Here is a 72,089-nt window from a genome sequence, read left to right on the forward strand (position 1 = left end):
TCTGGTCGACCTCCTGCCCTGCCCGTAAACTGAGCCATCGCTGATACTACAGCCTTGCTTCTACTACCGAAGAGGAATCATCACCCTCTTCTCAATGCAAGCCTTTAAAAATATACAGGTAATTCCTCGGGGTGGTTGTAATCAATATCTGAGTGGCACTCCATTCTTTGCTTGTTATCAGGAATCACAGGATTCTGGCCCAGACTTGTCAACCAGTCCTCTTGAGAAATGCTGAAAGTATTTCTTCTGCTCCATTGCAACAGAGGATCATTTTTGGTGATCAAGCCACACAATCTTTACAGTACTAAAGCTCAAAAGTATTTTGACAAGCTAAGTATGTGCGTTGGCAAGGATAGCAGTAGAGTGACAAACAGGTGAGGAAGGAGGGCTGCAAGTGGTCAAGGGGTCCAAGCTGCAGATGTGAGGTGGTAGGGTGCATGAGGTGGTGGTGCGAGACAGTAAAGTGGATGGGGTCAGGAGTGTCAGGATGTGGGGAGTTGAACGGTCAATGGTGAGTCAGGGTGGAAGAGAGATAGTAGGAACTGCAGATGCTGGAGAATCTGATAACAAGGTGTAGAACACAGCAGGCCGAGCAGCATCAGAGGAGCAGGAAGGCTGACGTTTCGGGCCCAGACCCTTCTTCAGAAATGGGGGAGGGGAAGGGGGTTCTGAAATAAATAGGGAGAGGGGGGAGGCGGATAGAAGATGGATAGAGGAGAGGATAGGTGGAGAGAAGACAGACAGGTCAAAGAGATGGGGATGGAGCCAGTAAAGGTGAGTGTACGTGGGGAGGTAGGGAGGAGATAGGTCAGTCCAGGGAGAGCGGACAGGTCAAGGGGGCAGGATGAGGTTAGTAGGTAGGAGATGGGGTGGGCCTTGAGGTGGGAGAAGGGGATAGATGGGAGGAAGAACAGGCTGGGCTGGTTTTGGGATGCGGTAGGGGGAGGGGAGATTTTGAAGCTTGTGAAGTCCACATTGATACCATTGGGCTGCAGGGTTCCCAAGCGGAATATGAGTTGCTGTTCCTGCAACCTTCGGGTAGCATCGTTGTGGCACTGCAGGAGGCCCAAGATGGACATGTCGTCTGAGGAATGGGAGGGGGAGTTGAAATGGTTCGCAACTGGGAGGTGCAGTTGTTTAGTGCGAACCAAGCATAGGTGTTCTGCAAAGTGGTCCCTAAGCCTCCGCTTGGTTTCCCCGATGTAGAGGAGGCCACAATGGGAACAGCGGATGCAGTATACCACATTAGCAGATGTGCAGGTGAACATCTGCTTGATGTGGAAAGTCTTCTTGGGGCCTGGGATGGGGGTGATGGGGGAGGTGTAGCACTTCCTGTGGTTGCAGGGAAAAGTGCCGGGTGTGGTGGGGCTGGAGGGGAGTGTGAAGCGGACAAGGGAGTCACGGAGAGAGTGGTCCCTCCGGAAAGCAGATAAGGGTGGGGAGGGAAAAATGTCTTTGGTAGTGGGGTCGGATTGCAGATGGCGGAAGTGTCAGAGGATGATGCGTTGGATCCGGAGGTTGGTGGGGTGGTACGTGAGGACGAGGGGGATTCTGTTTTGGTTGTTATTGCGGGGAGGGGGTGTGAGGGATGAGTTGCGGGAAATGCGGGAGACACAGTCGAGGGCGTTCTCGACCACTGTGGGGGGGGGGGGATGTTGCGGTCCTTGAAAAACGAGGACATCTGAGATGTACGGGAGTGGAATGCCTCATCCTGGGAGCAGATGCGGCGGAGGCGAAGGAATTGGGAATAGGGGATGGCATTTTTGCAGAAGGTGGGTGGGAGGAGGTGTATTCTAGGTAGCTGTGGGAGTTGGTGGGCTTGAAATGGATATCGGTTTCCAGGTGGTTGCCGGAGATGGAGACAGAGGTCCAGGAAGGAGAGAGAGGTATTAGAGATGGTCCAAGTGAACTTAAGGTTGGGGTGGAAGGTGTTGGTGAAGTGGATGAACTGTTCGAGCTCCTCGTGGGAGCACAAGGCGGCGCCGATACAGTCATCAATGTAACGGAGGAAGAGGTGGGGTTTCGGGCCAGTGTAGGTACGGAAGAGGGATTGTTCCACGTAACCTACAAAGAGGCAGGCATAGCTTGGGCCCCATGCGGGTACCCATGGCCACCCCCTTTGTGTGTAGGAAGTGGGAGGAATTGAAAGAGAAGTTGTTGAGGGTGAGGACGAGTTTGGCTAAGCGGATGAGGGTGTCAGTGGAGGGGGACTGGTCAGGCCTGCAGGACAGGAAGAAGCAGAGGGCCTTTAGGCCATCTATATGGGGAATGCAGGTGTATAGGGACTGGAAGTCCATGGTAAAGTTGAGGTGTTGGGGACCGGGGAATTGGAAGTTCTGGAGGAGGTGGAGGGCATGGATGGTGTCACGGACGTAGGTAGGAAGTTCCTGGACCAAAGGGGAGAAAATGGAATCAAGGTAAGTTCGGTGGGGCAGGTGGAGGCGGAGACAACTGGTCGACCAGGGCAATCAGGTTTGTGGATTTTGGGAAGGAAACCCACTTCCTACAGAGAAAGGGGGTGGCCATGGGTACCCGCATGGGCCCAAACTATGCCTGCCTCTTTGTAGGTTACGTGGAACAATCCCTCTTCCATACCTACACTGGCCCTAAACCCCACCTCTTCCTCCGTTACATTGATGACTGTATCGGCGCCGCCTCGTGCTCCCACGAGGAGCTCGATCAGTTCATCCACTTCACCAACACCTTCCACCCCAACCTTAAGTTCACCTGGACCATCTCTCATATCTCTCTCTCCTTCCTGGACCTCTGTTTCCATCTCTGGCAACCACCTGGAAACCCATATCCATTTCAAGCCCACCGACTCCCACAGCTACCTAGAATACACCTCCTCCCACCCACCTTCCTGCAAAAATGACATCCCCTATTCCCAATTCCTTCACCTCTGCTCCCAGGATGAGGCATTCCACTCCCGTATATCTCAGATGTCCTCGTTTTTCAAGGACCGCAACTTCCCCCGCTCAGTGGTTGAGAACGCCCTCAACCGTGTCTCCTGCATTTCCCGCAACTCATCCCTCACACCCCCTCCCCGCAATAACAACCAAAACAGAATCCCCCTCGTCCTCACGTACCACCCCAACAACCTCCGGATCCAACGCATCATCCTCCGACACTTCCGCCATCTGCAATCCGACCCCACTACAAAAGACATTTTTCCCTCCCCACCCTTATCATCTGCTTTCCGGAGGGACCACTCTCTCTGTGACTCCCTTGTCCGCTCCACACTCCCCTCCAGCCCCACCACACCCGGCACTTTTCCCTGCAACCACAGGAATTGCTACACCTGCCCCTACACCTCCCCCCTCACCCCCATCCCAGGCCCCAAGAAGATTTTCCACATCAAGCAGATGTTCACCTGCACATCTGCTAATGTGGTATACTGCATCCGCTGTTCCCGTTGTGGCCTCCTCTACATCGGGGAAACCAAGCGGAGGCTTGGGGACCGCTTTGCAGAACACCTATGCTCGGTTCACACTAACCAACTGCATCTCCCAGTCGCGAACCATTTCAACTCCCCCTCCCATTCCTCAAACGACATGTCCATCCTGGGCCTCCTGCAGTGCCACAACGATGCTACCCGAAGGTTGCAGGAACAACAACTCATATTCCGCTTGTGAACCCTGCAGCCCAATGGTATCAATGTGGACTTCACAAGCTTCAAAATCTCCCCTCCCCCTACCGCATCCCAAAACCAGCCCAGCTCGTCCCTGCCTCCCTAACCTGTCCTTCCTCCCACCTCAAGCCCCACCCTCATCTCCTACCTGCTAACCTCATCCCACCCCCTTGACCAGCTCTGCACCTTGTTATCTATGGAAGAAAGGGAGGTCAGTTTTACAGTTTTATCCCTACAACTTTTCCTCACTAACTATGCAGATAATTCAGTTAGAACCATAATACATCTCTACTTTAACTCAAAATGTGACTCGAGACCACCACATTGCTGTAGTGCCTTTCCGTAATTAGTGATGGGCAATAAATGCTGGCCTAACCAGTGACGCTCATATCCCACCAATAAATAAAACTTACATCAGTACCTCGTCTTAATGGCTGTTTGAGTGTAAATGATGTGTGTGATTGCTAGCCACTACTCACCTGATTGTACTCACCTTGCTGCCCTTACTTCCCTCCCCATCCAAATGATCCTTATTCATTATTTACCTCTGGGACAGTGTTATAGTGCAGAAGCTCAATATTCAATCCTGGCAGACTATCCGTTTCTATCTCGTCAGCCTAAAGAAATCAAGCCTGAGGCTCAATATCAGGGACACCACCAGCCTCACTAGTCAGACATCAAGACTGATCCCAAATAAAAATGGGTACAACTAAATTTCCAGACCAAGTGAGACGTCACTTATATTAATTAAGCAAAGGAAACAAGATGGTCCATATTCATTTTAACTTTTCAATCTCTTACACTTCATGTAATTTCGCTCACTGATTATTTGGTCAACCAGTACAAACTCAAAATCTCAACCAAGAAAGAATGCACCACTTTATCAAGTAACTGATTTGCATTCATAACTACTTTATATTTACAGCCCCATGATTTGGTCTTCCTCAAATTTGAGGATCTCTCCACAACTAGCCTATCAAATATTTTCACAACCTTAAATACCTTATCAGGTCAGTCCTTGGTTTGCACTTTTTCCACCACCTCTATACTGTTTTTATACCAGAACCTAGCAACTCTAATGGAATAACTTCATCAGTGAGTTCCACATGATTACTCATGTCAACTGTTCATCCATTAGGATTTGCCCAAGTCAAGGTCACAACATGACAACAGTGGACATTGGTCTCATTGAAACATATCAACAACACCACAGCATAATTTGAATATATAAAAGGCACAGATTTAAATTAGGAACGTGAGATTAATTCAAATTACAGAACTTACTTGCATTTTAACTCAGCACCATGTTATCAAAACCAACATTGGTGATGTACAGTAATATTCACCATATAATTAGTTAATAGGACCCGTTCAGGCAATGTGGAAACATACTCAGCAAAGACAAGGGGTTGTGTTGGCAGGTTGGTAGCAGAGTAGGAGGTGGAAGGAAAAATGAATCAAGTGGTCAATCAAAAGTCACCTAAGGCTGCAGCACTGTTTCACTGAAGCAATGATCACAAATCCAAAGACAACAGGCAGAACTTATGCCAACCAAACAGCCCATAACAAGTTGGTCTGCCAGAAATTCAAAGGAACCCACAACTGAGATTCTGGCATGTACTGCAGAGTTATCAGGGTGGGGTGTGTTAAGGCACTTGATTTCTGAATAGACTCTGAGAACTCTACTGGGTTACCTGGCCCATAGGGAACCTGGCAGCAACATTTAAACTTTGAAACACAAATGACAACAATACTCCTGACCTCATTACCGTGTTTCAAGTCACAACTCACCCCGCTGGATCGAGTTGGTCACATGCCCACCTTTCAACTTCAGTGAAAGTCTGAAATAAGTTAGAGATTTGAGACTTCAACCAAGCCTGCCAAAACTTGACCCAATTAGGCCTGCCACTTTTATAAAAAAGTTAAAATTCAGTCTGATAAGGAGACATCCAAACACAAAAGGTAGAAAACAAACAAAAAGTAGTTTTAGTTAGACCTACTCCAGCAGTTTATTAAACTATATTAATTTGCTGGCTTGCACAATTTACCAGAAATAATTCATCTAACGAGCACTTTAGCCCTCCAACAAATCAAATTTATTGTATTAGCAAAGTCATTTATAAATTAAACTCAGAACATTTTCCTCCTTACAAAGTATTTAAAGTGGAACAAAATACACGCAGCATCATGTATCTTCCAATGGGATGCATTGTAATTGTCATTTCTTTTCAGAAAAACACAGAACAGGCATGTGACTAAATCACAAGATAAAGTTGACCAAGATAACAATGCACAAGAATGGTATCAGCTACAACTTGTAGGGAGGGGCCTGTATTTTTACACTCAAATTATTAAACAATGTGCAGTAACCTTCAAAATTAGTTCCATAAAAGACAATATAAAATTAACGTATTCACTAAAAAAGGTTTACTTTTTCAAACATTGTTAGTATTCAGTTGTACACAGTGTCTTAAAACCGTAGATTTCCAAGTTACCCGTTTAAGCAATTGTTTAAATGCAAATATAGCTCATATGATTTGCTTTTAAATAGTTTCAGAATTAAAGAAAAAAAAAGTCAGTCCAGAAAGTTAACTTCAACCCATCTGCATTTGGTCCATTTAATATCTAGTGCATATATATTACTAGGTTGAGTGTGATCATAACATTAACAATTTTAGCCTCCTCCCAGTCAAAACAGATCTAAACTGATAACATACAATATTGTGTACAGATTCATACCACATATGAATTGCAGAGGGTTATGTGATAACCTGTAAGCAATACTGATGCTAGCATATGACCTTAGGCCACATGACATTCTGCAGCATTTAACTGTTTGTAAAAAAAAACACATTGTACCATTATGGTATAAACAGAAATACCACCCTGGGAGCAGTGGGATCCTGAAAGGCAATAGATAATAAAAAGATGTCATCTAACTTGCCTTCAGCTTTAGAATTGCATCTTCAGGACTTTGGTAACCTTCTGCATCCCGCTGTTCCCAACTTGATAATTCTATACTTATTTACAAATCATTAGATTATACGAGGTAAACTTTAAACCATCCTGAACTTGGGCAACTGAAAAGATGACTGGGTATATGATAGGTTCTAGAACTACTTCTTTTGTTAATTACTGATCAGATTTTATTGTACTGAGGTTTTGGATTGCAGTAAATAGGATAAATAAGTATTTTTTAGTAAAAACGAAGCCATATTAAAACCGTTCACATTAAAATGCTTCTTTAAATCCCAAGCATTCTGACATATATATTTCTAATTTCATCTTCAAACATTGTTAAAAATTAACCTTAACTATAGTTTAAACAATATTTTAATTTAAACATACCTAATCATCATAACCTGCAACAAAAATCATTTTAAGTTCAAGCAACACAAGAACGTTTTCTTTCTTATATCCAAATGACCCAGGTTAAGAGAAGTGCATAAATACAAACAGTCCAGGAGTCATTCATTCAATACCTTGGGATTTTACACATTATGGCTTAACTAGGGACCTCCAAAGGATTACTGGCTCAATCAAATCTTGGCACAATCTGACTGTGGAGAAACATCCCAACTATCTGCCCTTGATGAATACATGTTAAATATTTGTAAGCTATATAAAGCTCAGCAGGTTCAAAAATACAAATTGAATTTACAAATTAGATCTTGGATGTGGAGCATTTCAATTTTACCCTGAAATTTATAGTTTGAAAACCATCACATGATCCAACTACAAATACAATAGACAAGATAAATAGACTGATTTGTGACATATCCAGACTAGATTACTTATATACTTTTTAAAGCGTAATCCTAATTGTTGTTTAGGATTGTTTACTTTTGGTGAAACCATTCATCATTTAACATAACAGAAATTTAAAAAGACCAGTTCTTCAGCCTCTTGCCTTCATATCTGATGGTTCTCTCCATCACAAATCAAAAATGTAGGCTCAACATTACAGATCAAAAATAAACAGTATGGAAGTGGTGGTAAGAAATCGAACAGTCTTCTGTAAATTTTGCTGCAGTATTTATCACACAGGTTGGTCATAGCCTTTCAACCATTTGTTTTACAGAAATAGAGCTTGCTTACAGATCTTATTGTATTGAATTGCACTGGTTCTCCCTTCAGAGTTTTAAAATAAAGCCTATAAAAGTTACTGTAGTTATCCAATAGAGAGTTAGACCAGTTGAAACCATTGCATTCAATCCCAAAGTTTGACCTACGCTGAAAAAGGCACAATCAGATTTATATATGCTACTCTAAGTAGATTACACAAATCTTTTCAAAACCAGAGTCAAGACATGAATACAAGGTGCCCATTTTCTTTTAGCTTGGACACCTAATATTGCAGTGGTTTAACATCAATACTAAATGAGGTATTACATTTTGAACAATGACAACTGGATATTTCCAGAGCAAAACCAATAGCAAGATTTTAATAGTTTGATAAAATATGCAACTAATCAGATAACCTCAAAAGCAGAGTTTTTAGTGCAGCGGTCCAATATCCCTGAATCAAACTAGGAAAGTTCCAGTATCACCTAACACAATAAACTAGATATCAGACCACTCACTTCATTCTCCCAAAGGAAAAACACATTCAAATTTGATTGTTTGCTGTACAGGTATATACAAACTAAGGAAGTCATAGAACCGTTTAGAAACACCAACGCTAATTGTCTCTTAGTTTTATAGCATATTTTATGTACATTGTATAACCAGTTTTCAACATTTTTACAGTTAATGATTTGCCTGCCTTACATAAAACATCCTAAAATCTGTAAACATGAATGAACTAAAAGGCATGCTTTTCTGAAAGAGTTAAACTATTTCAGTTTAAAATAAAAAACAGAATTTCCAATGTTACTGCATCCATTCCAGTTTTCTAAAATATAAAAGCAACCATTTGGTTGCAATCAGTCCTGAGTTCACAGTAATAAAAAGCAATACAGTTCCTTCAGTCTAGCTCCCAAAAACATGGGTCACATTTGTGAAGAGTTTGCACACAATTATACCAATTGTTGAAGGCTGTATTAAGTCACTGTCACCAATAATTGCAAAGTCTCATATCAATCTGAGAGAGGTTAGCTGACAAAGTTGTATACAAGGAATCTGGGTGTTCCACAATACTGTGTTGCAAAGAGTTTGCCATCTGGAGTAGGATCTGAGAATGCAATCTCATCTTTACTCAAATACGACCCATATACAAAACTGCTCCTGGAAAAATAACAAATATTTTCTTTTAAGTACAGTATCATTGTCAGTAAATTAAAATAACAAACTGCTAAAGATAACCTTGAACATTTTTGGGACCACTTTCACATACACTCTTCATTTATATAAATCTCTTTTCCTCTTGTTGTACAAAAGATGTTCCTTTAGGTAATCAGTGAATTGATTTCCATAACCTTAGAGATAAACCTCAAAGCTGCATTTCAGAGTCAGTTTAACCAATTAAAAGAGAAAAAAAATCCAAGCAAATTTCTTTATAGAAATATAATTATCATTTACATAACATATCCAATTAGATGAATTCTTCACACCGCTTTATTAGAGAAGTAGCCTTTGGAAGTTTGGAATTTAGAATAGAGGAAAAGAGGGAAACAAACAAAAAGATATGAACAAAGTTCCATTTAAAACAGGAGGAAAACAAAAGGCAAGAAAGTAGTGCATTTTATGCTAAAATATACTATTGCAGTTTTCAAAATCTGGTCAGGATCCCTTACTCTAGTAAAAAGTTACATCTGTGAAATCTTACAAGAAAAATTACAACCACAGACATTCAGAGCTTAAAAGGCAGACATTTGGCTCACACAATGGAAGCAATTTTCAAACTATAACTAATTAATAGACAATTCTTTGAGCCAACAAGAATACTTATTTATAATTGCCAATAGTAGTCAATTAATTAGGTGAATGTAGCTATATTCTCAGGTTTGGAACTGTGTGTGTATTTGGTCAGTGCATTTTTAAAATTACACACCATCTTATTTACAAGTCTGCAGTATTTATTTAATTGGATACAAAATTTTATTTCCTTCAAATTGTTGGAACTCTTACGGGACCTTAGCTGCTGAATGTGCTCCCGTGGAGCTATTTATGTCCCATTTCAGTTACTTTCTTAACCAATTTCACTCTTTTGTGCATCTGCCAAACTTCAGCACCTAATATTTCACTAGCACAAGCTCTGATACACATATTCCATATTACAAAGACATTTTCTTAGAGACGGTTGAAAATTAGATTACTACTCCAGCTCTGTCCTCTCTCAATTCTTTGAATTTGGAATCTACCAACTTTGAGGGAGAAATTTTCACCCTCGTATTTTGAAATCAATGCACTGTTGATCAGGGAATCAGCTAAAGGGAGAAAAGACTGGATAATACCTTACTGGAATGCAAGATCTCCAAATGCTTGAGTTTGCACGTTCTCCCAGTCTGTGTGGGTTTCTTCAGGTGCTCCAGTTTCAACCCATAGTCTAAAGATGTGCAGGTTAGGTGAATTGGCGATGCTAAATTGCCCCTTTGTATCCAGGGAAGTGCAGGTTAGGTGGTTTAGCTATGGTAAAATGCAGGGTTGCAAGGACAGGGTGACAGGCTTGGTGGCATACCCTTCAGAGGTTCAGTGCAGACTTGATGGACCAAATGGCCTCTTTCTGCACTATAGGGATTTTATGATTGTATGAAAGGAGGTTGGCAGAATTAATGTGGGAGGAACTATTAATATGGCTACATCAACATGATACTGAGAAAATCATAATATGATTAGGTAGAATTTGGTCACGTTTTAGAAAAGAGAAATTGTGTTTTACAAATCTGTTGGCTTCTCTTAAATTGGCAGATGTAGTAATATTTAGATTTAAGTGCCACAATGTTATTATACAAAATGGACCATGGGATTACGAGCAATATTTTAGTATGGATTGTGCATTGATTGATTAATGGAAGGACAAGACAGGAGGAATATACAAGTTATTTAAAGTTTAGTGGGGTGGGTGTGGTGTGCTCTGTACTTAGGCCTCAGCCAATTACAAAATGCATTAATTACATAGATGAGTACAATGTATCCAAGTCTGCCATCGATCCAAGGTTTGGTGGGCAATAGACTATGAGAAGGACACAAAGACGCAAATGGATTTAGACAGATTAAGTAAATAAGCAAGAACATGGCAGATGGAACTTGTAGGGAAGTAGGTGGTTATCCACATTGGAAAGAAAAATAAGGGCAAGTTTTTGTTTTAAAAAGAAAACATGAGAAACTGTGATGTCATGGTATTCAGAGCAACCTGGAAAACCTTCCATAGAACTGCAGAAAGTATCACAGAAAAGTATACAGTGAACAATCATAAGACCATAAGATGATTGAGGGTAAGCAGGCTACTCAGCCCATAGAGTCTGCTCCAACATTCAATGAGATTTTGGCTGATCCGATAATCATCGACTCCACTTCTCTGCCTTTCCTCATAATCGGTCTATCTCAGCCTCAAATATACTTAACAATTCAGCCTTAGCAAATACTATGGTAGTCTTTATTACAAAAGGGGAATTACAGGACAGCAAGCCTTACGTTAATGGTAGGGAAATTATTGGAGAAAATTCTTACAGATAGGATTTACTTGCATTTGGAAAAATATCGACTTATTAGCAATAGGTAGCATGGCTTTGTGTGGGGAAGGTCATATCTCTCAAACTTGATTGAGTTTTTTGAGAAAGTGACAAAGATGATTGATGAGAACAGGGTGGTAGATGTTGTCTATATAGACTTTAGACAAGGTCCCTCATTGTAGGCTGATACAAAAGATAAAGTCACACAGAGAGCTGGTAAGATGAATGCAGAACTGACTTAGTTATAGAAGACAGAGAAGTGGTGGAAGGATGCTTTTCAAACTGGAGATCTGTAACCAGTGGTGTTCGGCAGGGATCAATGCTGGGACCCCTGTTTGTAATATATTTTATTTGGAGGACAATGTAGGTGGCCTGATTTTTGCGGATCATACAAAGATTGGGGAACCAGCATATAGTGAGGAGGATTGCCAGAGGATACACCACAATGAAGATAGGCTGGAGACTTGGGTGGAGCTTAATTCCAACAAATGCAAGATATTGCATTTTGGAAGGCCCATACAGTAAATGGCTGAACCCTCAGCAGCATCAACATACAGAAGGATCGAGATGTACAGGTCAACAGTTCCCCGAAAGTGGCAACACAAGTGGATTAATGTGGTCAAGAAAGCATGTGGCATGTTTACCTTCATCAGTCTGGGCACAGAGTTGGCAAGTCATGCTGCAGCTGTATCAAACTTTAATTAGACCACATTTGGAATATTGTGTACAGTTCCAGTTGCCTCACTACCAGAAGAATGTGGAGGCTTAGAATAGAAATAGTTACCAAGCTATTGCCTGGATTGGAGAGTACTAGCTTTGAGGAGAGATTGGACAAACTTGGTTTGTCTTTACTTGAATGTCAAAGGATGAGGGGTGACCGGATAGAAGTTTACAAAATTGAGAGGCATGGATAGGAGGTTTATTGTGGATTGCAAACACAAATCTACATCTTGAAAATCTAAAAACATACTATACAGGCAATTTTTTTTTTTTTTTACCTAAGGCAGTCAGTCATTCTTGTTGCAATTGCCTTCCGACGCATCATACTGAAGACCCATACCCTACTTATTCCACAGATTGCAGGCTCTGGATTAGTTGAACAACACCATGCTCGTTGGCGTTCAAGCATAATTGCATCATTTGATGATTGCTGAATGGCTTTATCTGCTATAACTCTAAAGCCCTGTAAAATTTAAAACAGCAAAAAAGCTTTAATTTCCACTGTCTTAAGCAGAACAAATTTCTGTAAATTATCACTCTTTTATAGACATTCAGAGATAGCAAGAACTGCAGATGCTGGAGTGAGAGATAACAGTATGGAGCTGGAAGAACACAGCAAGTCAGGCAGCATCAGAGGAGCAGGAAAGTTGAAATTTCGGGTCGGGACCAGAAACGTCAACTTTCCTGTTCTTCTGATCCTGCCTGGCCTGCTGTGTTCTTCCAGCTCCATACTATGATAATTTACAATGCCAGTTTTAAGCTACTATATAAAGTGCTAATTGGAGGATTGGGATAAGGAAGGAAATAAAAAAATGCAAGATAAATAATCGTATTAGCCCGACATATTCTGCTTTCTACTTTGCCTTTTACAAATTGGAACATCACTGTTTGCAATAAGTGACCTGTTTATAACTACATTCAAAATACAAATGGAATAGAAGTTTCTAAATTTATTTTTTAAATGTTGAAAACGTACAAACCTGCTGTATGTGTTCTGCAATTAAACAGCCAACTACTTTCCGTTCATTAGAGATAAAAAGAAGTGTCTTTGTCCTGGAAGGACACTTCAATTCTGCTGGCTGAAACCCAAGGTCATTATCAACAACTTCTCGAATCTCTTCAACCTGTGGTAAATACACTGGTCTCAATATATGACTGTTACTGAATTTAGCCTTTGATGATGTCCATGTTCTTATAATACAAACAATCCTAAGCAAGTTTACACAGGTTGATCTTCGTTTGATATTCAAAAGTGTTTACATACACCTTGGAGGTTTATAAAATCCTCAGGGGTGTGGATAAGGTGAATGGCAGGTGTCTTTTTCAAGACTAGGTGACATTTTTTAAGGTGAGAGCAGAAGATTTAAAAAAGACGAGGGGCGTTTTTTTTTAAAAAAAAAAGGCAGAGTGGTTCATATATGGAATGAACTGCCAGAGGAAGTGATGGATGTGGGTACAGTTACAACGTTTAAAAGACGTTGTATAAATACATGAATAAGAAATGACTGGAGCTATTTGGGTCAAGTGCAGGTAGGTGGGACCAGTTTAGTTTAGGATTATGCCTGGCATGGACTAGTTGGACCAAAGGGTCTGTTTCCATACTGATTGTGCCTTTAAAAAGTCAATGCTTTTAAGATCCATAAATAAAAGAAACACCTGAAAGCATGAAACCAGAAAATAAAACAAAATGCTAAGAATACATAGACAGTCAGTTAACTAAAAAAAGTCTTAAATTGCAGTATTTCATCAAAATATAGTTGTAATATCTCAGATGTTGTACTGATTCCTTAACAAAACAAAGTCCTATTCTTTCAAAGTTCTATGGTTGCTGATGTGAGCACACAGTAAAAATATATCCCAGATAACATTTCAATAAGCCTACTTTAAGATCCCATTTGCTCCATTTGGGGGATGCAAACGACCGCATGGAAATGTTTTGTACAAAAGCATCAAAATTATGAAAACTGATCATTTGGTCATTACCACGTTGTTATTTATGGGAGCTTGCTTCTCCAATTCGGATGCTGTGATTCCTACATTATAAGGGTGACTTCATTGGTTTGAGGTGCTTTGGGATGGCCTGAAAGGCATCATATAAAAGTAATTCTGTCTTGCTTTACTTTTAAATACAAATTTTGGTTTATTACAGCAAAGAATTCTCACAGCATTTAATTGAAACTCATCAAATCAAACTTTGTACAATTTTGTTGCAAAGGAATGTAAATGAACTTAATAGGAAATTGCACAAGTCACTCTGCTTTTGGAGAAGGGTGAATGAGGAAAACCAGGGAATTACAGTCTAACACTCGTGGTATGGAATTGTTGGATTCTACAATCAAGGATGGAGTAACACAGCACCTTGAAATTTTTCAGTTAATCAGAGAGACACATGGATTCATGACAGGTCATGCCTGACAAACCTCGCTGAGGATTTTGTAAGGGAGACTAAGGTAGAGGGACAGAGGGACATCTATGGATGTTGTTTATTGAAACCTCCAGAAGGCATTGAATAAAGTCTCACAAAAGAGACCATTAACCAAGGCAGAAGCAGGTGGAATGAGGGACAAATTATTGACATGACTGGGATATTGGTTGACTGGCAGACAACAGAAACAGGGATAATGAACAGATACACAAATTGGCAGGCTGTGACTAGTAGTATCCCACAGAATGTGTAAGGGCCTTAATTATTCACTTTATTACAGACTCAGATAAGTCATATATCCAAATTTGTTCACGATGTAAATGTTATGCTAACATCATAAAGGTGTAGATGAATGGGCAAAAAAACTGTGCCAAGTGGATTCAACATAGGTATGAGGTTATACATTTTGGACCAGAAACGATAGATCAGGGTAATTTCTAGATGTTACGAAGTTTAAATACAATGGCTGTCCAAAGAGACTTGGAGGTTCAGATGCACAGATCTTTCAAGTATCACAAACAGATGCAGAAAATAATCTATGCAGTAATGAAATGCTATCCTTGATACGTACATGACTGGAATAAAAGGACACAGAAGTTATGCTGCATATACAAAACCCTGGTTAGACCTCACTTGGAGAACTGAGAACAAACCTGGATACGAAGTGTTAGGAGGGATGTATTGGACTTGGAAAGAGTACAACAAAAGTTTACAACAATTGTACCTTGACTTCAGGGGTTAAGCAATAAAGACAGATTATACAAATTTGGACAGTTTTCTCTAAATTTAATAGTTTAAGGAGTGATCCGATCCAAGTCTTCAAGATATTAACAGGAAAAAACAGAGGTAGATAAAGATAAAATATTTCCACTGGTTGGAGGTTCTAGAACTTGACAGCATAGGCTAATAAATTAAGACCAGTCCGTTCAATAGAGTTGTTAGGAAGCAATCCTACATGGGAAGAATTTTGGAAAACTCTTCCACAAAAGGCAGTTGATCAGTTGTTAGTTTTATATCTGAAATAGATTTTTTTTTTTTTTTTTTATTAAGAAGCATAAACGGATGAGAGCCAAAGGCAGGTATATGGAGTTAGGCCACAATGAATGGCAGACAGGCTCAGGGGCTAAATGGCTTACACCTGAGGAATTCAACTGCAATGTTTTTAAGATGGAATAAACTATTTTTAATAAGTTAATTTAAAATTAAATTACAATCATTTAACAAACGATAGCATTTTATGGGATCCCTGAAGTCTTGCTGAATTTGTAGTACAGGGAGTACTCTAAAATGCTTTTTCTGTAAAGTGCACCCAAGTTTCTGAACAAAGAGGAACAGTGCTAACTGTAGTAAAGAAAAATTAGCTACCTTTTTTAAGGCATATTTTGGATCATCAGGAAGAACCATTATGATTTTACCGTCAGGATATTCACCTAAAATTCGCTCCTTCTTCCAGCCCTGGTTGAAAAATCAGAGTTTGAAACTAGATTTAAAATGACTATTTGGGACTAATAAGAAATGGCATCTGTTCAAATTGTGAAATATCTGCTCATATTAACCAGTCAATATACCAGTATTAAACACAATTTAACTAGCATGCTTTGTTCAAATTGGAGTATTAAGGTTAACACAGGGACTGGGGGAGAAAAAGTTACGAAACCACAGGGGAAGCCCCACAAAATGCTTCAATGATGTGAAATTTCAATCGATGAGGCACAATGATCATCTCCAATATATTTGTAGTTTTGTGACTAGATATGATCTTTTCATAAAGGAAATTTAAATTTAAAAAGAGCAAGTCTTTCACATTCCAAGTGGTGTCCTTCTTCAGTATTGATGTCTTTTAAAGATGAAAAACAATGCACTTTAAGACACTGCACAGTGGCAAGGCTTGGCAGAATGACCGAAATCTGCTTCACCCTCAAATTACATCCTCGCTTTGCTGAAAGGACATTATTTTTGAAAGGGTGGAAGGAGAAAGAAAAAGTCAAGCATTCGGCAGGTTGTGCTGAAAATGCAATTAGGTGATAATTCAGCAGCTATATCAATAAGATTTCTGAGACTGCTTGAATCACTCTCTCCAGTGAAGGCGACACCGAAAACCAAAATGCAGAGTAATAATTTAAAGAAACTAACTTGCTGTAGTGATGGCAAAAGAAATACAAATTGAAGGATTTTTTAAAATATAAAAATCACACACATTGAAAAATATTTTCAAATGTTTCATGCAAGTTTTTCACATTGATCAGGTGCAAGTCTTTACACCAATTCTATTGTGTTATTGGAAGAATGATCATCACTTTACAAATAAGTATATTTGTGAATGGCAGACAAAATAATAACTGCAATCCCCATTGCGTTATTACAGACTAACTTCATACTGTCAAAGCAACCAAACAGTGATAGGCAGCCAAACAATTTCAAACCACCACAACTTATAACGCACTGCTTGCTTACCACGTATTTTACAGCACTAATAAAACGTTTGTGAAACTGAAAGTGCTGAGCTTCATCTTCTGGAATAGAAGCTGCATACAACATTCCACATGTGGTGCAAGAAATAGCTCCGATTCTTTTCTGTCCAGCATCCTGTAGAAATAAATATAAACTTAATTACATATACCTTCAGTTCACTTTTGCATCCATGTTTCTATTATATTAATTCTACCTGACAACAGTGACTACACTTCAAAAGTGGCTGCAAAGTGCTTTGGGAGATCTACAAGTTAAGAAAGATGCTATTTAAATACAAGCCTGTCTTCTAAAATGGAAATGTTACCTACATTTCAAACACTGCATTAACAATTGTCCATTCATAGAAACAGTGAAAATACGTGCAGGTGTAGGCCATTTGCCATGATCATACAATCTCAGTATCTCATTCCTGCTTTCCCTGCATATTCCGGGATCTCTTTAGCAGTCACAGTCAAGTCCAGCTTCCTCTTTAATATATCAAATGAACTGACCCCAACAGTTTCCTGTGCGAGAGAATTCCACAGGTCCACAACTCAGTGAAGACATTCTTCCTCATCTCAGTCCTGAATGGCTTACTCCTTATTCTTAGACTGTGACCCCTAGTTCTGGACTTCCCCAACATTGGGAACATTCTTCCTTCATCCAGCCTGTCCAGTCCCATCAGGATTTTTTATGTTTCTACGAGATCCCCCCCTCCCCGATTCTTAAATTCCAATGAGTACAAGCCCAGTCGATCATGTCTTTCCTCATATGTCAGTCCTGCCATCCCGGGAATCAGTCTGGTGAACCTTCATGGACTTCCCCATTAGCAAGAATGTCCTTGCTGAAACTAGGAAACCAAAACTACACACAGTACTCAAGGTGTGGCCTCACCAAGGCCCTGTATAACTGCAGCAAGACACCTTTACTCGATACTCAAATCCTCTCGCTATGAAGGCCAGCATGCTACTAGCTTTCCTCACTGACTGCTGCACCTACATGCCAACCTTCAGCAACTGTTCCACCCTAACACTCACCTTATCCTAAACTGCCGCCACTCAGATACTGACTTCACCACCGCCTTCCTGTTTTTGTGACCAAAGTGGATAACCTCACATTTATCCACATTATATTCCTTACAATATTTATTTCATGAAGTATCCTACTTGAGTATTGTTGAAAAAAAGATACATTTTGTCAAAGTTTTTCATCTTGTATGCTTCAGGACATTTTGCAATAAGACTTCCACTACATGAGGAGTGCGCTATCAGTCGGCAAATGGACTCTTGATTGGTAGATGCATCGCTATGGGAAATACACCTATTATTGCTGATTTACAACCAACTATCATATTTTGTTTAAATTTTAAACGAGCAGGTTAACTTTGGTCAGGGAAATGTCCTGACAACCAATGAACCAGCAAATGATTGTCATCTATTTTGTTGAATTGAAACAGGCACAATGCAGTGCTTACTCCAAAATCTCATTTTCCAATCACTAGAGTAAAGAAGCCTAGATTTAAGTAATTAATGAAAATGGTAACTTACACTAAGTTACGGAATGTATCATCTCTCGAATGAAACAACGCGAGTTAGTAATGAATCAGGTTCTTTTAGTTTTGTTGCAGTTATTGTTTTAAGTCAGACTAGCTGTGCCCACTTCTGATATAGTGCAATTTGAAATTCCAATCTAAAGACAAGTAATTGAAACCTCTTTAGATGTACCACCCCGTACACTAGATGATGTGTCCCAGATATCTGTGGAGATCTGAAGTAAGACAGTGGTTGAAGATACATTATACATGTTAACAAATGAACATTGCTCTTAGGGTTTGCTGCAAAAAGTTAGCATGTTTAAGAACAGATCCACTTAACAATAGTGTCATAAAAAGTAACTTCTTCTATTTAATAGAAGTGTACACTTACAATGTTTGGTTGAAGTCCACCTCCTTCTGTGCTGATAACTGGTTTAGTTTCTTTCTGTACGGAAAGTTCAGAGGGATCTGCAGTGTTCTTCACTACGGTTGGCTGATTAGACAAAGATACACTTTGAAAGAATAAAAGTTGACATTGTTTGTTAAAAAATAGAATTTTTTCAAACTGCACTTTTATCAATTCTACAATTTATATTTAGAGGGAAGGCAATTAGGACTACTAGGAATACATTATTCACAAAATTGTACCTCCAATCAACCAGCTGTTGCCAAGGTATATAGCAACGAATAAAAGCAGACACATCTAATCATGATCACAATATTACTACATTTAATGTTTTCAAGCCAACAATGTCAGATAGCATTGCCTCCTCTCAACAGCGCTCGATGATGAGGACATCAACGAACACCCTGGCAACTGACCAGTAATTACATGCCCCAGAAGAACTGTGTTTTGGATCAGGCAAGGATGCACAGCTTAAGTAATAAATCAGGAATACTGAGGAGTGAGGAGTAAAAATGCAACAGTAGTATCCAATTGTGTACTATTTCTTGCTTATCACATTTGATCCAATGTTTGTTCTTCTAGATAAGGATTTTTAAAATTTATATAGATTTCATCAATTTACAATTCTACGATTTCACACGAAGTGAAGTAGTGTAACCATGCAACAACTGGGAAAATGGAAGCTGCCTTCCTTACTTATGTTTAAAATAGATGACAAGAGTTTGGCTGTTTGCAAGAATGAGGCAGGTTGACTGAAAATTTAAAGACCATCTTCTAGGTGAAACCTGTTGGAGCATCAACAGTTACACTGAACTCAAATTTTGAGAGCAACTGGTCATCACCACGACCATAATAATTTCCTTATATTCAAACCTGTAATCTTCATCAAGTGTGATTGCTTTCGCCAAAATTGAAGTGTATCAGTCATCCACATACTACCTATAGCTTTGAAAGTCTATTGCTGAGATAAACAGGATTGTCCGTTCCAAAAGATGGAGGACATGTTCTCGCTCTACTAAGTACCTGCAACACAAAAAATATTATTTGGCCCAACAGGTCCACATTGGTGTTTCTCCTCCATACAACCCTTCGACTTTTCAGTATTTTTCTGTTTATTAATGTTAGAAGTTGAGGTTCTTGCCCCAAAATATTCTGTAGAGATTTAGCTAGGTTATTCACTGCCATACACAGCCCAAATGTGTTAAATGTAGGGTTATGGCTAGGATATCAATCTAATAATACAATATTTAATTAGGGTAAATCTTTATGATTTGAAATGGACAGTCACATGTTCCTTCAAACTAAGAATACACAATGAGGTAAGGCCATTTACAAAGTTATTAATTCCTTTATTTAATAGAATGCATAATTATGATTAGAGTTAGTTTGCACACTAGATGCTGGTCGGTTGTGTCAATTGAGCTGTATAGTAATCCCAACAGGTGATTTTAATACTCAGTAGGGATTCTCTATTTTCCCATCCACAACTATACCATTTGACTCTCTTGCCAGTCAAGAATCTATCAACTCAGCCTTAAAAACATTTAATGATTTGCTTCCAACATTATCTGAGAAAGAGAATTCCATAGACTAACTACTCTCCCATCTCCATTTTAAATGGCAGATCCCTTTTTTTAAACCATGTCCCCAAGTTCTAGGTTCTTCAACAACATCTCATCTCATTCTTCTGAACTCTAATGGTTACAGGTACACTCTGTCCAGCTTTTCCTCATAAGACAATGTCTTCATCCCAGGAATCAGTCAAGTGAGTCTTTGCTGCAACCACTTCCAATTCAATTATATCCTTTCTTAAATAAGAATAAAAAACAGATTATAACTGTAAGGTGAAAGCCAGGAGGTTTAGAGGGGATTTTAGGAAACATGGTGGTGGGAATCTGGAATGCACTGCCTGTGAGAGTAGTTGAGGCGGGAAACCTCAAAACCTTTTAAAAAAGGTATTTGGATAAGCACTGGAAATGTCATTACATTCAAAGCTGTGGGCCAAGTGCTGGAAAGTGGAATGAATATTGATTTAGAATGGCTTTTCATCAATGCGGACTCAATGTATCAAAGGGCCTCTTCTGCAGTCTATTATTCTATGAAACAAAAACTATATACAGTATTCCAAATGTAGTCTCACCAAAACCCTACAAAATGGTAGCAAAACGTTCCTATTTTTATATTCAACCAATAAACATTATTGCAATAAACATTACATTTCCAGCCTTAACCACTTGCTGCATTAACACTTTGTACTCATGTACTAGGTTTCCTAGATCCTTTTGTACTGCAAAGCTCTCTGATCTGTCAATTTATATATGAAACTTCCCTTTCATCCTGTACAAGTAGGCATGTTCACGTTTTCCCACCTGACACCCCTTTAACTTTATCCATCGATATCTCTTTGCAGACTCCTGCCATCCTCACAACTTACTCTCCATGTATTGTTGCGCTAACAGTAAATGCAACAACAATGCATTCGGCCCCTTCATTCAAGTCATTGATATAGATCATAAAAGTTGAGACCGCAGCAATGATCCATGTTGCATTCTACTTGTTACGCAAAGCCAAGCAGTGCCAATTTAAACACAGCTGTTTCCCATCAGCTAACTGATCCTCTACCCATGCTGATATGTTACCACTTACACTTTGTAGCTCTTATTTTATTCAATATCCTTTGATGCAGCAGCTTGTTACATGCTTTCAGAAGCTTCAACTATACCACATTAACATGGTTCCCTTTATCCATTTGGCTTGTTACTTGTTCAAAAAAACCCAAAATATTGAAGGATAATTTCTTCCTCACAAGACTATTCACTCTGCCTGATCACATTTACGATTTTCTAAGTGCTCCATAATCCTTCAACAATAGATTCCAGTATGTTCCCCTGACAGATGTTAAGCTATCTGGTCTATAGTTTCCAGATTTCTGACTCCCTCTTCTGTTGAATAAAAGAAGCTACATTTGCTATTTTTCAATTGGATGAAACCTTTCCAGAATCTAGAGAATTTTGGAAAATCACAACCAATGCATCTACTTATTCAGTAGCTACTTATTTTAAGGCCATAGAATGAAGTCCATCATGTCAAGGGGACTTATAAGCCTTTCGCTGAATCATTTTTAAGCGCCTTTACCTTGTGATTGTAATAGTTTTAAGTTCACCTTTCCCTTTCAGTTTACTTCTGGGATTATTTCTGGGATGTTACTTGTGTCTTATACAGTGAAGATAGATACCAAAATATCTATTTAATTTGTTTGCCATTTCCTTATTTACTATTCATAACTGGCTGGTTTACTTTCTGGAGGATCAATATTCATTTTAGTTGTTCTTTTCTTTAAATATCTGAAGAAACAGTTTCTATCTGTTCTTCTTCATCACGCTAGCTTCCTCTTTTACTCCATTTTCTCCATTTTACTGGCCATTCTTTGTGGATTTCATATTATCCAATCTACTGAGCTACAATTAATTTTTGGAGAACTGTGTTTTCTTTCAATGTGATAAAATCTTTAACTTCCTTCGTTAGCCATGGATGGTGTATCTACTTCTACACTTCTTTTTCTTCACTTGAATGCATATTTGCTGAACATTCAGATGTCTTCTTAGATATCTACTACAGTATCTCTGCTGACCTATCTCGTAACTTAATTTTTCAGTTCACTCTAGTGTTCTTCTGCCTTTGATAATTGCTGAGCCTTTCTTCTTAACTCTGTGAGAAGCTGCTTTAAATTATACTTGGCTGAAAAATAGATCTAACTACCAAAGCAAAACAAAATCTCCAAATATGAAGTTTTGTCCCTTAATCGTCTTTGTTTTATAATTATATTTAAATTAACTTGGGGTTTTAGTTTATAAATATTGGTCCATTATCAAAGATTTAACAGCAGTGCAATTGGAAAATGATGACAGGATGAGTCAGCCTGGATTTATGAATGCGTGCTTGACAAATATATTGGAATTTTGTGAGGATGTAACTAAGAGTTGTTAAGGGTAAAACGGCGGATGCGGTTTACTTGAACTTGACAGAGACTTTCAATAAAATCCCTCAAAGACATTAGCAAGTAAAATTAAAACACATGAGACTGGAATAAACAGGTCATTTTCTGAACAGTAGCCAGTGTTTAGTGGAGTACCACAGGGATCAGTGTTTGGACCCTAGCTATTCTCAATAGCTATTAATGATTTAGATGACTGAACTAAATGAAAAATCTCCAAGTTTGAAGACAAAGCTGGGTGGGAGGGTGAACTGCGAGGAAAGTGCGGAAATAATTCAGTGTGATTAGGACAAGTTAAGTGAGTGGGCAAGTGCATGGCAGATGAAGTATAATGTGAATAAGTGTGAAGTTATCCACTTTGGTAGCGGAAATAGGAAGGAAGATAATTATGAATGGCAATGGATTGGAAAAAGGGAGGTGCATCGAGACTTGAGTGTCCTTGGACGCTAGTTGCTAAAGTAAGTATGCAGGTGGTGAGAGGGTAAATGGTATGTCATCCTTCAAAGCCAGAGGATTCGAGTACAGGGATGTCTCGGTGCAATTGTACAGTGTCTTGGTGAGACCGCACCTGGAGTACGGTGTGCAGTTTTGGTCTCCTTATCTGAGGAAGGATATTCTGGCTATGGAGGGATCAAACAAATTTTACCAGATTAATTCCTGGGATAGCAGGAGTGGTGTATGAAGAGAGACAGCATTGATTAGGACTGTATTCACTGGAGTGTAAAAGAATAGGAGGTCCTTACAGAAACCTATAAAATTCTAACAGGACTAGCCAGGATAAATGCAGGATGGATGTTCCCCATGATCAGGAAGTCCAAAACCAATGGTCACAGCGAGCGGCGAGCGTTGGAATTCTCTGCTCCAGAAAACAGTTGAGGCCAAAACACTGAATGCTTTCAAGGAGGAGTTAGATATAGTTCTTAGGCTAAAAGGATCAAAGGTTATGGGGAGAAAGCAGGAACAGGGTGGATGATCAGCAATGATCAAATTGAATAGCACAGCAGGTGCACAGGGCTGAATGGCCAACTCTGGCTCCTATTTTCTATGTTTGTATGGTCTATGAGAACTTGATGGGCACCTCAATCATCTCACTAATTTGAATGCTGGAGGAAACAATGGCTCAAATCTTCCAAGGAGTGACAATCACCATCAGATTACCACTCCACTCCTCATTTTTCACTGGCACTTCCAATCCTATGTGGATTGATGTTGAAGCAGTCAGTATTGTCAATGTGAAAGCACTGATTGGCCAGAACCAAACAGATTTGGGTTGTGATTTCTATACTTGCCTACTCAACCACTTATTTACATAGATTTGGTTAGAGTTTTCCATCGCTGGTCTAAAGCCTGCAGAGCAATGTAAATCAACTGGAATGTCAAAGCACTCGTGCACCCATGGCAATGTTTACTCCTCTTCACCCCCCCCAACCATGGACAGTGTTCTTTCATTCCCCTCTTGCTACCACTACCACCATCCACTGAAATATGGCCAATTTCATGTAGTAGAGAGAGATCACTCTTGGCACAGTGTGAGGGGAAGGATTACTATCAGAGGTAATTCAATAGCTCCCAGGTACAGTAGGATAGTTAGGTGAAGTCAAACTGTGGCGCTTATTTTCCCTCACTGTGGAAGCCAAATATACCATGGTGTGTGGATAGTTAGTCATACACCTAAAGCTTGCAGGTAACCAACACCATTCCCCACCTGGAGACAGTGAGCAATCCCCAAAAGCAATCACCAATCTCGTCGCTCCCCTATAGCAATCACCCACCTCTCCCCCAAACCAATCTTTTCACCCGAGTGATCACTCACTCTCTTCCCTCTGCCAAAACAGGCATCAGCTTTCCCTGCCTATGGCAGTGATATTATCCCCTTTTACATACTCCAACAGCGATCACTGGGAACCTCCTCCCTCTCCATTCTCTAACCTCCGACAATAATCCTTCCCCTCACACTCTGCCAACAGTGATCTCTCTCTAGTACATGAAACTGTTGAGTTTCTACAGTGCTTCCACCTTGACAATACTGACTGTTTCAACATCAACCAGACAGGAGTCACAGACTGCAGAAGGTGGTTAAGGAGAGCAGATGCTGCACAGGGACAGCACCAATTGTATTCCAGGACTTAACGGATCAATGATCATGATTCAGCAGGTGGTGACGGTGGGCAGACTGAAGGGTCACTGGCCATATTTCAGTGGATGGTGGTAGTGGTAGTAGTAGTAGAGGGGAATGAAAGAACACTGTCCATGGTTTGGAGATTGTGAAGGGGAGTGAACATTGCTATTGGTGCACGAGTGCTTTGACATTCCGCTTGATTTACACTGCTCTGCAGCCTTTGGACCAGCTATGAAAAACTCTAACCAAATCTATGTAAATAAGTGGCTGAGCGGGCAAGTATAGAAATCACAACCCAAATCTGCTTGGCTCTGGCCAATCACAGCAGGTTAAAAAGGTGCAATCGGCATTTTAAAGTTTCTGCATGAGGGCAATGGGTGTGCTTAAGTCAGGACTTCTCCAGGGTCCCAAGGGACATCAGTAACCTAAGTTGGAGACCTGTTCCCATGTCAAATAGTCATGATCCATATTTGCAGATGAGTAATTAAAAAAAAGTCTAGACTGCAGTTGAACCCATTACCTTCAGCCGTGACTGTCATACTCCTGACCCAAGGCTAACACTTCAACATTAAAGTTTACTATCATCATGTAATAGAAGCATGTACTGTGTATATAATTATTAATGTATAACAGTTTCATGCTAAATGGTCAATACAAGACAACTGTACTACATGCAGTTCCTCACATTATTCATTTATCCAAAGTGGTCTGATAAGTGGTAGTTTCATGAGTATTCTAAAACCATGACAAATACCTTTCATTCATCCTCGATGAATCAGGATTACTAAAGAGAGTCCGTACAGTTTCCTTCAGTAATGATCCTACAATATAATTCAGTAAAGACAAAAGACATATTTGAACTGATCTAAACAGGTACTACAATGAAATGAACATTAGTCTGCAGGGCAAAATATCAAACACAGCATGGGCATAACGCTCAAGTGGTCCATCATGCCAAAATTAACTTGGTTTCCAAACGGTCTACTCAAAGAATTGTGTTGGGGTAAGAAAAATGGGTATAATTTTGATTAAATTACTACATGTGAAAATGCCAATGCAGCTCAAGCAGGACTCTTTCGGAGGTAGTTGGTGCGGACAAGGAGGGAAGAGATGTCATTTGGCACGACACAAATATCAGTAGAATATAAGCGGCACAGTGAGTGTCAGTGAATCGGAGTTCCACAGCACGAAGAGGCCAATCAGCCCATCAAGCACCTATCTACTCTACTCCCATCTTCAAGCACTAGGCCCGCAAACTTGGACACTGCGGTGCTTCAGTAATCATCTAAACACAACTTAAATGTCGTGACCATTCTATAAGAGTTCCAGATACCAGCGTGAAAAAAATTCTCCTTAAACCTACTCTAAACTTCATAGTATTATAAAATCCCCATAGTGTGGAAGCAGGCAATTCAGCCCATCGAGTCCACATCACCCCTCCAAAAAGCATCCCACCTTGACCCCTACCCAACCCTGTAACACTGCATTTTCCCATGGCTACATTCCTGGACACTTTGGGCAACTTAGCTTGGCCTATCCACCTAACCTGCATACCTTTGGACTTCTTGGCCAATATCTTAAATCTAAGCCCATTGATCTCTCTACTCAAGGGAAAAGTTTCTTCCTAGCCACTCTATCTTCACCCCTCATGCTTCTGTGCAGCTCGCAGGTTCCTCTGCCTTCTCTGATTTAAGGAAGTCCTCGGCCATCTAGTCTCCCTTCACAGCTGAAAAGTTCCAGCACAGGTAACATCCTGGTGAATCTCCTCTGCATTCTCTCTAGTACAATCACATGCTTCCTATAGTGCCATGCTTTGATCTGCACACAGCACTCCAGCTGTGGCCTAAATAACATCTCCATCATAACCTCCATCTTTGTGCTCAATACCTTGACTAGTAAAGGCATGTATCCCTGATGTCTTCTTAACCAGTTTACCTTCGTGTCCTGTTGCTTTCAAGGATCCGTGTACATGCACACCAAGGTCCCTTTGATACTCTGTAATTCCTAGGGTCGTAACTATTGTCGTGTACTCCCTTGCCATGTTCGTCCTCTCAAAGTGCATCACATCTCATATTTCATGATTAAACTCCACTTCCCATTGTTATGCCCACCTGGTCCACATTATCCTGTTGTACAAGGCTGTTCTCCACACTACTGACCACAACACCATCTCGAGTAATTTGTGAACTTAGTGATCAAACCTCCTACATTAATGTCCAGATATTAATGTACATATCAAGCAGCAAGGGGACCCTGCACTGAACTTGTGGTACGCCAATGGATTCCAGTTGCAAAATAATTTTCAACCCTCTGCCTCCTGCCACTAAATTGCCCATGGGATCTTACCTTCTTGACCAGTCTGTCAACGCAAGATCTCAACAAAAGCTTTACTGAAGTCCATATAGACTACATCCACCATGCCCTCAGCCACATATCTAGTCATCTCCTCAAAAAAAACTCAATTGAACCTGTCAGATAGGATCAACCCCTGACAAAACCACGTTGACAATATCTCCCACTGACAAAGCTGTTAGGTAAAGAATGTGAAACAAGCCCTTCTGATGGAGCAAAATTTTTTTTGTTCCTTGAAATGGTCTCGTCTGAAATGAATCTACTAAATTCCAATGCAATTTCAATGGACTTCGGCCCACGGATCAATCAGACCAAATTTTACTACCAAGCTTACTCTGTACAACTGACATAGCAAATGAAAACACTTGAGTAGGCATTTATTCTTCTGATGCAGACCGTATCAAATATCACATGGTATTTTACATAATTAATTTAGGAGTTTTATAGAAATTGGACATGTGCACGATAAAGTTTTTTTTTGAAATGTCAAGAATGCATTACTTATGTGCAACAATAAAATCAATAAAACAAAAAGAAGAGTCTTCTGGTTACATATATTCAATATTTGTTTAAACCAAGGAGATAGCATCAAACTATACATTTAACAGCAAGCATAATTTGTTCTACGATACCTTCTGACCCATTTTCCAATTGCTCTTTAACTGGTTTCATTAGTAATGCAGTGGCACAGCTCTTTTCTGGACTACATTCAGGACTCGACTCCAAATGTAACCTAAAACTCTGAAGGAAACAAATCTCTTTCAGGTGGGACAAGGACAGGACAAGAAGGAAAAAAAGTAATTATACAAATCTAACTTTGTCCTTCTGGTAATATTTTACCGCAGTGCTGAAACCCAAGGAACCCACTCACTTGCTTCAGCAAGTGTCACCTGCCCCAACCATAGCAGGGTTTGCAAGTCCAGTATTGGACTATTCAGTCAACTCAGGACCCACGGCACAGTGGAACAAAGTAATTCTTGACCATGAGGGACTGCCTAAAACAGACTGCAGTCCATTTCTTTTTATAAAAATACAAGATTGCTATTTCTTTAATGATACATGACTTTTTAAACTACAAATATGTGGCCTTGAGACAGACGCAGGTGTGACAAAAATTTCAAATATCAATACTAATAAATGAGAAGCTTTCAGCAACGTCCTTTGACTGTAGTTTATACAATCTGGACCATCTTTAACATTCCTTCACTTTACTGGCTATACTGATTTCTGACAGTCTCACTTCAGCTCTTAGCAGGTACAGACTGCAGTAAAGAACTGCTTTCCCAATGTCATTAATTCAGGCCTCAAATAAGTTATCAGAAAATGGCAGGAAAACAAATAACCTCAAGTTCAAGACTCAATTAGCCAAGTTCCTTTCAAGCAGAGAAAATTAAATGCTGAGAAAGAGTCATGTGCAGATGATTATTGAAAATGGAAGACTTCATGATTTTGTTTTCTCTCATACACCTAAAATAGGCTTGCAATAATTAAAATAACTTTGGAAGTATCAAATAGAAAATTACAGAAAAGGCTAACACTATTAGAGGGGAAACCAATATATGAAATAGTTTACTAATCTTTTAAATAGTTCAGTTATCTCAATATTATAAGAGACTAAATAGAAATGTATCTTAACATTTTGGACAGAGGCAATGTGACTGTGACAAAACATACTTTTGAATTAAGATTGTTAAAATGTTCATGCTTTTTAAAAAAAAAGTGGTTTGAATTTGGTTGGGCCGTTTGGTTAACGTTTTAACAATTCTGTGCATTAGGAAGACTTATTTTTTGGTCATGGAAACATGAGCAGGTCCAGCAAGACCAGTACTTCATTTGGCTGATTTCTGGGATGAACTTCGAGGTGGTGCTACCTCATGAGGAAAGCGTGGAAAAGGCTGGTCTTACTGGGACTTCAGAATAAGTAAAAATCTCAAGACGTAAGGTCCTGACAGAACTTGGTGAATGCTGAAAGAATGTTCTCCCTCGTGGGAAAAACTTGAACTGGGCAACAGAGGTCAAAATAAAGCACTCTCTCCAGAGAGAAGTGGAGGTATAACGATTGAATATTTTAATGATAGAGGCTGATGGACTCCCTTTTTAGTAAGATCTAAGGTTATTGGAGCACAGAGCTGAACTCATAGCTGAAGTGGTGCTTGCAAGTTAATTTAACACCAGTTCTCAAAGATAGGAGCTGTACTGCAAGGACGGGCTACATTTGAACAGATGGGGAGCTAATGTACTCGAACACAGGATAAAAGAGTGAACAGTAAATAGAAGAAGAAGAAAATGTAATGAAGTTAAGAGAGACAGAAGTTGTCAAGTGCAGTTTTTCAGATTGGCTGAAAGTTGGTTATGGTATTAGACCGGGTTCTGGTCTGGGACAACTTCTGCTCACTCTGTACATTCAAAATTTACATATAGGATGAAAGTGAACACTGCCCAAATTTGCGGATTATGTTGAAACAAAAGACACTTATACTCTTCAGACAATCTTCACTAGTATGATCCCCTGCACTGACCTAGACCATAAAAGACAATAAGAAATAACAACCACAGTTTGGCTCCTCGAGCCTGCACCACCATTCAACATGATCATGCTAAATCTGACATTCCTCACATCCACCTACCTGCCCTTTTCTCTGTAACACTGACTCCCCTATTAATCAAGGATCCATCTATCTCAAAGTTAACAAGGACTCTGCACCTCTCCCCAAATTCTCTGACAAGGAGATCCAAGACTCTCAACCCTTGAGAGAAGAAATTCCTCCACATTTCAGTCGTAAATTGCACCCCCACCCCTTAATTCTGAGACTATTCCCTCTGGTCCCAGAGTCTCCCATGAGGGGAAAAAGCCTCTCAACATTTACCCTATTAAGCCCCTTAAGAATCCTATATGTTTCAATTAGATCAGGTTTTATTCTTCTAAATTCCAATGAGTAGAAAGTCCCAACCTGTTTAGCCTTTGATCATAAGACAATCCCTTCATTCCAGGGATCATCTGAGTGAACTCCTCTGAACTGCCACCAATGACATCTTTCTTTGAATAAGGGGGCCAAAACTGCTCCAGTACTCGAGATGTGGCCTCATCACCCTCTTGTACAGTTGCAGTAAGATTTCCCTACTTTTATATTCCAACCCCCATGAAATAAGGGGCAACATTTCATTAGTCTTCCTGATTACCTGCTGTACCTGCATGCTAGCTTTCTGCATTTACTCTAAATACTCTAAATCCCTTTGTGTTGCCACTTACTGTGTTTTTTCTCAATTGAAATAATGCTGTTCTTTTGTTCACTTTGGAATGGAGAACAACTTCACATTTTCACACAGTATACTCCGTTTGCCAACTTTTTGTCCATTTAATCAATAACCATCTAAACTGTTTGCATCTATCTTGTGACTTGCCTTTCTACCTATTTTTGCAACACCTGCAAATTTGGCTAAAATACATTCACTTCCTTCCTTCAAGTCATCAATGTATATTGTCGCAGTCCCAGCGCCGATTCCTGTGAAACTCCACTGGTTACAGTTTGCCAACCTGAAAAAGAATCCTTAATCCCCACTTGCTATTTCCTGCCCATTAGCCAATTCTCATCCACGCCAATATACTAACTCCAACACCATGTATTCTTATTTTACAATTTACTATTTTGTGAGGTAACTTCTGAAAGCTCAAACACAACACACCTACTGGTTCCCCTCTATCCACTCTTGTTGAGACTTCCTCTCAGCAAAAACATATCCCAGTAAGGAAGCAAGATTTGAAGACAGTAATAAGCCAACCATAGCTAAGCAGGTAAGTTAAGGGTCATATCAAGTTGAAAGAAAAAGCATTCAAGGAGGCAAATGTCAATGACAGCCCTGAAGACTGGGATAAATTCAGAATCTAGCAAAGATGGCAAAAAACTAATAGAGAGAAAATGAACTACGAGAGCAAGCTAGTAAGGAAAAAGGACTGATAACAAGAGCTCTGATTAATAAATTAGATATGATTTCTGTTTCATGAAGCCATGTGGACTCTGCTCAATTAGATTATGATTTTCCAAACGTGCTACTACTTCATTAATAATTGATTCCAACATTTTTTCAACAACAGATGTCAAGCTAATTGGCCTATAGTTATCCGCTTTTTGCCTCCCTCCCTCTTTGGCGTTTTCCAATCCCCGCATCGTTCTCCAAAATCCAAGGATTTTTGGAAAATTACAACCAATCCATCCATTATTTCTGTAGCAACTTCTTCTAGGATTCTAGAATGCAAGCCATCAGGGACTAGGGAACTTATCTGCCTTTAGCCCATTAGTTTGTCTAATACTACTTCTCTAGTGATGGTGATGATATTTAATCTGACCCCCGTATTCTTAAGGGGATGTTCAAAGTATCTTCCACCATAAAGACTGATGCAAAATATCTGTTTACCTCCTCTTTCATTTCATTGTTTCCCCATAACTATCTCCCCAGATTCATTTTCTAAGGTACCTATGTTCACTTTGAGTTTTCCTTCATATATATTTAAAGCAGCTCTTGTTGTCAGTCCTTTATTTCTTGCTGGTTTGCCCTCTTAGCTTATTCTCTATTATCCTTGCATCTTTCCTCCGTTGCTGAATTCTGAATTTATCTGTGTCTTTGGGTCTGTCACAGACACTTACCTCCTCAAATGCTTTTTCTTTTCACTTCATATGCTCCTTCACTTCTTTGCTTAGCTATGGTTGGTTTATGCCTTTCTTAGAATCTTTCCTCCTTCCTGGGATAAATTTTTATTGAGAGTCATGAATTACCTCCTTAAACATCAGTCACTCTTGCTTACTGTCTTTTCTGCTAATCATTCTGCCCAGTCCACTTTAATTAACTCTATCCTCATTTCATTGTAATTGCCTTTATTTAAACACAGATGTTTCCAACCCCAAATTTCTCACTCGAATTGACTATAAAATTCAATCATGTTATGATTACTACCTCCTCGGGAACTTTGACTCTGAGGTCATTTATTAATACATTACACATTACCACATCACGAATAGCCTATTCTCTGGTTGGCTCCATGACATTTTGCTCCTGGAAACAATTCCAAATACACTATGAATTTGTTGTCATAGCTATCCTTTCCAAATTGATTAACACAATCAACATGAGCAAACTATTAAATAGGTAAAATAGGAATTTAGGGAGGAAATTGCAGGGCTCTTTACAGAAATACTTGTAGCACTTATAACTACAGGTGAGGTGCCAATTGACTGGACAGTGGCTAAGGTTATGCCTTTGTTTAAGAAGGGTTGCAAGGAGAAGCCTGGGAACTATAGACTGCGCGTTGGACTTCAGTGGTGGGTAGGGATGTTGGAAGTGATTCTGAAAGATAGAATTTATACGCATTTGATGAGGCAAGGAATGATTAGGTATAGTCAGCTTGATTTTATACAAGGAAGTAGTGTCTCACAAACTTGATTTGAGTTTTTTGAGGAAGTAACCAAGAAGGTTGATAATGTCTACTGCTCTGCCATTCGTTCACTTGGATTTCATCAAGTCTTTGACAAGGTTCAGTATGCTAGACTAATTAGTAAAGTTGGATCACATGGGATTCAGGGTGAGCTTGTAATTGGATACGAAATTGGCTTAACGGAAGGAGACAGAGTGATGGAGGGTTGTTTTTCAGATTGTAGGCTTGCGGCCAGCAGAGTCCTACAGAAATCGGTGCTGGCTCCAATGTTGTTCGTCATTTATATAAATGATTTAGATGATAATATAGAAAACATGGTTAGTAAGTTTGCGGATGACACGGAGATTGGTGGTATAGTCAATAGTAAAGAAGCTCTTTATCACTTGGGTCAAAGGGCTGAAGAGTGGCAGATAGAGTTTAATTTAGATAAATGTGAGATATTGTATCTTGGTAAAACAAACAAAAGGAAGACTTGTACAATTAAAACTAGGGCCTTGGGTAGTGTTTTAGGACAGAGACACCTAGGGCTTCAGGTACATAATTCTTTGAAGTTTGCATCACATACAGATAGATGATTAAGAAGGCATTAGCACGCTTGCCTTCATCGTTTAGACATTGGAGTACAGGAGTTGGGACATTATGTTGAGGTTGAACGAGACGTTGGTGAGGTCTCTTCTGGAGTACTATGTCCAGTTCTGGTCGCCCTATTATAGGAAGAATATTATTAAGTGGAGAGGGTTCGGAAGAGATTCACCAGGATGTTGCCAGGAATGGAGGGTTTGAATAGGAAGGCAAGACTAGGACTTTGCTCAGTGGAGCACAGGAGGCTGAGAGGTGACCTTAGGAGGTTTACAAATTCAGAGGTATAGACAAGGTGAATGGCAAGTGCCTTTTCCCTTGGGTGGAGGGATTTTGAGACTGGGGGCATATTTTTAAGCTGAGAGGAGAAAGATTTAAAAAAGACAAGTTTTTTTTTAAAAACAGAGTGTATCCTGAGTGGAATGAACTTCCAGAGGAAGTGGTGGATGCAGGTACAGTTACAATGCTTAAAACACATTTAGATGAGTACATGAATAAGAAAGGTGTGGAGGGATATGGGCTAAGCGCAGGCAGGTGGGACTAGTTTAGTTTTGGATTATGGTTGGACCGAAGTGTCTGTTTCGCTGCTGTATGACTATGACTCTAGGTTAAATGTAACTCACGAAGTTAAAAGTATGAAAGATAACCTCATGGAAACATATAGGAGTCATAAAGGGTTTGACAAGCTTAATGATAAGATGATGTTTCCCCTCATGGAAGAGTATAGGATCAGAGGCATAAAGGGGCCCAAATTTAAGATTGCAACGAGGAAGGATTTCTTCTCTTTGAGCATTGGGAGTTTTTGGAACTACTTGACACAGAGAGCTGTGCGGCCAGCCTCCTTGTGCATATTTAATACTGCGATAGATCGATACATAAACAATAAGGGAATGGAGGGTTACAAGAAAAAGGGCAGGAAAGTATATATGAGAAATGCTCAATCATTCAAGATCTTATTCATGAATAGAGCAGGCTCAAGAAGCAAAACAGTCTACTCCTGTTCATATTTCTTATGGTGTTACAGTCATAACAGACCTCTGCAGGAAGTTGGCAAGATGGTGGAATAGGCAGAAAAGTGACAAATTGAATCGAGAAATGGTGCACTATGAAAACTAAAAGTGAGGGAAGAACGATCAGATGTTCTAGAAAAGCAGAGAAGTTTGAAAATAAACGTCATAGTATCTCAAGTAGGTAACTTCAGTGAAAAAGATCATACCAAGTCTTCAGGGAATACTGAACCAAAATTTTGTGGTTAGCAATGAAAACCCCCGAACAGTATTTTTGGATCTACAGCCATTGAAAATGTAGAGAGGTTTGCACTCAATTTGCTGAAATTAGGAAGCTATTTTGATGCAGGCCCTACACGGAAGATCCGAGAGTGAAGGCAGCAAACAGCAATGCATCTGATTAACCAGTTGGAGAATTCTTTAGGGGGCAGTAACAGTTGGAATACAATTTCATGCTAACACATATACGCAAAACAAATAAATAGGAAAAATAAATAAGATGAAGGGAAAATGGAAACAAATGAGTACTAGAGAAATTGCATTGAAATGGATGAGCCCCAACTGATGGGGAGTTTAATGTGTATATGTCCTGCAAGCACTGCAACTTCACACCATTCCATATCATTGAATGCAATGTTTGTAATAGTGAAGCAAAGATTCTGGAAGAGCAGTGCAACTTAATTTCTTATTAAACTGAATGTTGTGGTCAGTATTACCAGCTGTCCATTTTATACTTTAATAGCTATTAGCACCCAGTGCTTCGCTATTAAATGAAACCAATGTCATTAATTTATTTTACAAGGCAATTATTCATTATTGGATAAGATTTTGGAAATAATAATCAGGGAAGGAAAAACATTTTTTGGAGAGGTTTGAGTTAGGTAAGGAGATCCGATGCAGACGCATGAAGGCAAGGTATTGTTCAACTAATCTAAATTTTTTTGAAATATCAGATCTTGCAGAAAACAGGACGAGAAGTAGACCATACAGACATCGTGCCAGCTCAGCCGTTTGGTATGATCATGCCTAACCTTGGGCTTCAACTCCACGTTCTCACCCATTCCACATATCTCTTCTAGATCTAACAGCTGCATATCTAAGGTTTATGAATGTATTCAATGTAGCACTGAAAGTCTTTCTGCATACAGAAAGACAATTCACAATTCTTTAAGTGAAGAAATTTATCATTTCAGTCATAAATGATCACCACCTTATCTTGTGACAATGCCAGTGTTGTAGATTCCCAGGCCAGCAGAAATAGCCTCCTAGTGTCTAACCTGTCAATCGCCTTCAAAATCCTGATGTTTCAATGAAATCAACTCTCACTTCATAAACCCAATTTAGTCAGCCTCTCATCTTTGGCCGCTGGAATGAAAGGGTTGTCCTATCTAGTGAACATTCACTATACTGCCTCCAAAGCAAGTAAATTTCTTTTGTGGTTGTAGACATGCTCGCCAAGCCGGTAGATTTGGATGCAAACGTTTCGTCACCCTGCTAGGTAACATCGTCAGTGCATCATACATTTATGATATATAAATAACAAGTGGGACAGAACACCCACGCTTCACCGGAGGTGCACTGACAATGTTACCTAGCAGGGTGACAAAACATTTGCATCCAAACCCACTGGCTCAGCGAGCGTATCGACAACTTCATCCACAACCTGAGCTACAAATCTTCTCAAAACTTTATATTTTTTTTGTATGCTGACTGAAACTGCACAGTTTTCCCAACGCGGTCTTATCAAAATCCTCAATTGTAGGAAAACACCCTTACTCTTGTATTCCAATCCACCTGTAATCAAGGGCAACACATCATTTGCCTTCCTAACTACTTGCAGTAAATGCTTGCAAAATTGTATTTCCAGCATAAACATACCAAAATCTCTCTGAACATCTACATTGAAGTTTCACACCTTTTATTCCTTTGAGTAAAGTGAATATCCTTACACTTCACCCACATTATACTGCAAACTGTTTACCAATCATCAAACTTGTCTATATCTCTTTATAGCCTGCGTCCTTAGTTTACATTTCACCTAGCTTTCTATCTTCAAACTTATACACTATCCATTGCCACTTCATCTAGAGTATGAATATAAATTGTACTTAAGAGGCCACAATACTGAACCTCATGATAATCCAATAGTCACAGTTTAAGTTGAAAATGTCTCATTCATCCCTAATCTCTGCTTCCTATTCATTAACCAATCATCTTAAACATGTTAATTTGTTATGCCCAGTTCCACAAGTGTTTATCTTGCCTAATAACCTTTTGTGTGGCACCTTCCCGAGTTTCTTTTGGAAATCTAAATAACTAGAGGTTCTCTTATTTATCCAATTGCTACATCCTTCTCTAGCTCATGGCTTCCCTTTTGCAAGTTGAAGCTGCTCTTCCTGACTTCCTCCTCACCTGCAGAGCTCTTTCTCACAGCAGTGTTTAAGAGAGAGAAGTGGTAAGGTGTGGAGAAGGTCCATGATATATTATTAGCAAACTTGTGTTCTAAAGTGGTCAGAACCATATAAAGCCCCAAGTTCGATTTGTATTTCTATACTGTATGTATCAATAAAGGGAGACATAGTTTTAGTTTCATTCTTGAGTTCTCAGAGGGACAATGCGTTGTATGGAAATTTATTGACACACATTTAAATAAGGCTTTGGAAACCCCTGAATTAAATAATTAAGTGCTCAAAAAAACAAGCACATGAGACAAGAGAAAAATTCTGGTAATAAAAATGTCCTATGACAAAGAGATACAGAGATACGGCCATCCAGAAAGACAACAAGCATGCAGGTTACTTTCAGAGAGAGAAGGTCATTTTGATAGAAAAATGGCCTGTAAAACAGCAGTATTAGTTAGCAGTCTAAATAGTCAAGGCAGAGGGAAGGTCCTGAGCGTGTTAATTGCAGTAAGACAAAAGCTCCAAAAACAGAAGGCGTGGAAGAGCAGTTTAAAGAATCCTTGTTAAGAAATATGTGAACTGTGTTAGCATTTTAAGGCTCTCGTGAACAGGACTGCCACACTAAGTTTTGGGTATCTGTAATGGTGATATTTATGGTCAAAGGGATGAATCTATATTTCTCATATTTGTTATAAGACCACTTCAAATAATTTTGTATATTGTAACAGCTGGTGTTTAATTTTTTTCTTTTCGTTTAATAGACTGAATGTTCTTTTGTTGAAAGCACTTTGGGAATCTCTTTATAAGTTTAGTTCCGGCCCACAAACAAATATTAAGTCAGATTTCACTGTGGGACTGGATATGTCCAACATTCTCACCAGATACAAAGGAAAGAGGCAGTAAGCAGAATGTTCAGTAAGAGGGTGGGTCAGGAACCAGGACATGAGATAAGCCAGAGGATCAAAGAGCAGGATCAAGCTAATAGCAAGCTGAGGGTCACCAGTAATTGGGAGGATCAATGAGTGCGAGAGGCCAGAACCTGAACTGAGGAAAAGGCTGAAGTAGTGAGCAGGAGGCAAACAAAGGTGGCATATTTCTTTATTATTCTAAGTTATAAAAAAAGTTATTTAATTTACTAACAAGAATTTAGTAATGTAAAGTAATTCAATTTACAGGACATTTTTCCTGAAGAGCAAGGTCCCAAAGAATCCAACTACAACTTTTACTTTGGTTACGATGGTACAATCAGATTCACAAAGTTATGGTTTCAAAAACAATTACAACTTTGAGTGAGGACTTAATTAATTTCAATATTAAACTTAGCATAGAATATATTATGATTACTAGTTTCCAGCAGATCCTCTATTAATATTATTAATTAGTCTGGTGTCATTAACCAATACTAGATCTTAAATACTTTTATTCCAGATGGTTTCATAATGCATTACTCCAGGACATTATCCTGAAAATATTCTACAAACCTTGCTGGAGTCCAATCTGTGTGAATTAAAATCCCCTACAATTATAACACTACCATTCTTCGAGCTCCAATCATTTGTTTAATGCTTTGACCAATGGTATAATTACTTCTAAGTAATCTAATGAGACAATTTTAGGTATCAATTTTGTTCTAAGAAACAGCTATTTCAACATTTACTGCCCTGAATATTTGCTGCCCAATTTTCTTCATTGTTAATTCCATTTAATGGAATATAGGTTCATCAGGAATTTAAACCAGGGTCTCTCTCACACTGATACAATGACATTCTTGGCTGGGTTTGTGATACAACAGTAATGTTTCTGACTCCAAATCAGAAGGTTGCATGTTCAAGTCACATCTGGCTCAAGCTTTACTACCGCTCAAGTCCATAGATTTCCTAGCAGTTAATTGCAGGGGGCTGGTTATAATTTAAGGGCTTTTCTGGCACAGTGGCAGTGTCCCTAATCATGAATCCAGAAACCCGGGTTCAAGTCCCACCGCTCCAGAAGTGTGTAATAACATCACTGTACAGGTTGATTAGAAAAATAGGTTAAATTCAAAAAATGAGACAATCTTGTTGCAGGAAACAGTCCTCAAATGAGCAATCAGGTTGATTAAAGACATGCAATTGATATGTCCTAGATTAAGAAACATTTCATAAAGGACCACATGAAAACCTGATTAGCAAAACTGAAGGTCATGGAACGAGAGTCTGTGTCAGTTGGGTTTTTTTTTAAAATGCCATTGTTTACTATCGTGACGAGTCAGTGCTAGCTCCATTTTTTTGGTTGATATAAAACGGTTTGGTTACTGGAATATGGAGTAAAAATTCAAACTTCCCTAATGATAACAAACAAATCATGAAATAATACTAAGAGGACTGTCCCTTTATAGTTGCTGAATTAAAACCTGGAGTGCTTTCCCTAACAGCGTTGTGGCTATATCTACATCAAATGGACTGATCAAGCAACCCCTTCTCCAGGTCAGCTAGGGACGAGCAACAAAAGTTAGCCTAGCCAGCAAAACCCATACTTACTGAATAAATAACGATGAAAAAAAATGAGAACCTGCTTCTGAAGTGCTGGAAGTGGAGACAATTCACGTTTTTGGAACGGAATTAGATGGAAATAAGAGGAATAAATCTGTGGTAGAACAGGGATAAAAACAACGAACTTGAACTCTCTGAACTATTCTACAGAGTTGACATGGTTACACTGTGCCAATACTTCTATGGCATGTTCTGAAGTGGATGTGGAGCCCTTCAATCAGACAGGAGGGTGCAGTATGCGAACATCTAAGGCTCTTGCCCAACATTCCTGCTCTAAATCAACTGAGTTCCTTAAGTAGACAATAGTTGCCTACTGCTGCTGGTATTTAACCAACAGCTGTGGGACTTGCCACACAAGGAAACTGACAAGTAAACCCATAGGGAAAATCTTCTTTCGTGTGCATAAATGGACGAAGCATCAGGAATGGGATTGCCAGCTGGTCATTTGGAATTCACTACTCTAGAAAACTGTGGATACCCAATTGTTGACTACATTCAAGTTGGACTCTGCTCAAGTTTTGGTTACTCAAGAAATTACAGGTTCTGGAATGGTACAGGAAGATGGAGTTAAGCTAAAACATCAACATGATCAACATCAACAGTTTTCCCAAAAGATTGGGAAAACTGGGTCTGTTTTTATAGAATCCCTACAGTGTGGAAACAGGCCCTTTGGCCCAACAAGTCCACACCGACCCTTGGAGCATCCCACCCAGACCCATCCCTCATAACCCATCTAATCTACACATCCCTGAACACTACAGGCAATTTAGCATGGCCAATCCACTAGCCTGCACATCTTTGAACTGTGGGAGGAAACCGGAACACCTGGAGGAAACCCACGCAGGCATGGGGAGAATGCGCAAACTCCACACAGACAGTTGCCCGAGGGTGGAATCGAATCCGGGTCCCTGGCACTGTGAGGCTGCAGTGCTAACCAATTAGCCACTGTGTTGCCCATTTATTAGAACAGACAAGATTAAGGTATGATTTGACAGATGTTTAAAATAATGAAGTGATGGGAGATGAAAAAAATAAAAGAGGACTGTTTTCAGTGATTGCAAAGTCTACAATGGACTACATTGCCACAAGGTAAAAAGGCCAGGAGCAAGAGAAATAATGTAATTCCTAACGGAGGGTTGGGTCAATCGAATGGATCACTGGTGTACGTAATTGAAACATAGATCATGCCAATATTTAAGGATAAACTAGATCCTTAATTAAAGGAGAAAATAGGACTACTGAATGTCTGGAAGACACTGGGCCTGAAAACACATTTATAGTAACAGTTGGAAATTACAGCAAGTTCTGCCATACCATGACAATCAAAAAAGCACGTATTCCATTGAAAGGCAAAAATACCTCATCAGCTTCAGATTCAGTTTCCATTTTTGGCATCTCTGTCTCATCCTCTTTTTTGTCAAACAACTTTGCTAGTTTTGTTATTTCTTCAGGTGTACTGTTTTCGGACGATTTATGATCGCTATTGGTGGATTTCCCAACTTCCACTTGAGAAGTAACAGTTTTTGATTTATGTCGCTCATACGTGATAACACTTTCTTCTTTGGTCGGTACAGGCACTCCGTTTGGCAGTTTCACTTTCTCAACCTTCCTAATTGTTCGAACTACTACTTGTGAAACAGCTTGCCTAACCTGCAAATTTCTAAACTTATTATAGGTAGAATTGATGGTGGTTAGTTTTTTCTGATCAGTTTTAATTTGCTTAATTCTGGTCCAACTGTTCCCTCCCTTATGTAAACTATATCTTGTAGTTATGTATTTATTATGCTGAACAAGTTTACGTTTCACACATTTTTGTCCTGAAAACTGAAATCTGTTTAGGCTGGAATAAATTGGCTTTGCCAGTTTGGTTTTCTGAATATCTTCAGCGATTATGGCTTCTGGTTCTTTTTGAATATTTTCATCTTCTGTCTGTGCAGATTCCTTTTTTACTGAAAGATCAAGAGTGTCAGAAGCTATCTCTTCTGCAATTTCTTCACATAGCTCAAGAATACTTTGACGTTTACACTTTGCATCATTTTCAGTTTGCAGACATGGGATTTCCATACCTGAGTTTGGAGTAGAAACTGCATTGTTAGCTTTACAAATAATTTCTGATCGTTTTGAATCTTGTAGGTGCTCTTTCAGAGAATTATTGGGCTTTTTCTTATTTTGCGCAACATTATTCATAGATTTGTTTTGTTTCTTTACAGGCGGTTTCACTCCACTTTTTCCCTTCATATCTTTGATACTACAATTTGCTGTGGCCGATTTCTGAACCTGATCTTCCAAGTTTTTCCCATTTTTTTGCAATCTTGTTTGTGAAGCACCTTTTCTGATTTTTGTTTCAGATAGGTCTTGAGGAACTGGCTTTCCAGATAGAGTCTTTTCTTGAGGAACTTCTGAAACAGTTGAAGTCTTATTAATTGAAGGATTTTCTTTGTTGCCCAGATTAATCTTTCTTTCACCTGCAATACATGCCACTGTTTTGACAACTCGTGTGCTTTGTTCTTTGGGAATTGAAGCTTTTGCTGCTGGAGGTTTTCTCCCAAATTTACCATCTAATTTTGTTCCTGCATCATTGGAAGCCCTCTCTTTTGGAGTTTTCATAACTTTGTCCTGCTTTGTTCTTCCAAGCTTACTTTCTACTTTAACTTGTTTTTGCATCGGCAAAGTATTTTCAGGACTTTTAGAACAGAAATCACTAAATGCCCTTTTTCTCAGTTTTCTTTGAGCAGGAAATACACTGGCCTTGCTGTCTATGGTAAAGGATGATTTTGTTGACAAAGGGCTTGGATTCAGTCTCTGAGATGATCTAGTTGGCCTTTTGATCAGTATTTGGTTAGCCTCAGATCGTTTTACTACCTGTGGAGCATTTTCTTTTGTATGCTTTTGACCAGACCTATTTTGAGGTTTTACCTCTAGTTTGAGCTCAAGCTTATCCTTACCAGTGGAGTGATGCTGTGATGATTTTAATCTTATTGTCTTTTTTTGCTGAAGCTTCTTTGCAGATTTTGTGCTAATCTGTGTCTTCACAGAAGTTTTCTTAGAAACTTTTTTTACCACTGTTTCAGAAGCTTTACGTGAGGTTAATTGTTTAGCACGATTACTCTTGCAAGCCACAGTTTTAACTGTGTTATTGTTAGGCTGCTTCACAGAGGTCCTAGCAGTTACTGACGAAGATTTTAGACCTTTCTTTGCAGGGCTCATTTCGGATACCCTCATGGTTGACTTCAGTTGACCTTGAACATTTTTCTTTGACTGTAATTTGTTTGTTGCAGCTTTTACAGTATTTACAACCATTTGAAGAGATTTTGTTTTAGATGATTTGCTTGACTTTCGTGGAACGTTTTTCTGAGAACAAGTTTTTGAGGACATTTTTAAAGGAAGCTTTTTAAAGGTGGCCTCTTTGGAAATACGCAGATCTTTTTGAGAAAGTTGTGACTGCGAAGCTCGATTACTCTGAGGCAACTTCTGTGAAACTTTCACTGGCATAGATTTACATACAGTTTTTGTGCGCATTTGTTTTTCTCTGGTTTTACTTTCAAGCTGTAAATTGCAAGATCTCCTCCTTGATACTGGGGGAACTACAGTTTTCTTTTGATGGGAAGACTTCAGTAATGCACATTTTTTAATCAAAGCTTTTGTAGATTTCTTCTTCAAAGGAGCCATTCTTTCATTTTTATTAGTGATCAGTTTTGTGCCTTTCCCCTTGCGTTTTGCAGTTATTTTTGCTGATGATGTGTTTGCTTTAACAGTTCCTTTAAGCAATTTCAAAGCTTCTTTTTTAGTGGAGGCCCTCTGCAATTGAACAGCTGACTGCTTTGCACACTCTCTAAATCCAGATGTTGTCATTTTTTCAGCCAAACGTTGCTTTTTGGTTGAAGGTCCACCTCTTGTTGATTCACGACTTGACCTATTAGATAAGTTATTGGTTAGCGGTGGTATTTTCAATTATTAATTCAGAGGAAAGTAAAACTGAATAATATTAAATCATGCAAAACAAAATAGCAGAAATTGCTATTTAGGACACAGGTAATCTAATCAGACTGTTAAGGTACATTTCTGGGGAGCTTTGGGGTGCGGCTGAGGAACTGGAAAGAAAGAAACTAACTTATTTGTAACTCCTTCCTCTGAATTTACTTGCAAAGAATAGACTCACCCAATCTTGCCCTCCTACGATTTCCCTGTAACCCTGCATTTTCCACGGCTAATCCACCTAACCTACGTATCCCTGGACACTTGGGCAATTTAGCATAGCCAATCCACCTAATTTGCACATCTTTGGGCTGTGGGAGGAAACCCGAGCACCCAGCGGAAGCCCACACAGGCGCTGGGAGAACGTGTAAATTCCACACTGTCGTCCAAGGCTGGAATTGAACCTTGGTCCCTGGTGCTGTGCCATTGTGTCGGTAATTGAGAAAGTATTGAAGACACTTAAATTACTCCCTATCCAAGCCCTTAACATTATGCTAATCCCAGTCTATGTTTGGAAAGTTAAAATCACTTATTATAAACCTACTATTTTTACAGTTATCTGCAATCACCCTGCATATTTGCTCAATTTTCTGCTGACTATTCAGGTGCCTATTGTGCAATCTCACCAAAATGATAACCCCCTTCTTATTTCTCAGTTCCATCCATACAGTTTCATTGGATGATCCCTCAGCAATAACTGAAGTACTGCCGTGATATTTTCCCAATCAGAAATGCCACTCCTCCTCCTCTCTCCTTCTATCTACAGCATCTGTACGCCAAAACATTGAGTTGCCAGCCCTGTCCCTCGCTCAGCTATGTTTCTGTAATAGCTATGATATCCCAGTTACATGTTCCCATCCATGTCTTCAGTTCATCTGCCCTACCTGTCAGGTCTCGTGTTGAAATAAACGCATTTTGATTCACCAGTCTTCCCTGCCATACTCTTGCCTGCCTTGTCTATTTAACATGCTCTCTAACTTCTGTACTAGCCTCAACCTTCTTTTGTTTCATCACTGTTTAAGAGTCCCAGCCTTCCGCCTAAAAAAGGGCACAGTAGAGAAAATGAATGGACTACAAAATTGACACAGGAGGAAATATTACAAGCCCCAAGGTCACTAAGTCAATAGTCACCTGGAAAATAGGAAATCATGGCATCCAAGGCAAAGTGACACACTAGATCCAAAATGGGCTGAGGCAGGAAGCACAGAGTGACAGTAGAGGGATGTTTTGCACCTGGAAGACTGTTTTCAGGTTGTTCTGCACATCTTGGTGAAGAGGCCCTTGTTTTTTGTGGTGTATATTAACGATTTAGACTTAAACGGGGAGCTATGGCCAAGGAGGTCATGAATGACAAAAACTGATATGGTGGTAAAAAGTGAGGAGGACAGACATAGAATGCAGGACCATATCAACAAACTGGTCAGCAGGGAACAGCAGTGGCAAATTAAAGAAAATATGAGGTAGTGCACTTGGTGAGAGCTAACAAAGCAAGTGATTACACTATGAATAGTAGACTCGCCCACTTTAAGGGCATTTAAATGGTCATTGGATAAACATATGGATGATAATGGAATAGTTTAGGTTAGATGGGCTTCAGATTGGTTTCACAGGTCGGCGCAACATCGAGGGCCAAAGGGCCTGTACTGCGCTGTAATGTTCTATGTTCTATGAATGGTAGGATTCTTCAAAGTACTGAAGATCAGAGGGACACTGGTATGTGTATTGACAAATCCCTGAAAATAGCAAGGCAGCTAGATAAGGTGGTTAAGATGACATATGGTATACTTACCTTTACTAACTGAGGCAGGGAATAAAATGATAAGAAGTTAAGCTGAAACTACATACCAAATTGGTTAGGCCTAAACTCCAGTAACATATGCAGTTATGATCACACATATAGGAAGGATGTTGCCAGGACATTGCCTGGGTTGGAGGTTCTGGAACAAGGAAAGATTGGATAAGCTGTTTTCCTTGGAGCAGCAAAGGTTTGAGAGGGGACCTGATGGAGGTATATATGATTGAAGGGCATAGAAGGTGGATAGGAAAGCAATGTCTACTGACACCTGCAACTATGAGCAGCTCAGCATTAACACTAAGCTGGAAACATGCACAATTTTTGACCCGATACATCATCTCAAAATTTTGGCACCTTATGCGGAGGGATTTTTTAAAAAAATTCATTTGTGGGATTTGGGTATCGCTGGCTGGCCAGTATATATTGCCCATCCCTAGTTGTCCTTGAGAAGGTGGTGGTGAGCTTCCTTCTTGAACTGCTGTAGTCCACCTGCTGTGAGTTTACCTACAATGCATTTAGGAAGGGAATTCCAGGATTTTAACCCAGCTGCAGTGAAGGAACGGAGATATAGTTCCAAATCAGGATGGTGAGTGACTTGGAGGGGAACTTGAAGGTGGTGGTGTTCCCATATATCTGCTTCCTTTGACCTTCTAGATGGAAGTGGTCGTGGGTTTGGAAGGTGCTGTTCGAGGATCTTTGGTGAATTTCTGCAGTGCATCTTGTAGATAGTACAGACTGCTGCTACTGAACAGTGGAGGAGGAGGGAGGTCACACTACACATGAGCAGAGAAGAAACAGGACACTGAATATACAGCATGGGCATTCAGAATCACTCATCAGTCCTCACATTCTAGGTCTCCTGCTGGAATCAAAATAGTGATGAATGCCATTTTTAATATTGGCAGCCATCCCACTTGTTTCAGCACACCTGCAGACACTTCAAGAATCATATTCAGGAGCACATGCAAGGGTCTCACTACAGTCCACTGCACGTACTCCGTAGTGTCAGCAAATGAAACATTTTCAATTCATTGAGGGCTCAATAACCAGACAGCACAACTTAAAGCAGAAGTTAGAAGGACAGTTGAGGACACATTCACTCGGAGCATGCTAGCAGTCTGCAACTCTCTGCCTAAATGAGTGGTTAAGCCAGAAAGTTTCATTTTAGCAGCTTTTAAGATATCCCCTTGTGCTGCCACCACCTCCAGGAATACGGTCCAACAGCTGGAAATTGAGATAGTTCAGTCGATAGTTTAGTTGATCGGCACAGTCACAACGGGCTAAATGTCCTTCTTCTGCGCTGTAAACCTCTATGTCTATGGTTGGAACCTAAATTGTAGGAGGATACAGAGAGGCTTCAGGGAGATGTGAGGAGGTTAAGGACACAGGCTAGAATATAGCAGATGGGATACAGAGTGTGTAAAGTTTTCATTTCCTTATTTACATGTTACTTAAAGCAATCAATTAAGAAGGCAAATGGTACATTTGCTTTAATTACAAGGAGATTTGTATATCTTGTCACAGTTGTATAAAGCCTTGGTAAGACCACAGTTTCAGTCACCTCATCCAAGGAGAGGTGCGCTTATTATAGAGGGACTGTAATGGAAATGTGATCAGGAGGAATTTCTACAGGATGGTGCCAAATCTTCGGAATTATTTACCCAAAGGGGCCGTGGAAACTCAAACACCGGATAAGTTTAAGAAAACTAACTACGTGAAGGGATATAAACAGTGCGGGAAAATGGCAGGATGAGACTGAATGGCCGAGCAGGATCGACAGCTAATAGCCCACTCCTGCCAGATGACTGGGATACAAGTTTACGTCAGTTAAAGGCTAGTAGGAGTCACTTTCGTTCCGTCCAGTCTAACTAGTGGTACTTCACAAAGTCTTGCTGTCTTCAGAAATTGAAAAATACCACTGGATGGGGATGTTAGCAACATTTCATGGAATCCATTCTTTTCATCCATTAACAGCCACACAAAAAAAAACACGCTGGGCAATCAGAAGACAAAATGCTTTCCAGGCTATAAATAAGGTTTCGCTTCGCATCATACCGTTTGATCAATTTAAAACGGGAATATCACAACGGCGGTAATGTGCGTTAAAACAAGGAGTACAGACGGAAGCGGAAACTGACCGCAACATGGCGGTGCCGGTTCGCCTCGACAGCAGCTGCAGCAAACAGAGGCCCTTCCGCCCCCTGAAGTAGGAGGGTGCGAACCCTGAGCAGCAACCCTCATTTCTTTCCCTCTCTCCGGGCTTGGCCTCTCGCTTTTGTCCCCCGGCGCGAGCCTTTAACCAGATACTCACCCACGCTCTGCACTCCGGGCCGCTTTCCGCTTCCGCGCTGCCATTTTCTGGACGATGGAAAACGAAACTGTACACACGGCGTCTGAGTTGCTGCCTCAGCCTGTCACATCCCCGGCCGCAGGCCCTGACACCAAAACCCCAGCCTCCAGCTCCAGGCCGCACGCATTTTCCGCTGAAGACATTACGCCGACGTGAACCCCTTAGCACGCGTGCGCAACCCGCCGGGGGCGTGGCTCTATACCACGTGACGGCGAAGGCAGCCAGGGGTCGTGTTAGGAGAGGCTGGCGGGAAACTAGCACGTGGAGGTGTTTTACAGGGATTGCAGAAGAGGCGATGAAGCGTACACGAACCGGAGCACCAAGATTGCAAGATATAGAAAATGCTGGGAACATCTGATAAGTCAGTGGCCACATCTCCAGGTGGAGAAAGGTCGTTAATGGACAGGTTTCCAGCCTCCACCGCAAACCTTTGATCAAGACGCATCAAATTTGTCTGAATTTTCAATCATTTTTGAAAATGAAGGGCTGTGTCGTGTCCTTGCGCTCTCCGATGACAAATAGATGCCAAAAGAAAATGGGTAACAGTTAATACATTAGATTGAAGATGCTGGCAAATGGAAATGGTACAGCCAGTAAGTAATTAATAGCACAGATAGACTGATGTGATTTATTGCCATCACGTACCTAAATACAGTGAAAAGTTTTGTTTTGTGAGCTGTACAGGCAGATCATAACAAACAAAGACATGAAGAATTTTCTGAAGAAGGGTCTAGGCCAGAAACATCAGCTTTCCTGCTCCTCTGATGCTGCTTGGCCTGCTGTGTTCATCCAGCTCTACACCTTGTTATCTCATGAAGAATGTAAGGTGTTTAGACAGAGCGAGGCATACGAGGTTACGACTGCAAAGGGGGTAGACAGAAGCAAGGTCACCGTTAGATTTGAAATTAGAGAGGTCCATTCAACAGTGTAAATCACAGAACCATTATAGCACAAGTATTGGCCTGAATTCAGATTCTGAGTCAGTGTTGATGTGTTAAGATTTTGAGGGCTAAACACCGAATCTATGATTGCAACTGAATTGAAGGATTGATGTTCACTTCTGGATTTTGTGCCACAAAGCTGTGCAGCAGGGGGTTCATGAATCAGCAGTCTTCCATGTTGAACACTGATTTAAGAAGCAATGAGGGTGGCAAGGTCACAGAATGAACTCCGGGTGAGAAACTTCAAGGTTCGTCATTAAGTGGATTGGCAGCACCATTACCAACCGAATTAGCCAAGTCCTAATGGATATTCCTAGGGAATTTTTATGGTCTTTCATGGGATGTGAGCATCACCAACAGCATTTGTGTTCCATCTATAATTGCCCTTGAATTGAATAGCTTGCTAGGTCATTTCAGACAATGTCAAAGACACCACCGTCGCTCTCTCTGGTTATGCCCTGACCCACTGGCAAAATTGGCAGCACAGTGGTACACATTGGGAAGGAGTTGCCCTGGAAGTCCTCATTATTAACACTAGACCCCTTGAAGTCTCATCTAGTCGAGTTGCCTTGGAAGTCCTCATTATTATCTCTAGACCCCTTGAAGTCTTATCTAGTCAAATATGGATAAAGAAACATGCTGATTACTGCCTAATGTACCCCTTGATAGATGAATCAGAACTCCTACCAATACTCAAAATATCTGGAGGAAGTGGGTGAAATTTCTCCCTCATACCAAAGTGGCCAAATAAGTGACCAGTTAGAAAATAGTTGCTCCTTTGTGTCACACTGACAAAGTTTGAAAGGAGCAGCTTCTCCAGTCACAGCTATTTTTCCCACACTTCCTAGTGAACCTATCAACAGCAAGTGCAGGAGGGTAATAGACTGTGATTGGAGGAGCAATGAGAAGCTAAGTAGCAACATTGAACAAGTGTGAGCCCTGGGTCTGGGGGAGAATAGTTCTGAGTCTGAAAGGCAAAGCCAGTGGGAGAACACATCTGCATGGTGAGGCCATGGGGTGAGCAACTCTGGCTGGTCTTTAATGCTAATCACCAAAAGGCAGAAGCATTTGCGAGAATCTTCAGCCAGAAATGCTAAGTTGACAGTTTATTTTGGCAGCTTCCTATGGTCCTGACAATTATGGATGCCAATCTTCAGCCAATTTAGTTCACTCTGTGATAACAAGAAATGATTGAATGCACAGGGTACTGCAAATTCTACGGGTTCTGAAAACATTCCAGCAATAGTATTCAAGAATTGTGCTCCAGAACTAGCTATATCTCAAACAAGCTGTTCTAGTATGGCAAGATGGTGGCAAGGTAAGTCACTCCGTTCAGAACTCCACTCTGCTCACCAGTTCTCTTTTTATTTTGTCCTTTTATTCTCCCTCCATAGTAATTCTATCCCCCCCACCCCTTTTAACTACCTACCTAAGGAGTGAGGAAGAAGCTGGGTCGCGATGGGAACCACGTGGCAGGAGCTAAATGCACAGGTTGTGTCCTGCAGCGATGGCGGTTTGAGCATGGGCCAGAGCGATAGTGGCGGATCAAGTGTGGGCCAGCGAGAGCAGGCTGGTGAGGCATCAGTTACGAGATCAGGCCAGTGAAGCAGCCCAGACTGGGATGCTGGCAGCAGCATGGCGTGTGCTGAAAAGCCCAGAGCAGGACTGCGGCAGTGGAAAGGAAAGTTGGACTCATCTTTTTTTCTTATTTTAAGTTAATCTGAATGGTGCCATGTATGTATGGCACCGTACACACTTTTCGCTGTATTTTTACATTGAATACACATGACAATAAATGATTCAGTTCAATAGCACAGCTGCAATACCTGGAAATGTGGAAAATTGCCTCCGTATGCCCTGTTCACTAAAAGAAAAAATCCAAACAAAACCAGTTACTGCCCTCATTTGTCTATGGTTGATCATCAAAAAAAAATCAGCAAAGTGATGAAATGTGTGTTTAACAGTGCTATTAAATGATACTTACTCAGCACTAACCTACGCATGAATGGTCAGTTGTATTCCATCAGGACCATTCATCCATGACTTCATTACAGTCTTGATCCAAATGGGAAGAAAAGCCCTGAACTTAAGAGTTAAGGTCAGAGCACCTTGCTGCTGATATCAAGGTTTCATGAGATCAATTGTGTCATTGAGGAGCTCTAGCCAAACCAGAATCAATGGGAACCACTGAGGAAATCTTTATAGGTTGGAGTCATACCTATCATAAAAGAAGAGAGTTATGTGCATTGGAATTGAATAATCTCAGTCCCAGTACCTCAGAGTGATATCATAGACCCTACCATCTTCAGCTGCTTCATCAGTGACCTGTTTTCCTATAATATTTTCTCAGATAACCACTCTTGGTAACTTGTGTTATGTGTTAGCTGTACCAGTATGTCGTATTGGATAGAGGTTATTTGAGATAGGTCCCTGCCACCAATTCTACTTTGTCTTTGTCTTGGATTTATCTTGTGATCTGTGGTACACAATACACCAACTTAGACAATCTATAGAGCGGCCATGTTCTCAGACAACGACAGAAGTTTATCACCTTGTAGAAGTAAGTACAACTAAATACTAGGACCTTAGGGAACTGGCATGGATGTAGCTGTTCCCTCCAAAAGTTTCAGTAGTACTCCTCATCTCCACCCACATAATCAGAAGTCAGATGACACCAGGTTATAGTCCAACAGGTTTATTTGAAATCACAAGCTTTTGTAGTGTTGCCTCTATGTCAGGTGAAGTGAGAGAGGAGCACACAGGCACAGAATTTATAGACAGAGAGATAAATGGGCAGAGACATCAAAAGATCATGCAATGTGAGTGTCAACAGGTCGAATAATAGATCTCTGCAGGTGATCAAGAGTATCACATGGTATGAGTAAAGGGTCAACAGCTGAATAACATGCGAAGGGATGACCTATAATCCAATTAAATGGGGTAGAGAGATAATTACAAGAAATTAAAAATAAGACAGTGCTGGAGACAAACCAATGACCAGAATAAAAGATATGTATAAGAATCGTATGCCGAGTGTCTAACCACAGTATTAAGTAATCCAAAACTGTACAAACTGACTAAGGTAAAGAGATCATAAGACTTTATCAAAGTGATAGTGTTACAACAGGATAGTAAGGAAGATTTTACAGGTACAGAACAGTGTGATGGGGTCACATATAGTGCGACATGAACCCAAGATCACGGTTGAAGCCGTCTTCATAGATACAAAACTTGGCTATCAGTTTCTGCTCAGCGATCCTGTGTTTTTGTGTATCTTGAAGGCCACCTTGGAGGATGTTTATCCGAAGATCGGAGCCTGAAGTGTTCCCTGACTGGGAGGGAACATTCCTGTCTGGTGATTATTGCGTGGTGTCCATTCATCCGTCGTTGTAGAGTCTACATGGTCTCACCAACATACCATGCCTTGGGGGATCCTTGCCCATAGCGTATGAGATAGACAACATTGGCCAAGTCACATGAGTATCTGCCGTGTACATGTTGGGTGCTGTTTCCATGTGTGATGGTAGTGTCCATGTCGATGATCTGACATGTCCTGCAGAGGTTGCCATGGCAGGGTTGCGTGGTGTTGTGATCGATGTTGTCCCGAAGGCTGGGTAGTTTGCTGCGAACGATGGTCTGTTTAAAGTTTGACGATTGTTTGAAGGTGAGACGTGGGAGCATAGGGATGATCTTGGCGAGATGCTTATTGTTATCAATAAGATGTTGATGGTTGCAAAGAACATGACATAGTTTCTCCGCTCCTGGGAAGTACTGGATGACGAAGGGTACTCTATCAGTCCCTTCTCGCCTTTAAACAACTGCCAACTTTAAACAGACCATCATTCACAGCAAACTACCCAGCCTTCAGGACAACATCGACCACAACATCACACAACCCTGCTACGGCAACCTCTACAAGACATGTCAGATCATCAACATGGATACTACCATCACATGTTCTGAAAAGTTGTGATTTCAAATAAGCCTCTTAAACCATGACTTGGTGTCATTTGACTCCTGACCTTATCCACCCCGGTGCAACAAATGCAACTCCACATCATGTCTGCCCACATAATGTCTGTGACTTTAGTGGAATGGAGCCAATCTAACATAAATATTAATCTTTTCAAAAACACTTACATACACCATCTCCCCACAAGATTTTTAATCCAAAGTTAACAATATCATGTATGTAACTGTACAAGATTTATCACCACCCATCTCCCCTCAGCATTGGCCACAAATGCAGGTGGTCTGAACATTTCACCTGTTTCTCAGAAGGCACCCTCTCCAGTCTGGAATGAGAGATGTATAATTTATAAACATGAGTATATCACTTTTGATGTTCTTTTTGAAATTAGAACTGTATGGGTGTTGGTCACTCTTGTAAAGGATTTTATGAAAAGAAGGTCAGACAATTTAGGACTGGTAGGGTAAACATTTAGGGTCATTGACTTTGTTTTCAGTTCACAAGATTGAATACATTTATGTTTAATTTGGTTCAGAGACACCAGATTTGAGTTTAGAAACAAGTTTAGTTTCTCTCCTAGATGACAGCAGCTTAGGCAGCACGTCACCTCAGCAGATTGGTTTAGTTTGTGAAAATTCCAAATGAAGAAAGTTTAGTTAGAAATCTGCAGGTTATGAGAAGTTAGGCACTCAGATTTATGAAAAGCTCATGTTAGCAGACTTGGTAAGATTCAGTGAATGGCGGTCTAGGGCAAATAAACTATTAGGAGTCAGGTAAGTAGAACCCTACGGAGTTGGGATGGGAATGCAGCTTGTCTGGACTTGAGTCTCTTTACCAGTAGGGTCAGGAAACAGGTTGAAACTTTGTTTTGCTGGTTGTTTTAATTTTTGATAACTGTCTTCTATATTTATTAGATAGCTTGTATATTTTATTGTTTCTTTTGTTCAGAAACCGTATGTTGTTTAGGAACATTTGCAACCTTGTGTAAATATGTCTTAGTGACTAACCATCACATTAACTAACTAAACAAAAACAAAGTAAATACATGATCTATCAAGCCACATTTCTGTCCAAGAATGTCTTATCCAGTAGTACCATCAGCTGGGATCATAATACAGTCTTGAAAGAATAGTAGGTCTTTTGCTTTGGCTTTGATCTGTGGATCATTACTACACAGAAAGATCATATGTGCTTCATGGAGGACACTTTATTTATAGGTGCTGTTGTTGGTCCACTATGTTATATGAAGACCGCTCAATCTCCTGAATTTCCTTCCTTCAAGACATGGCCATTTATTTGAAGTCTGCTGTAAGTCTGATATCAACATATTGCGATGCCACAAAGTGACATGAACACCCACTTTACTGTTTAGTGCTCTGAATGGTGATCAGCTGCTTACCTCCTGCTCTGTGTTAAATTGCAATGCGAACCATTGAGGCTGGCAGCCTGTAAGTAATCACCGAAAAGCCTATGCACAAATATAAAGAAAGTAAGAGGCTGGCAGACTGAAGAATTTATGCATCAAAAGGTATTGCAAACTAGAAAGGCTGGCAACCTCCAAATCAATGCTAAGAAAGTAAGCTATGAGCATTAGATGCAACCTATGTAGAAGCATGAGATATGTGTGTGTCCCTGTGGCTCAAGTGGCCTGGCAGAAGCATGTGACCCATTAGTGTTCCTGAGCTCCAAAGTGATGTAATGAGAAGCTGAAGTGGTTTGTAAGTTGTTCCGTAAGCAGTCATGATGATATGGCGAAACTGCTGGTTTGCAGGTGTCCACTTGTATCGAAGGGTGGAGCATTCAAGGGACTGGTGGTGACAATGGAGGTGGATGAAGGCCTTTAGAAGCAAGCAGTGAGCTGGTGCCACCAGTAATCTCACTGGCTTTATTTCAGGAAATGGAGACCTCTAGATTCTCAGAGAAGGATGAAAGAATTAGAAGCTACATAGAAATGACATGGAAGGTGATAGCCTATGGGTATTATCACCAGACTATTAATCCAGAAACTCAGATAATGTTACGGGGATGATGGTTTGAATCCCACCATTGTATTTGGAAATTTGAAATCAATGACGAAAAACCGGGAATTAAGAATCTACAGATCACCATGAAACCATTCCAATTTCGGAAAAATGTACTTAAGGGAAAAAAAATCTGCCATCCTCACCTGGTCTGGCCTAAATATGGCTCCAGACCCACAGCAATGTTGACTCTCAATTGCCCTCTGAAATAGCATATCAAGCCATTCAATTGTATCTATTGCTACAAAGTCTCAAAGAATTGAAACCGGACGGATCACCTGGCAGCGACCTAGGAATCGGGAAAGACAATTGCAGAAACAGCCCTCTCGACCCTGCAGAGTCCTCCTTACTAACATCTGAGACTAGTGCCAAAATTGGGAGAGCTAAATCACAGACTAATCAAGCAACAGCCTGACATAGTCATACTCACGGAATCATTCCTTATAGATAATGCCCCAGACACCACCATCACCGTCCCTGCAAATGTTCTGTCCCACTGGCAGGACAGACACAGCAAATGTGGCAGCACAGTGGTGTACATTCGGGAGGTAGTTGCCCTGGGAGCCCTCAACATTGATTCCAGACCCCATGGAGTCTCATGGCTTCAGGTTAAACGTGGGCAAGGAAACCCCCTGCTGATTACCACATACCGCCCTCCCGTGGCTGATGAATGGGTACTCTTCCATGTTGAACAACATTAAGAGGAAGCACTGACGATGGCAACAGCACAAAATGTACTCTGGATGGGCAATTTCAATGTCCACCACCAAGAATGGCTTGGCAGCACTACTATTGATCGAGTTGGTCCGGTCCTACAGGACATAGCTGCTGGACTGGGTCTGCAGCATGTGGTGAGGGAACCTCACCAATGTGCCAGCTGCAGATGCATCTGTCCATGTCAGTATTGGTAAGTGTGACCACCGCTCAGTCCTTGTGGAGACAAAGTCGCGCCTTTACACTGAGAATAATCTCCATCATGTTCTGTGGCACTATCACTGTGCTAAATGGGACAGACTTTGAATAGATCTAGCATCTCAACACTGGGGATCCATGAGGCACTGTGGGCCATCAACACCAGCAGAACTGTACTCCAGCACAATCTTCAGCATCATGGCCCGGCATATCCCCCACTAAACCATTACCATCAAGCCAGGAGATCAACATTGGTTCAACGGAAAGTGCAGGAGCAACACCAGGCATACCTGAAAATGAGGTGACAACCCGGTGAAGCTGAGAACAGGACTACTTGCATGCCAAACAGCATAAGCATCAAGTGATAGACGGAGCTAAATGATCCCACAACAAGCAGATCAGATCTAAGGTCTGTAGTCCTGCCACATCCAGTCATGAATGGTGGTGGACAACTAAACAACTCACTGCAAATATCCCCATCCTCAATGATGGAAGGGCCCAGCACATTAGTGCAAAAGATAAGGCTGAAGCATTCACAACAATCTTCAGCCAAAAGTGCTGAGTGGATGATCCATCTTGGCCTCCTCCAGTGGTCCCCAGCATCACAGATACCAGTCTTCAGCCAATTTGATTCACTCCACATGATACCAAGAAACAGTTGGAGGCACTGGATACTGCTATGAGCTCTGGCAACATTCCGACAATACTATTGAAGGCTTGTGCTCCAGAACTTACTGCTCCCCTAAACAAGCTGTTCAGTACAGTTACAACACTGGCATCCACCCGACAATGTGGAAAATTGCCTACATATGTCTTGTACATAAAAAGAAGGACAAATCCAACCCAGCCAGTTACTGCTTTCAGTTTTCAGAAAACAGAGAAGGTGGGTAGTACTTCCGAAAATAAATTAATGCAACTGTGAGGAAGGTTATTAGTGCAGGTGAAGTAGAATCTGTATGTGTTGAGCTTAGAAACACGGAAGGGCAGAAAACAATAATAAGGGTTGTATATGGAATCCCAGACTGTGGTAGTTATATCGGGGGAAGGCATTAAAACAAAATTAGAGATACAAATAATGAAGATATGGCAGTAATTTTGGATGACTTTAATCTGGAAATGGTTTGGGAAAATCAAATCAGTAGCAGTACCTTAGAAGAGGAATTCTTGGAATTCATGTGGTATAGTTTTATGAATCAATACACTGAGGAACCAACAAGAGAATAGGCCATGGTTGATTGGGTATTGTGTAACAAAGAAGAAATAATTGACAATCTAGTTATGCACTGGTACTTAGGGAAGAGTAACCAGAATAAGATGGAATATTTGTTAAGATGGTGAGTGACATTAGTGGTTTCTGAGACCAGGATCCTGAATTTAGATAAAGGAGTTTGTGACGGTATAAGTAATGAGCTAGTTATGATAATTTTTTTTCTTAGTTTCTTTGACTTTTTATCATAAATTTAGGGATCTTTATTTAAAGGGATGATGGTAGATAGACAATGGCAAACATTTAAAGGTCACAGAGCTGAACTGCAAAAGTTATTCATTCCATTCTAGCACAATGTCAGACCACAGCTAACATGGAAATTAGGGATAGTATTAAATCCATAGAAGAGGCATGCAAATTGGTCAAAAAAGCAACAGATGTGCTGATTGGAAACAGTTTAGATTCCAGCAAAGGGAGACAAAAAGACTGATTAAGAGGGGGAAAATAGAGTATGAGAGTAAGCTTGCAGGCAACACACTGATTTATAGGAAAAGCTTCCATAGGTCTGTGGAGGCAAAAATAATAGTAAAGATGAATATAGGCCCTCTACAGTCAGAAACAGGGGAATTTATAATGGGGAACAAAACATTGGCAGATTAATTAAATACATGCTTTAGTTCTGGCCTCACAAAGGGAGACACAAATAACATCCTAAAAATATGGGGGAACGCAAGGCCTAATGGGAAGGAGGAATTGAAAGAAATTAAAATCAGTAGGGAAATGGTGTTGGGATTAAATACAGATAAATTCCAGGGCTTGTAAACTGGATTCTAAAGTACTTAAGGAAGTGGTCCTAGAATTAGTAGATATGCTAATGGTCACCTCCCAGAATTCTATAAACTCTGGAACAGTTCCTATGAATTGAAGGGTAGGTAATGTAACTCCACTATTTAAGACAGGAATCAGAGAGAAAACAACAAATTGCTTGACATCAGTAGTAGGAAAATGCTAGATTCCATTGCAGAAAATGTAATAGCAGAGAACTGGGAAAAATTGTGATAACATTGGACAGCGTCAGCATTGATTTACAAATTGAAGTTGTGTTTGATATAACTGCTGGAAATTTTTTGAGGTAACTGGTAGAGTGAATAAAGGGGAAACATTCAAATATTGTCTACTTGGATTTTCAGAAGGCTTTTAATAAGGTCCCACCTGAGAGATTAGCATATAAAATTAAAGTGCATGAGATTGGATGTCGTATATTGAAATGGATTAAGAACTAGTTGAAAGACAGGAAATAAAGACTGGGAAGAAATGGGTCTTCTTCTGTGGCAGGGAGTGACTAATGGGATACTGCAGGGATCAAGGCTTGGACCCCAGTCATTCATGATATATATTAATGATTTAGACATGAAAATTAAATGTCATATCACCAGGTTTGCAGATGTGGACCGAAGGATCTGTTTCCATGTTGTATGACTCTATGACACAAAGCTGGGTGGAAGGATATGCTATAAGGAGGATGCAGAGAAGTTTCAGTGTGATTTGGTCAGGTTAAGTAAATGGGCAAAAATATGCAATTAGCATGGAAAATGTGAGTTACAGACAGGAAGATTATTATCTGAATGATGATGGATTGGGAAAGGGGAGATGCAAGAAGATCTGGGTGTCCTCATATAACAGTCGCTCGAAGTAAGTATACAGGTGAAGCTGGTGGTGAAGAAGGCAAATAGAATGCTGGCCTTCATCATGAGATGATTCAGTTACAGGAGCAGGGATGTCTTGCTGCAAATATACAGGGCCACACATAGAGTATTGTGTGCAGTTCTGGTTTTCTTATCTGTGGACAATCATTCTGCCTATTGAGGAAGTACAAAGAGGTTTTATTAGACTGATACCCGGGATGGCTGGGCTGAAAATCTGTTAGGACTATATTCATAGCTATTTGGAAGAATGAGGGGAGATTTCGTAGAAACCTATAAAATTCTAAGAAGATTAGACAAGGTAAGGAAGGATGTTCTTGATGACTGGGGAGCGCAGAATCAGGGTGCACAGTTTAAGGATATTGTGTAGGCCATTTAGGGCTGAGATGATGAGAGATTTATTCACCCAGAGAAAGGTAAGCCTGTGGAATTCTCTGCCACAGGAAAATGCTGAGATCAAAACATTGAAAACATTCAAGAAGGGTATAGATATAGTTCTGAGGACTAAAAGGATCAAAGGATATAGGAAGAAAGTGGGAACATGATACTAAGTTGGATGATTAACCATGATCATACTTAATGCCAAAGCAGACTCGAACAGCTAAATGGCCTACTCTTGATCATATATTCAATGCGTGTTACAATGTATCCATATGCAAGACATTTCCCTCTGTTTATGTATTCTTGTAATCATCCACATCTTTTGTATATCATTCTCTTTGTCTAACATGCAAATCTTTCTGTTTTATTGCAAAAATCCCACTTTTGTTTTCTTGACTCAACTGAAGGCTAGCCATTTGGGTAGCATATGTACTCATTTGTCTACTTGTGGCTTCATATACTCTGGCACAGTAGAATTATCATTGCTAATTGCCAACCAAAATCCTGGAGGCCAGCATTAGATTCTAAAGTGGATTAACAGAATAAATACTGTGAAGTGTGATAATATGAAGTGATATCGGTGCTTACATAACTGATTGATTGATTGATTTATTGTCATGTGTACCGAAATATGGTGAAAAGCTTTATTTACGAGCGGGACAGGCAGATCACAGCAAGCAAAGGATGTACAGATCAAAAAGACTTAGAGACATACAGGTTACATTGCAGGTTACATTATTTGAGAAAGAAGTTGTTTCTGTACCGGCTTGTGCGTGTGCTCAGGCTTCTTGTATCTTCAGCCTGACGGAAGGTCATTACAAGGGTGCGATCGGTCTTGGATGATGTTGGCCACCTTTCCATGGCAGCGAGCAATGTAAATAGAGCCCATGGAAGGAAGGTTGGCTTCTGTGATGGTCTGGGCTGTGCATACCACCTTCCGTAGTTTCTTACTGGTCGAGGCCATTATGCACCCAAAAAGTATGCTTTCAATGGTGCATCTGTAGAAGTTGGTGAGGGACCTTATGGACATACCAAATTTCCTGAGCCACCTGAGAAAGAAGAGGCATTGTTGTGCCTTCTTGACTGTCACATCTACATAGGAAGTCCAGGACAGCACGTCGGTTATCATCACTCCAAGGAACTTGGTGCTTTTCAGTCTCTCAACCTCAGCTCTGTTGATGTAAATGGGGGCATGTTCTCCTCCTTTCTTTCTGAAGTCAATGATCAGTACAAGGGAGTACAGTAGGGGGCTCCAGTGTTGAGTGTTACTGTGGAGGAGGTGAAGTTACCTATCCTCACTGATTGCAGCTTATGGGTCAGAAAGCTAAGGATCCAGTTGCTGAGGGCAGAGCCGAGACCAAGGTTTTGAGATCAGTCTGGAGAGGATAATGGTGTTGAAGGCGGAGCACTAGTCATGGAGCAGGAGTCTGACATAGGTGTCTTTGTTGTCCAGATGTTCCAGGGATGAGTGCAGGGCTAGGGATATGGCATCCTCTATGGACCTGTTATGTCAGTAGGCACACTGTAGGAGATCAAGGCAGGTTGGTAGACTAGAGTTGATGTGGGCCATGACCAGGCTCTCGAAGCACTTCATGATTATTGAAGTCACAGCTGTGGTCACTAAGGCACACTGCATGTGTTTTCTTGGGTATGGGGATGATGGTGGTCTTCGTGAAGCAGTTTGGGGACTTTGGCTTGTGGGAGGGAGAGGTTGAAGATGTTGGTGAATACCTCCGCAGTTGGTCCACACAGGATCTGAGTGCTCAGCTGGGGACACCATTCAGGCCTGTCACTTTCCTCGGGTTGACTCCCAGGAAGACTGATTTGACTTCTGAAGGGGTGATAGAGGGGCAGGTGTGTTTGGGGCTGTCACGGCAGGCATCACTGCGCTGCTGACATTCTGCTCAAACTGAGCATGGAAAGCATTGAGCGCGTCAGGGAGGGATGTGTCTTTGTCTGCTATCTTTCACTGTTTCATTTTGTATCCTGTAATGTCATTTAGACCTTGCCATAAATGGCAGGAGTCTGTTTGGAAGGTCTGGGCCTCTAACTTGGTCCGATACTGCCTCTTGGCCTCCCTGATGGCTTTGCGAAGGTCATATCTGGATTTTCTATATTGGTCTGGGTCACCTGAATTGAATGCTGCATGTCTGGTCTTCAGTAGGGAGTGGATTTCCTGGTTCATCCAAGGTTTACGGTTGGGGAGCACTCGGATTGATTTCTTTTGTACACAGTCCTACATGCATTTGCTAATGAAGCCAGTGATGGTGGTGGCATACTTGTCCAGGTTTTCTGCTGAACATTTGAACACGGTCCAGTCCATCGAGTCCATGCAGTCCTGGAGACAGTCTTGCGTTGCCTTGGACCAGCACTGTACTTCTTTTTGTGAAGGATTCTCCCATTTCAGCTTCTGCTTGTAAGCTGGGAGGAGGAACGCAATGCTGTGACCTGATTTTTTAGAAATGTGAGTGGGGGCTTGAGCAGAAGGCATCTTTGGTGGTTGTGCAGCAGTGGTCCAAAATGTTCAGTCCTCTGGTGGGGCAGGAAATGTGTTGGTGGTATTTTGGCATCACCTGCTTGAGGTTGGCTTTGTTGAAGTTGCCGGCCACAATAAATAGGGACTTGGGGAATTTTAACTCACATCCTCAAAGTCATTGTAACTGCTGATCGGTACTTTTATGACTGGATATTAAATGCAGGGTTTAAATATAAATATCATGCCTCATCGAGCATATTTCATTGATTAATTCAGGAGTCAAGACAGGATTAAGGATTTGGAAACAGGAGATGAGGTGAGAGTGACTTGTCCTTGACATCAAGGCCATGATTTGACTGAGTGTGGCATTAAGGAGCTCTAGCAAAACTGGAGTCAATGGGAATCAGGTAAAACTCTCCACTGGCTGGTGTCATTCCTGGCACAAAAGAAACAGTTTTGGAGATTGGAAGTCAATTGCATCAGCTCCCGGACATCACTGCAGGCATTCCTCTGAGTAGTGTCCTTGGAACAACCATCTTCAGCTACTTCTCTCCATCATAAGTTCAGAAATACAGATGTTCACTGATGACTACACAATATTCAGTATTATTCATGACTCTTCAAACACTGAAACAGTCCATGCTCAAATGCAACAAGACCTGGACATTATCCAGGTTGGGGATGACAAGTGGCAGTAACAATCATGCAACAGAAGTGCAACACAAGCAACACAGGCAAGGACCATCGCCAACAAGAGAGTGGGTAGAGCAAATGAATTGCAGCAGTTCAAGACGGCAGATCACTACCACCTCCTCTTGCAGAATTGCAGAAAAAGCATATGCAGATACAGCAGGTAATAAGGAAGGGAAATGGAATGTTGACATTCATTGCTAAAGGAATAGAGGAGAAAAGTAGGGAAGTATTGCTGCAATTGAATAAGGCCTTAGTGAGAGTACCTGAAATATTGCATACGATTTTTGTTCCCTTTGGAGATATTGGAGGCAATTCAGAGGGGATTCACTAAATTGATTCCAGAGACTAGTGTATGAGGAATTTGTCCCATGAGGGAGATTGAGCAGTTTAGGCATGTATTTTCTGAAGTTTAGAAGAATCAGAGGGGATCTAATTGAGGTATTTTAGATGCTAAAGAGGATTAGCAAAGTAGATGTAGAGGATGTTTCCTCATTTGGAGTAATCTAGAACGAGATATCTTAGCTGTAGGATAAGAGGTAGCAGAATTAAAATAGAGATGAGAAGAAATTATTTCTCTCAATAGCGCATAAATCTGTTGAATTCACTCTGCCAGAGTATGGTGGAAGCCAGACATTGAGTAAATTTAAGGAGGAGATAGACAGATTTTTAATTAGGCTTCTGGAGAGCAGGCAGGAAGATGAAGTCGAGACTGAGATGAGATCATCTATGATCATATCAAATGGGGGAGGCGATGACCTATTGGTATCATTGCAGAAACCCAGGTAATGTTCTGGGGAACACAGGTTCAAATCTTGCCATGGCAGATGGTGGAATTCGAATTCAACAAAAAATCTGGAAAAAAAGAGTCTAATGATGACTATTGTTGATTGTTGGAAAAACCTATCTGATTCACTGATGTTCCTTAAGAAGGGAAACTGCCATTCTTATCTGATCTGGCCTAGACTCCACACTTGCGTCGATGTGGTTGACTTGTAACAGCCCCCTGGGCAGTTAGAGATGGGCAATAAATCCTGGCCTAGCCAGTGATGCCCTCATCCCATAAATGGATTAAAAAATTGGCAGACCAGGCTTGAAGGGCTGGTTCTTACATTCTTATGTTCTCAAGGGCAACTAGAGATGGGTGATTAGTGCTCGTAAAATTGGAAGTAAAATAGTTATCTTTTATTAACTGCTGGCTTTCATCTGATCTGTCAGGAATCCAAGATACAAGAAAATCCTTGGTCACAAGGCTGCTGGATTTGAGAGAGTGTATCTGTAATACATTTATCAGTACAGACATAGAGGATAAAAGAAGAAAGTTATGTTAAATGTATATACAATCTTGGTTTGGCCTCATGTGAAATGTTGATTCCAGTTTTGGGCCTCACAGAGATAATTGGCAAATGAAGTAGTGATGATATGATGAAAAACTTCCATGCATCCATTGATTAGGATCTGGAATGCACTGTCTGAGGTTGTGGTGGAGGTATATTCAATCAAAGTATTTCAGATGGAATTGGATTGCTTTTGAAAAGGAAGAAGGCAAAGGAGTACAGCTATCTAAATTTTCTTATGGAGACCCAGTACATGAGGCATGAGGTGCTGAACAGCCACCGTTTGTGCTGTAACAATTCTGTGAATTTGAGAGAATAGGCTCTATGAAGACTGCATTGGCCCAGTCATTGGTTAATTATTTATTATTTTGCAATAACAATAAATTCAGTTAATTTTCAGACATTTGTAAGGATTTCCCCTGAGAATCGCTTGGCAAGTTCAGTGTCATCTTCCTCTTTTACTTTCAGCAGAGACCAAATAATATAAAAAGTTGTTTCTGGCAATGGTGTGCCTTTAATTTGGATTCTTTTCAACATTGGGCTATATTCAAACTGCAACTGAATGAAAATTTCAAACAGCCATAGGCAGTACTAAAAAAGAACACATACATGAAATAGGTCACATATCAACTAGCATGCTTTAATTAATGGTTGAACAGCTCTATCATTGTAACTAGTGGACCAATCCATAATTCAAAATATGAAACAGTAAATTACTCTACAATTTGTATTATTTTATAAATAAGAAAACAATGCTTAGTTTAGAAAATTTTATTTTTTATATATAGTAAATATCTTAAAATTTATTTTCTAGCTGTTTAAGAGTTTTCTCAGAAAAAAAGTTACATATTTTACCCACAGTATCATATACAATCTGTTATTGTACTACAAGTACTGGAAGAGCATGGTAAGTCTTGGACCCTCTCGACAGACAACTAAGTAACTCATGGCAAACTCAGTAGCACCGACTGTGTAAATATAATAGCTTAGGTTCTAATATATTGCTTTCATAGTGACAGCTCTCAAACACACTTCAATTCAGAGTTGGTCGCTGTTGGCTTAAATGTAATATTGATTTATTTTTGTTTTCAAGCTTTTAAGGAATATATCATTGGCATAATCAAAGTAGATTAATAATTTGAAAGTAATTTAATCAAGCCTAGAGTTAAAATAAAATTCATCAGTGATATCTGTGCTTTATTGCATTGCTTTTGAGGCAAGATTATTATTCTAGAAGTATCTGTGCTTCCTCTTTATTCATTTGTTATATCATTACCTTTGCTTTAGATACAAGATGTTAACTGTTACAAAGTAGGTTATTTGGACAGATGTTAAATTACGTGCAAATGCATTCACTTCTCAACAATTCAATTATGTTATGAATTGCAATTATGTTGAGGAAAAATTGAAGCACTGGACCATAAGTTAAATAATAGCCCTGAGGATTTCAATTTACCATCAATAATGTGGTAATTGTAGAAGTTCTGTGCCAACTGGGTATGCAAAAATGAACAAATATGATTAAGATGAAGTTATAGATTGAAATTAATATAAAGTTATAATCAGAATATTTCAAATTAACAAAAAACATTCACATGAAAGAAAGCAATGCAAGTATGAATTGAGATTTAGTCTGGGTATAATAAATAGTCTTAGCTCTGTCATTCAACCTTTTCTTAATTTCTAGACAAAACCAAATGACAGATAGTCCATTTTAAATACATGATGGTGCAAGTAAATGTATATTTTACAATGTGCTCAAATACCAATGTTGAGATATTCAGTAGTTTAAACTGTAAATTTGTGAAACAATCAACACAGATAAATTTCAAAATTCATGTATTTTTCAGCTCATCTCTATGCTCAAAGACAGCTTGTGTAAACTGTTTGAAGACTCTGTCCATATAAGTGGCCCATCGAGGAAATATCCCCTCCAGGAAGCCGATGTGACCACCATGTGCAGTTAGTAGTAATGCAACATTGGGGTTCTGTTTAGCAGATTGCATAGGTATGGCTGAAAGAAATACAAATGTCAGAACAGTAATGCATGAAACTTTTGCAATCAATTCAACAAATAAGACAATCACTAACAGTGAAACCCACCGAAGAGTTCTGCTCATGGGATCAACTTCAATGTAATAACAAATAATTTCCTCATACATGACCATTTTAAGTCACTGCATTGTAATTTAACATACATAAAATTAATCCTAAGATTAATACTTCTGCAAATTAAATACATAAAATTAAATTTTCTTCAGTTTTTTGAATACCATTGAACTACTGAAATTCTTCCATGACCTAATGAGTATGTAGACATTTAATAAATTTTTCATTATTTTCTGTCCCTGTTATTTTATCTAAAGTTACTCTATGTGAAATAAACAAGTTAACTCCTTCATTCAAAAAAATGGGGCTGTAAAATTTCAGATGAATGTATTAATCATTACATCACAATGCAGTTGCAGAACTTAATTGCCCTAATGTTATTCTCCTCAAGAACAGTTTTGATGGGTATTGGCCTGGGTTGATACTGTTCCATTTAACTCCCTCACCGGGACTTACCACGGGTATCACCACTGTTGGAGGTGCTGCATTTTTTAAAGGCCGTGTCATTGGTGAGCTATATCAAGACACAAATTGGCTTCCACAGCTCATCTGTTTTGTAGCGATTGGGTCTGTTGAACCTGTCCAAAGTCTACTTAGACACTTTAGAAGACCTTCTCAACATTTTTTCCTCTATCAGGAAGAACATCTCTGCTCCATCTGATTCCATGTAGACATAAACATTCAAAATCTTTACAATAAGAAACAAAGAACTGTGGATGTTGGAAATCAGAAACAAAAACAGAAATTGCTGGAAAAGTCTCAGCAGGTTCTGGTGGTATCTGTGGAGAGAAAGCAGAGTTAACATTTCAGGTCCAGTGACCTTCCTTCAGAACAAATTTAACTCTGCTTTCTCTCCTCAAGTGCTGCCAGACCAGCTGAGATTTTTCCAGCAATTTCTGTTTTTATTTGTCATTAAAAATCTTTAATTGCCTTTTCACCAGTGGTCTTAGAGATGGTGTAGATCCAAAGTAGCGAGCCTCCCCCAGAGTTCTAACACAGACTTATCAATCCCAAGGAGGTCAATCCCTGTCTCAGAATGATGCCCCGAATAAATAGGAAGGTTGACTTTAAATCCATCATGTGATACACGTATGGCAGGGGCAGGGGGGGAGGGTTTTGGGGAGAGAAGAAAACTGCAATGGGCATCAATTTCTGCCTCATGAATACTTCTAGAGTAGCAAAAGTATGTTTGCCATTATATTAATATCTACTGCAATTTAAAACTTATTCCTACTGATGCAATTTTGTTCTGACATATTACCATTTGTAATATGAAGAACAGAACCGAGAGCAGGAATGTGAGGTCTAGCCTGGGCTTCATATAAGTTTAACACAACTTAGCTGACTTTTAATTCTATTCCTCTGGAAATGAATTCCAGTTCTTTCCCAGTGAGTGGCATTCAGTAAACCAAGTGTCTTGGGGATAATTATTAGTGTGCTTGGTAAACCTGTGGCTGAAATGCACACCAAATCAAAACAATTAAGAAGCCAGCAAAGAATAATTTTGCATGTGAGATGGCTTTTTCTCACTGGCATGCTGTCTGAAAAACAGCAAGTTAAGGAAGATGAGTGCGCAGAGGAAGTATTGAAAGCTCACTCCAGCTGTAAACAGTATTAAACAGGAAAACTGTGGGCCAGCCATAGCATAAGGCTAGCTTTGCCTTTGAACAATTTCTTGAAGAAAGTACTTTGGATAATTTTCAACAAGAGGAATTTGATATTATTCCTTTGAAGCCAAGTGAAAGGCTAAATAGGAACAAAAACAAAGTTGCTGGAAAAGCTCAGCAGGTCTGGCAGCATCTGTGGAGGAGAAAACAGAGTTAACGTTTCGGGTCCGGTGACCCTTCCTCAGAACTAAGGCTAAATAGCTGTATTGACTTCTAATCCAGTGACCTGTGTTGAACTTCAATTTGTTGTGTAGAATTTGTGCTCAGGATCCAGCACTCACAGCATGTGGCATTCAAGGAACAAATAGTTCCAAGGGTTAGCACATTGGCTCGTTCCAAAATATTAGTTACCTTCAATGCTGCCCATGCTTGTCGCATGGTTTTCAATCCATCATTCAAACAGTTTAAAGGTTAATGATGACCAGTTCCCAGGCCACAATTTGTTGGAATTACAGGCACACACATTTCATGTGAAAAGGAGCTGTTGAACTGTGCTGCTGAGGAGGTGACTTTGGGCCATTGGCACAGTGCAGTCAGAACTCAGGAAGAAGTTTGGAGCTGTATTGGAATTTGTATGGTTTCTCATGTTGCAGTGAGAAAATTTTAAAAATGAGGACTGTTATTTGTCAGTCCTTGCTTAGGATATAGGCAGAACATTTTAGGAAGGTCACTGTTAGGTCCACACATCAAGGGTGTGTGTCATTGTTGTGTTTGATGACAAAGAATTAAGCCAGAGCTCGGGTACTTATTTTAATGCATGGTTACAAATTGTGTGCATCAAAGAATGTGTGTTAGAAAGGCTGCATGGTGCTCACCTTGTCAGATATCAAGAGATTGTTTAAGCATTTCCTACACTGGATCTTTGTCTGCCACACCATACACCAGCAGCTTAACTCTTTTGCAACCACCCGCCAGGAATGTGCGGTGAAGTTAAGTGGCCTCCTTCGGTAATTCCCTGAAAAGTGAGCCTGCCTCCATACTTTTACCATGAGCTCAAGTCACGTGCCTGTGAATTGTGATGCTGCTGTTCTTCTGGCATCCATATTCCTCCTGCTTTCCTGTCAGCGCATTAGTAGTCCACAATGAACTATACCGCCACAATGAGTGCTGTTAGTGTTTCTTTAAATAAGCAGTCCTCGTTCAGGCTTTGACACTTACTACCACCTATTAATTGGCTGCCAATCCTAAAAGAAGCCTCTTAATTTGCCACACTGGCTAGATTCACCAAGAAGGACCACTGCATGAAGGTTAGGTTTGCTGACCTGGAAATAGTCCAATCAAAATGTAAATTGGTAAGATTTCACACTTTTCCCCCAGGTGTAAGTGGCCTCTTTATTCTTCCAAACAAAATGGACTTTCTCACATTTAATCCATATTGACATGTATTTTCCATTCAGCTACCCATTGCACAAGTTTGTTAATGTCTTCTTACAATTTATTGTAGTATGCACTCTAAGAACCTGCCCTCCTTCATTTAGTGTTGACCACAAGTTTTGAAATGGTACTTCCCATTTTTCAGGGTCTAGGAAAAGCATAAAAATTATTTATGTGGCTGTTTCTCAGATACCTGTTAGTAGTTCATGTCACCTAGCAGTAACTTTTACTTTTGTTTTTCTCCAATTTGACATTCACGATGAGACCAAAAGTTACAATTAACCAGTGACTTTTCCAGCTTTTGCCTTTGAAACAAGGTTAATTAATGCCCTGTTTTGCACAAAATACACGTGTCGACTGAATTTCTAGAATGTAGTTCTGATTACCAGGTATTAGACAGCTGTCCACACATTTACAAATGAGAACTGCCCATTGCACTGTAGTGCAGTTCATCACTGCTAGCACTGATAATAAAAACATGCAGTAGGAGTCAAACAGAAACACAGACAGAGGAAGGCAGAAAAAAGGTGTTGGGGTGGGTGGTGTGGTGGTTACTGTTTAGAGACCAATCTGTTCTGAAGTGGCACGTTGGTCAATTAATGTGTAGACCAGAATAAGGAAGGGTGGCAGATTTCCTTTCCTAAAGGATATGAGTGAACCAGATGAGTTTTTATGACAATTACCATCAGACTTGTTTTTTATTCCTTTTATTGAATTCCAAATTAACCACCTGCCATAGAGGGATTTGAACCTGTGTCTCGCAAACATTACCCTGGAGTTTCTTACCCTTTGGTTCTGAGGAAGAGTCACCGGACCCGAATTGTTAACTCTGACTTTTTCTTCACAGATGCCGCCAGACCTGCTGAGCTTTTCCAGCAAGTTCTCTATTACTTACGTGGTGACATTACCACTATGTCATCACTGGTCCAAATAGTAATCAATTTAATTGCAATTTATTTAATAACAATTTTATTAAATGATAATCAATTTATTTCAAACTACTTATATAAGAAGGAGACTTGCAGTAGTTTCCAAGTGCTACCTATTTTCTAGCACCACTCTTGTCACTGTTTTTAACTCACTCATGGGATGGGGACATCATTGACAATGCCAATATTTATTAGCTATCCTGAATTGCCCTTGAGTAGTTGGTGGCATGCAGCTGTCTTGAACTGCACATTGTGTAGGTACTCACATGGAGGGACCTCCAGGGTCTCAACGTAATGATAGTGAAGTAAAAGTAAAGCAATTCGAAATCAGAATTGTTTGTGACTTGGAGCGGAACTTGAGGGTGAATGATATTGCTATACACCTGATGCCCTTGCTCTGCTAATGCAAAGTTGAGGGATTTAGAAGGTGCTGTTGAAGAAGTCTTGGAACTTTAGTTGTTTTTTCTCCTTTTCCTCTTTCTCTTGTTTATAATCAAAGGTCAAAGATAAAGTTGCATGATTTGCTGATAAAAACATGCAAATCAAACCCAAAATCCAAGATAGGTGAAATGACTTTCAAAATATTGGCAATCACCTGTAAAGCCTTGGAATCCCTAAAGAAGTATGTGTATGTGAACTAATGGAGGACGGTGATTTCTCAAAATTGTGCATCCTTCTCTGAGGACTCAGCAGTCTCCTCCTGTTCCAACTCTTTTGTCAGGTTTGATGGATCTGTGGGAGATGAGATTTTGAAAGCAGTGTCAGGATACTGATACCCAGATGAAGACAAGCTTCTCACTCTCCAGGATGTAAGGGTGCCTGTTGGAGCCAGGGACAAAGTCAGGCATAGCCATGTTAGATGTTGCTGCTAAAAACAGCAGGCATCTCATGAAAGTGCGAGAAGGATAAAGATGAAGGATGTAGTGATCATGGATGCCAAATTCAGATTCAGCACTTGAGCCAGTGCAAATAAACCTTTCAAACATAACAACAAAAAATTTGAACAAAATTTATTCTGCCTTTCAGCAACCCTTACAGTTATACCGTAACATGCAGCACATTGTTTTTTGGACAAAGCCAAACAAAGAGACTGAAAACCCCATTGTTTTTCAGACAGACAACCTCTTAACAAGGTCCTTAAGGAGTTGAAGCACCATTCATTGGTGGCAGGTTGATTTCCTGGTCCCGCCCTCCTGCAGGATCTTTGAAAATTACATCATATTCCAAAATGACAGGATCCATGAACACAATTTTCAAATCATGCTTACATATGCTCCTCCCCCACCAGCAATTGAAAGTTCAATCCCTGATATTCTGCTTGGGTATATGTTTGGAACAGAGTTGTCTGTCTGTGTTAGGTGAAAATAATATGAAATATTTATTGGGTGGCCGGGTTTTCTGTGCCTCCACTTGAACAGTCAGTAGGGAATGGCTGCCTCACAGCCATTTATTACTCCAAATGGGCTATCAAATGTCTTCCCACAACCACTATATTCTCTCATCTTTGAAATCTACTTCTAGCTTCCAAATTGAGGCCAGAGTGGAAGTGGCAGTCTTGTGTGGTTTAAATGTCCACTTAAGGGCTTATATTTGGGTGAGATCAGGTGAGACTTTGCTTGATCCCCAAAAAAATTTGCAGATAAGTTAGGGGTGAGCTACTCCAGTAATTTTACAAGCTCCTCTGCCTGAAAAATCTGCTGGAAAGGTTACTGAAATTCTGCTCAGATATACGAGACAGATTGCAGATAGTTAATGGAAGAAAAGCACAATACATTGGAAACAATTCAGCTCCATGGAGATTTCAAACTTTAGTGCTCCCATTCTTTGTCAGTAATGCTTGGGACACCCTCTTTGAAGGAACCAGGAGTTTAATACTATGGGAACATGCACTTGTATGTCTGTCTGCTGCTGCCTTCTGTATATGCACCTCCTTGTTTGCAACCTTCAAAAATGAATTGAGATCCTGAAACAATGAAAAAAATAACACCCAAGGAACTATTCTACAGATCATAATAACTGATTACATATATGCATATCTATGCAATTTTCCTAAGAAGATTCTTTGGAAAAGAGTATTGATGTGGCAAGTATTATAGGTTTAGGTTGCACATTTAGAATGGATGCATATTGTAAGCATAGCTGTAGGATAGTGTGAGTGGAAGGAAAGAGTCTGTGATAGCATACATTGTCCATCTACTTTGTATGTGGTAATGGGGAATATTTTTACCTTGGCAGATTTTGTGAGATCTTTATGTGGCATTTTCCCAGATGGCCACTTCTGGTGCCTTCTGGTATTTGCCATGTCTACCACCATGTAGTGCTGGGTAAGGGTTGTTTGAGGTAGTTCACTGCCCTTAGTCTTCTTTGACTTTGCTTTATCTTAGGTCTATCAGTGGTAGAGAATACATCATAGGTGGAGTATCTACAGAAGAGGCACTGTTCTTAGATATCAATTTGAGATAGATAAATTTTTGTGAAGCAAATGTAGGTGTATGAAGTTAGGGCACAGATCAGTCATGATCTCATTAATGCCGGAACGATCTCAAGAAGCTGAATGGCCTACTCATGTGTTCCTGTGTAACAAGATGATTTATTGCATGACAGAAACTACATTTTGTCAGGTATAATTACTAGAACCTTAAGGAGCTAGGACAGATACATCTGTTCCCTCCAAAAACTACATTCTGTCTCCATCCACAGACTGTGTGTCACATCAGTAGAATCAGTGGAGCCAATGTACCTTCATCCCTTCAGTACCATTATCTTTTACATCTCCACTTAAGAATTTTTCCCCATAGATAACCCATTATACAATTATGATATGGCTATTTTACACTTAGAACTACACAATCTAGTGGCGTACTGGCTTACTGATCAGCACTGCTGCCTCAAAGCACCAGGAACCCAGGTTCGATTGTAGGCTTGGATGACTGTTTGTATGGAGTTTGCACGTCCTACCCAGGCTTGCATGGGTTTCTCCTGGGAGTTCTGGTTTCCTCCCATAGTCCAAAGACATGGGGGTCAGATGGATTGGCCATACTAAATTGCCCTGTAATGTCCAGG

The 72,089-nt window shown here is 40.2% G+C and overlaps 2 protein-coding genes across 3 annotated transcripts in view; both read right to left on the reverse strand.

Annotated features, from left to right (window-relative positions):
- Positions 1-5,821: 5,821 nt before the first annotated feature.
- esco1 (establishment of sister chromatid cohesion N-acetyltransferase 1) lies at positions 5,822-47,526 on the reverse strand. Of its 2 annotated transcripts, XM_048595729.1 has the most exons (11): positions 47,271-47,526; positions 40,549-43,102; positions 27,878-27,986; positions 25,648-25,714; positions 19,720-19,803; positions 18,766-18,886; positions 16,844-16,975; positions 15,755-15,844; positions 12,945-13,088; positions 12,243-12,427; positions 5,822-8,857 (listed from the first exon to the last, which is right to left on the reverse strand). In XM_048595729.1, exons 1-11 carry the CDS (start codon positions 47,312-47,314, stop codon positions 8,725-8,727), a joined length of 3,663 nt encoding a protein of 1,220 aa, XP_048451686.1. In that variant the 5' UTR covers positions 47,315-47,526; the 3' UTR covers positions 5,822-8,724. The 2 variants fall into 2 exon arrangements, with proteins under 2 accessions (XP_048451686.1, XP_048451687.1); XM_048595730.1 differs by lacking the exon at positions 19,720-19,803 and having other exon boundaries at positions 47,271-47,523.
- Positions 47,527-64,588: 17,062 nt separating this feature from the next.
- Positions 64,589-72,089, reverse strand: part of abhd3 (abhydrolase domain containing 3, phospholipase) — a 101,303-nt gene continuing 93,802 nt past the window's right edge. Inside the window, exon 9 of the mRNA XM_020527176.2 lies at positions 64,589-64,961. Within this exon, the coding sequence (XP_020382765.1) occupies positions 64,783-64,961 (179 nt within the window). The 3' untranslated portion in view covers positions 64,589-64,782. The remainder of the gene's footprint in view (positions 64,962-72,089) is intronic.

This window comes from Rhincodon typus, chromosome 4 (genome assembly GCF_021869965.1).
Source record: "Rhincodon typus isolate 14 chromosome 4, sRhiTyp1.1, whole genome shotgun sequence".
Taxonomy (NCBI): domain Eukaryota; kingdom Metazoa; phylum Chordata; class Chondrichthyes; order Orectolobiformes; family Rhincodontidae; genus Rhincodon; species Rhincodon typus.

What these genes read in the sequence shown, in the direction of transcription:
- esco1 (XM_048595729.1), bottom strand. Translation starts at nt 47,314, where the DNA reads ATGGCAGCGCGGAAGCGGAAAGCGGCCCGGAGTGCAGAGCGTGG. An exon ending in GCCCGGAGTGCAGAGCGTGG is followed by an intron (nt 43,103 to 47,270) that starts GTGAGTATCTGG and finishes CTTATCTAATAG; the next exon opens with GTCAAGTCGTGAATCAACAA. An exon ending in ATAGACTTTCAAAGCTATAG is followed by an intron (nt 18,887 to 19,719) that starts GTAGTATGTGGA and finishes ATTCTTTCAAAG; the next exon opens with TGTATCTTTGTCTAATCAGC.